The sequence below is a fragment of the Lissotriton helveticus genome, chromosome 2_1 (genome assembly GCF_964261635.1).
Source record: "Lissotriton helveticus chromosome 2_1, aLisHel1.1, whole genome shotgun sequence".
Lineage (NCBI taxonomy): Eukaryota > Metazoa > Chordata > Amphibia > Caudata > Salamandridae > Lissotriton > Lissotriton helveticus.
The window spans coordinates 1,326,317,854-1,326,389,942 of NC_136059.1; positions in this window are offsets into that span (position 1 = coordinate 1,326,317,854).

Below are 72,089 nucleotides of genomic sequence, written 5' to 3' on the forward strand. Positions count from 1 at the left end.
CCCTGAGTTTAACTGCCCCTTGTTGTGCATTTGTGGAGCACATCAGCGAAGTGGCTGCATACCCCAGATGAGTCCCTTGACAGGAGCAGTCATGCACACCCCGAAGGCAGGTCCTAGCGGCCTTGCAGGAGTTACAATGAATAACTGTACACAACCTGAAGGTCAGAGGAAAGACGACACACACCCCTTGAGCAGAGTTCATGCTCAGCTGGAAAGCTGGAAGGTGCAGACATGCACGGCAAAGACTGGGAGAAGCTCTGATGGGTTCTCACAGCCCTGCAGGAGTACCCATGCGCTGGTAGCCTGATAGCAGCAATTATGCATTCCAGAAAGGCGGACAATAAGGCGGAATTCCGTGACGCATCATCAAACCTGCTTCCAGGTGCACTACAGCCTGACACGAAGATACATTAGGTGCATTATTCAGGTACGTCCATTTGCATGCCGGAGGCCCCAAATAAGAATGGTGTGATGTCAAACCACCTATTAAAGGAGAACAAGCTATGCATTGCTAGCTTTGAGTCCGTCATTAAAAGAATCCGAAGCATTTCGTTCTGCTACAGACAGAGGCCTTCTTGACCCATCCCCCTCCAACACATTCCTAATTCCAATAGCACAGTTCCCCCCCTTATGCTCTGATAATACACAATCCGTCAAAACTGCATATAAATGTGGGGCATATTATCAAGGACCGATGTTAAAATTATCGCTTTTTTATCGGCAGGAAACTGCCGATAAAACTGCGATAATGGGCTTGATAATACGCCCTTGTTAATTCCCATAGAAGCCCATGTTCTGATGTTAACATGGGCTTCTATGGGAATGAACAAGGGAGTATTATCAAGCCCATTATCGCCGTTTTATCGGCAGTTTCCTGCCGATAAAACGGCGATATTTTTAACACCGGTCCTTGATAATATGCCCCTGCATTCTTTATAGAGAGTGAAGTTTTAAAAGTTTGTTAACAATAACATGGGAAATCTGCTGCCACCCATATATTATATGGGTTAAAAAGATATTGCATGTCTCCTCGTATTTCTGTAATATTATAAAGTCATTTGGATTGAGGCCTCTGCCTCTATATGTTCACGTAATTGTTACGTGACTTGTAATATCCTTATAAAACATGCGCTTAAGGCAACTTTATCCAATGCTTCATATTTGCTGCTTCAGATTCAATAACAATACATAGTCAGTTCACATTGTAAATTCACATTTGAACCCAATTGAAGAATTTTGGATGTACTCCTTTAAAAATGTGTTACCTTCACCATCACAAAGTACAAGTAAATATAGCAGGAAGGATGGAGGAAGGGGGAAAGGTGAAGGGGGAATTAAGACTCCATCATACCCACGCACACACCATCTAGCAAAACAAACTCTTAAGGTTTGTCATTATCCAAGCATCACGTACACAAAGGATTCATGGTTTTGCAAAAGGATTATGGGTATGTAGATTGTATACAAAGAATTGTACACGGAGATCTGACCCTGTCCACACTCACATCTTTCACTCGCCCTTTATTCACTGTCAGGGACCCCATGCTTTATTTCAATTTGAAATTATATTTTTCAGAAAGTATTATTTCTATATCAAAGCCCTGACTACTGTGATCGGTTCGATGTTTTTACAGACACATACACTTATTGTGCATCTCTGCACCTGCAAGTGTCCTTTCATGTGCTTGCAAGCACTTTAAAAAGCACATAGAAGCAGAATTATGAAAACGGCATGAATCACAATGAGAGGCCCTAAACCCAGCATTTATATGTTGGACGGGTCCTACCTTCTCTCTGTCTCTTACCCCCTAGCCCAGTGGTTCCCAAACTTTTTTGACCTGTGGCTCCCTTGACCTAATCGGCAGTTGGCCGTGGCTCCCCACAATTTTTTTACCGGTGGGTGGGGGGTATGTACTTCCTGTTGTCTTCCTTAAAGTAATTGGGACGCAATGAAGGTATTATAATGGTTGGAATGCTTGAATTATTAATCTCATCCACTGGCAATCACTTTGGCTGCCACTTACAGTCCACACAAATGTGTCCCGTACTTTAAATAAACGTATTAAGACGTTTGTATGAGCAGGCAAAATACCTCATCTCATATCGGCAAGGACTCCCCCTACACTTCCCCCTACGCTGCGGCTGCAATTTCCCAAATCGTGTGCACTAGGGTGACCAACTGGCACAGGTGCAAATTCAGAACAGTGAGTGTAGAAATTCAGTACAAAGGGACTAAATTCAGGACAAAAATTCAGGACAAAAGGTCAAAATTCAGGACAAAACTTCGGGACAAAAGGTACATTTTACAGACACGTCAGAGGTGGTCGTGCAATCCATTCACCCAGTCACTTATTCTTCCAACCATTCACGCTTTCAGTCATTCATTCTCCCTTTCTCTCTCCATCCCCCTTTCACTTATCCACCCACCCACCCACCCATCTACTCATCCATCCATTCATCCTTTCACTCATCCATCCATCCTGATCCAGCCACACTTTCACTTCTTCACTCATCCATCCATTATTCATCTACCCACCCTGTCACTCCATCCATCTGTACAGTCATCCATCCATCTACTCTTCCACCCAGCCATCCATTCACTTACTCATCCATCCACCCATTCACTTACTCATCCATCCGCCCAGTCATTTATCCTTCCACCCATTCACCATTTCAGTCATTCATCCTCCCTTTCTCTCTCATACCCCTTTCACTTATCCATCCATCTACCCACCCATCTACTCATCCATTCATGAATCCATCCATTTGATCCTATTACTCATCGATCCTTTCACTCATCCAGCCATCCGTTCACTCATCCAGCCATCCGTTCTCTTCCATCCACCCTTTCACTTCACTCATCTATCCATCCTTTTTTCCATCTACCCCCTTTCACTCACTCATCAATCCTTACATCCACCCTTTCACTCATCCATCCATTCACCATTTCACTTATCAATGCATCCATCCACCCATTCACTTGCACATCATCTACCCTTTCATTCATCAATCCATCCTTTCAGACACCCATCCACCAATTCACTCGCCCATCAGCTGCCCTTTCACTCATCCATCCACCCTTTTACCCATCCATCTACCCTTCCACCCATACATCCATCTATTTACCTTTTCTCTCATCCATACTTCCACTCATCCATTCTTTCATTATCTATCCATTCACCCTTTCATTCATCCATTCATCCGTTAAGTAATCCATCCAGCCATTCACACATTCCTTCACTAATTTACTCACCCACCTTTTCACATTATGAGCTGAGCCTTTGTCTGCAGAGTTGCAGACAGAAGAGGCCCATCAAGAACTTCACCTTGCTGTAGTTCCTAAAGCAAGGGGTGGGGCGGGGAGGGTTCACTATGCCCCTGCACATAGGCAATCTGAAAACTTAGAAGTGGATGAGTCATGCATGATGCACAGTGCCAGGATGTGAGGTGACTGTGACATGGTGTTGTTTCCAGGGCTTCAAGTTGTGTAAAAAAACTGGGGGGGTCTGTTCAAAGGGGGTGTTCGATGTAATTAAGAGCGCAGTTTAAAACGGCTTAGGTAAAAATCTGCGCTTAGCATAGTTGTCCTTGCATCCAGATATATAATACAGCAAGTATCATTACACCAACAACAAGCCAGGACTATTGGCTTTGTCAATGTTTGCTAGTTCCTTAAAATAAAAAAGCAGCAACCATGGCTTTGTTCAATACAATATTGAAAATACTTCAGTTCTAAAATGAGGAGACAGTGAAAGAACTATAACCGGTTCTTTTTAAGTTGTTTTACATCCTTCTTTAAATTAACTGTTTTCTACCGTTGCAGCATGGGCGTTTTACCTTTTATCACACAGAACGTCCTGCTGTACACAGAGGCAGGAAGCCGCCACCACATTCTGTCACACCCCCAGACTGCCCCATTGACATTCTGTATGTGGCAATTACCCCCATACAGAATGACAATGGGCGGGTGGGGCTGCGCTTGTGCTCCTGGAGGAGTGCGAGGCGCCAGCATCAAGGGGCTGAGGCCTCTCACAAGGAGCAGCGCTGCTCCCTGTGATGGCCAAAATGACAAACAAAAGGCGTACGTGTGAAATTTAAGGCTGGTTGGTCACCCAAGTGTTCGCGGCGCCCCTGGCACCTCATTACGGCGCACCGGGGCGCCGCGGCGCACAGTTTGGGAACCACTGCCCTAGCCGAACATGTTTGAAGTTTATTTTTTACTTTGCATAGTTATTTAAAACCATTGCAACACTTGCTTAAAAAGAGAACAAAAAAGATGTTAAAATTGGTATTGTACAATAGTAAAAAATCATAAAACAGGGACCACAATTACTATACAGAGATATTTAGCTATACAGGCTATGCCAAGATTCATTTGTTTGCGAAATAAAGTGCAGTGCGTTCGCTGTTCCTAGCTGGTACTGGACGTGGGCGTGTTGATTGAACCCTTTAGTCTGTAATGTGCTTGTTGTTTGTTCTTGCTCAGTAGTTTTTTTGTTCAAGAAAAGGGCTAATGCTCTGTCCTTTAAAGGGGACCAGTCCTGGATTATACATTAGTTAGTTGAATCACTGGGGTCTCATCCTACTGTGGCTACTTACATGGCTATTCCTATATTAAGTGTTTTTTGTTCGGCCAACTTTAAGAATTTTACTAATCTGCAGTTCAGCTGCGTATTTCCCGGATTGAAACAAGCCAACACCGCTTGTCTCCTGGTGCGGATACCTATCTGCTTGAGGGGACCATTTAATAGCAGTATCCGTTCTTGATGTAGATCCTTACAGGTGCAGATTAACTGTAAAATGTCTCCTTGCTTGGAGTTGCACAGCCTACACGTGCTTTGAGTTTTGGCCCTCAGCCATGGTGAAAGATGCTGGATGTACGGGAGGATGCCCAGTCTGTGCTTTAGAAATTTAATTTTTATCTCTTTGGAGTAGCCCTGATTAAAGTACTTTTGTGGTGCAAGTAATTTATAAAAGCTCATGGTCATCCAGGCATGGGATCTGTCTTCGAAGGTTGCCTTGTCCTCTACCACTGCAATTTGTTTTACACATTTCCATGCCAGTTTTTTGAAAACTGAATTACCAAGTTGAGTACTCCAAAGATCTGTGAGCTTGATATTTTCCAGAGATGTCTGAAGATATCTCCTTGCTTGGCAGGTGTCCCTATGCTCGATTTCATGCCACAGCAGTTGGTTCAGCGTATTTGAAGTGGCATTTCTAATTTTGTTCCAGCAGATAACATAAGACCCGTGCCTGGCCAGGGATTGATGTAGGAGGCCGAACTCCAACCTTATTTGTGCCGGTGAGGTATAAGGCGGTAGGCAAAACATAATTCTATAGCCTTTGACCAGCGTAATATCTAGTATCTTGGCGTTCCTCCCCCACAGTGTTTCACTGCCATAGGTAATCGTCGGGAGTAGTTTGGCCTGAACTACCTTCAGCAGCGGTATCAGTGTCAGCCCCGTCAGTTTCTTACCAAGATTTTTTACTGAAGCACGGACCTACCCCCTAATTGACAGCCTTACCAGCCCAGATAAATCAATCCATCAATCCATCAGACCCGCACAATCCCACATATATAGACATAATACACAATTCTATGGCAGAACAGGCAGACAGACGAATAAGCCAAACGCATGTTACTTTAGCAGAAAAGGCCGATACAGACACAGACACCAAGACCTTGTGCTCACCACCGCCCTGTAATGAAAGCTTGATATCATGGAATATAGCAGGGCTTTGTGATAAATCCAATGATATTGGTTGGCTGTCTTTAGTTAAACAACATGCGGTTATATGTCTACAGGAAACATGGCTGGTGGGGAAAAATGTACACATCGAGGGCTTCCAGAGCTTTTTCATCCCAGCAGAACCCTCATCCAGTGGTAGAGCAAAAGGGGGCCTAGCAATCTATGTTAACCTGGCTCTTACATGCTCTAAAGCCGAGTACCATTCCGGTAATCGAAACATTCAGGTTTTGGAGCTAAAGAGGGGCAAAACTACTTACACTCTGATCAATTTTTATAATGCAATTAATCAGTCAGGTGATTGTAATATACAGCCTTTATGTGACTTTCTGAGAGAAAATGCTGAGAGTTTGTCCCGTCAATTGCTGCTCGTAGGTGACTTTAATACACATCCATGTGGAAACCCCGGAGTGACTGCCATTAACCAACTAGGATGTAACAGTCTGGAAGGTTTCCACTTTGATCACTCGCGGCGTGGCACAGACTTAAATTCTTTAATGAATGAAAACAATCTAATTACAGCAATGTCTACAGTGGCGGACCAAACTCTTTTTCCCAGTCCCACATATAAAGGCCACATCACTGGATCATACATAGACCATATTTTATTGTCTGCCGACCTTGCCAATACTGTTCAGGACTTCTACATCCAAATGAGTATCTATAGTGATCATAACCCTGTATGTATAAAAATGGGTGGGGGGATTTTTGAACAGCGAAAGCCACGAGTGGATCGTGGGTCCACAAAATGTATAAATGGGAAGCGTCGTTTAAAATGGTCAATGGTGAACCACGAAAATCTGTATAATTCCATTAATAACTCTTGTAGTTCTGAATTCTTGATATGTATATCACCCGAATCAACATCGCAACAAATCTTGGCATCCTTTGAGGGTGTCGCGCAAACAGTAGGATCGATGTTAACGGTGACAACCAGAGGGAATGTAAGCAGTAACCCAAAATGGTTTGATAATGCTTGCTCTAAGGCCAGCCGTGAGCTTAAGTTGGCATTGAAAACCAAACCTAGAGATCTGGTGCATATTAAAGCTACGCGTGCTAGGTACAAAAAGTCCCTTGCTAATCGCAAAAAAGAAGTAAAGAAAAATGTATGGGAGTCTCTTTTAGATCCGGAAATACTGAAAAACCGCGCCAAGTTCTGGGACATTATAAATAAATCCCCATTTGATCACCCAAACAATTCCACTATAGGTACAAATATCCCAGAGGAAGAGTGGGTTAATCATTTTAGCTCTATTTTTAAAAGTAACGAATTACAGGCAGAATGTATCCAGGTTATACCCAAGGAGAAATCACTGCATTTCACAATAAACGAGGTTGAAAGGGGAATTGAAGGGCTTACTAGTAATACGGCCCCAGGACAGGACAATCTCCCACCAGACCTCTTTAAATCCTGTAGGTCTCTATGGGCACCAGTTCTCACCGCAGTACTAAATGCGGCTGTGGTCTCCGGTTGCCCAAAGTCATGGGGGGTATCCACCATCGTACCCGTGTTCAAGAAAGGAGACCGTAATAGCCCCCTCTGCTATAGACCAATATCTCTAATCAACTCTATTGTCAAAGTAGTGGGGGGTGTAATTTTAAATAGACTGGTCGCATGGGCAGATGAAAATAAAGTAATATCCCCAATACAATATGGTTTCAGGCCCGGTCATTCTACAATTACCCAGTGCTTGAACTTGTACCTAATTATAGGGAAGTACACCAAGGCCCGACAAGGTACAATTCACATGGCGTTCATGGATCTTTCGTCGGCTTTCGACTGTGTGAGCCGTAGAAAGCTCTGGATCGCCATGATAAAAATGGGTGTAGAGCAGAACTTAATCAATTTACTAGCAGATATGCATTCTGACACAAGGGCGAACGTCCGGTACACACAGTATTTAAATGTGACAAAAGATTTCGGTGTGCACCGGGGCGTTCGTCAAGGGTGCATCTTAGCCCCGTTCCTTTTTAACTTATACATAAATGACCTGGAAGAGCATCTTTTAAGCACAGGAGCTGATTATCCTTACATTGGACGTAAAGGACTGCCAGTTCTGCTTTATGCGGATGACGCAGTCCTTTTGTCCAGAACTGCTAATGGTCTACAAATTTTATTAAACTCCTTTTTTACATTCATGAAATCTCGAGACCTGAGTATAAACAACTCTAAATCCTTCGTAATGAAGGTTGGCCAAGGTAACAAAAAACCAAATTGCTTAAATGTTAATGGGGTTAAAATCCCCACAACAAAAACATTCTCCTATCTAGGAGTCCTGTTCGATCACCAACTGAATTGGGGACCCGTAGTTCAGAAAAAAAAGGGAGAGGTAACTAGGGCAAATGCTGCAATACTCAATTTTGCAAGAAAAATGGGCAACAGCCCAGTGGCAACACTACTGCACCTTTACCAGGCCAAGAGTGTTGCCATAGCATGCTATGGCAGCGAGATATGGGGATATGTCCCACTAGGAGCCCTGGAGATAGCAGAAAATAACTTTCTCAAAAAGATACTAAGGCTCCCTGGTGGAACAGCAAATTTCTCCGTACATGAAGAGCTAGGTGTACCATTCCTATGCGACAAAATAGCAGTAAAACCCTTAGTATGCTGAATAAACTGTTGGATAAATGAGGATATCCCTCTTACCCAGCTAATACTGAGGGAAGCGTTAACATGGGAAAACAGGCTTAAGGTTCCTTGGATAAGGTACCTATGTAACTGTTTCAGGGAAATTGGGCGCCCTGACCTCTTCTCAAACCCGAATACCATTACGAAACTGGATGGTATTCTTGTGAAGAAGGCTTTTATTACATCCAGGTACTTAGACAGGGAGGCCGGCGAAATAATGAAAGGAAGCGTACGCAAACATGTGCTACTAAAAACAACCCTGCTCATGGAACCATACCTGTCATGGCCAATGACAAGTTACGACCGCTTCCTATTGACAAGATTTAGGCTGGATTTATTTCATTTATTGCTGGCCGTGCCAAAGGGTGCATACCGTGGACAAGTGTTGCCGGCTTGCGGCTGCGACGAAAAGTCTCCGCAAGTCCTGGCACACTTTTTATTCTTTTGTCCATTTTATATTATACCTCGGAGACTATATCTTAAACCCTCTCTCAAAAAACTGAATTTTTCCCAATTTAGACCAGCACTTTGTTATCTCCAGATGTTAGGCTCGGATTGTACCTTATTTGTGTGCAGTTTTTTAAAATTAGCACTCAAATTTAGGAAAAGTATGGAAGGCTAACTGTGCTTGTATTAGACATACTGTTAGAAAAATATTAATCTCTTTCATGTCTGTTGAGTAATCCTTTTTTAATATTTGAGTGTACATCTTGCCTGTAACTTTTTTCGTAATCATTTTATAATGAATTCATTCAAGCCGCTTTTTAACCTTTTTTATGCAAATATGTGTCACTATATGTTGTGTGTAATGCTTTTATGGTTGTTATTTTAATAACCGAATAAAGTTTATTTGATTGATTTGATTACTGAAAGTGCTATTGCCAACCCTCTCCTTCTTATTTCCTCTTTTTGGGTTTCAAGGTTCCTTCCTTGTCAATTATGACTCCTAGATATTTATAGTCCAGCGATTATTCAAGTTGATTACCATTCATAAACCAATTCCTCTGCCGATTTCTTTTGTTGTTTATTGTCATTGACCGAGTCTTGCTGAGGTTCATTTTTAAGTTGTTTTTCTGAGGCATAATTCTGCATTTCCGATAGTAGATGTTGGAGACCTACATAAGTGTGGCTGAGTAGAACTACGTTGTCTGCATACATAAGATTGGTCAGTGTTTTTCCGCCCAGCTTAGGGGAATGTGAATTGCAGGCATTGAGTGCCTTGGGGAGGTCGGCCATGAATAGATTGATGACAGGGTGGGAGCAAGAACACAACCCTGTTTCAATCCTTTGGTTGTGGAGACTTTAGAGGAGAGATGAGTTCCGCCCCCTAATGTCACCTGCACCCAGGTATCTGTGTGGAGAAGACACAGGATGTTTAAGATGGACTGCCGAATTCCCCAGCGTGCCAGCTTCCCCCACAGTCTGCCCCTCTCCACATTATCAAATGCCACACTAAAGTCAATGATGCATAAGTGTAAGGGAAGTTTTGATGTTTTTGCTGCGTCTATCGTTTGTGAGATTGCAAGAATGTTAGTTGATGTGCCTGCCATTTTACGAAAGCCAGTTTGATTTAGCGGTATTATCTCGCTTTCCTCTGCCCAAGTTGTAAGTTCCTCTAAAATTATGCCTGCAAAGTATTTTGCTTCGTTATCTATCAAGGTTACTAGCTGATAGTTGCTTGCCTCGGCCTTGTCTCCTTTTTAGGTCGAGCTGGTAAACTGCATCCAAAGGATGCAGGTGTCCAGCTGGAGACCTAATGTTGTCTGTCTCGGGGGGAGGAAGGACAAGAGGGTGTTACGAGCTTGAAAGCGGCCGGATTTGGGTGCGCGAACGCGCACGTCGCCTCCGTCCACGCGTGCGCTCACAGCCAGCCACCACACAGACTGAAATACATGCGCGCTGCTTACTTTCACTTTACATCCCCCCACCAGTCATCGGATCTTTTTACACACGCACGCATGCATGCATACATACATACATACACACACAGACACACGCGCACACACAGGCACACACGCAGACACACTCGCACGCGCAGGCAGACACACACACACACACGCAGGCACACAGACATACAGATATACAGGCAAACACCACCCCCCCTTACCAGGCTCGCACCACTGTGGCCAGCGTGTCCAGGTCTTCCAGCCGGCCGGCCGCCGCACACCACTGATAATAATAATGAACTCCTAAACACCACTGTGAGCCACGGCAGAAGTTGAAGGCCATAGCCTTGAGGGCAGGAGCTGCGCATTACGTTGTTATGGGATGACACGGTCGTGAGGATGGCCCTTTTACCCCCCCGACCCCCACCCCATCCCATTAGGTCGCACACTAACGGTCCCTAAGGGGCTCTCCGTGTATTTCCCTTCGGCTCCGGCCACTACATGATAGCCACGCCCCGAGACTTCCAGCCCTTTGTCCCTCCTTCCGGACGTGGCTCTGACACACTCTATCCAATCAGCCTGCCCGCGGGGAGCGAGGAAGCCAGCTGAGGACTGTTGGAGGAAGGCGGAGGGGGAAGATGCAGCATGGCGGGCGGGCTGCAGCAGGGCAGCTCCCGCCACGGCCATGCAGCCACCAACATCCTGCTGTTGGGTGCCCTCAGCTCCTGCACCGACTCCGCCAAACAGGGGCACAGCAGCAAGGTCAGAGCGCAGGGTACGTCAGTGTGCTCGTGTTTTCCAGTCCATTTGCTAATTCAGTCCTCTTACACCTCCTCCTTGTCTGCTTCCCCCTCTCACGTTACACCCCTTTGTGTCCTCCTTTCTCCTCCGTCTCTTCCAGCACATTTCCCCTCTCGTCCGTTATCATCTTTATTGGCCTTTTAACCCCCCCTCCGCCTCCTAAGCCATATAAAGGGACTAGCTGTTTTTTTCTAGCATTAACAAAACCAACACATGCACACGCGTCCTCCCCTGCCTCCTCTCCCCACCCATGCACTTGTTTATTTTAAAGTTTAAATCCCCCGCTGCCGCCACACACCGCCTGCGCTCCACCTGTCCCACCACTGAACATCAGATTTCAGTGTCTTAAGGTATCTAGTCCCAAAGATGAGGCAGTGCATCAGGTGCGGATGAATGTGACAAATGAGCGAGCAAATGCTATGGGGGCATGAGGATCTTGCATGTCCTAGAAAGAACATTTGGACTTGCCCTTCTTACATTACCCAAAATAAAGCAGCCCTTCCAAGTAAAACACACAGCGTCTCATCTGCACACCCCCTAACCCTCACACCCCCTCACCCTCACACCCCCTCACCCTCACACCCCCTCACCCTCTGTGCAACCATTCAACAACTGGTTCAAATATGTTCTGTCAATGTTTCAAGCTTTATTACAAATGTAACAAAAGATGTTAAATTTTCACTTCTGTTCTTGGATTTTCGTCACAATAAAATACTCTGAACATAATCTTCACAAAAGTTATTTACAAAAGTTTAAGCTATTGCCATTATAAATTACAATAACTTATTTAAGTATTAATTATTTGTAAAAATTAACAGCCATTGTTATTTGTAATATCAATACATCTAAGTCGCGTAAATACAACACATATTGCATTAGAAATGCTATAGGTGTCGCATTTGCGAAAGTTATAACTATTAGCACTGTAAATGACATAGCTATTAATTTAGCTATTTTCAAAAACAAAACATAAATAAAAAATGTGTCATTTACAATACCAATATCTCAAACTTTCCTAATGCGAGACCTATTGCATTGTAAATGCTTGTTTGTAGATTGGCACGATTGTTGAGCCCTTCCATGATACTGGTAGTCTGTTCAGGAGCCTGACTTCCGAAAAAAGAGGTTGCAGGGTACCAGCCCATTCCTCCGACTTGGCTTTGAACGGTGCAGGAGGAATGCCGTTTGGTCCTGGTGCCCCTTCACTCCTTCCTTTTGCAATCTGCTTTTTTATTAAAAGGAACGATGGGATGCCAGCTGCGCAGAGTGCTGTGAATTCTGTCATTGACAAGTTTGTCTCCCGGGTCTCTGTGTCGCTCGCTCCGGAGTGTTCTTCTATTAGCCACTGATTCAGCTCTTCTGTTCCGGCATCTCCCCTATGGTTATTGAAATGAATGGTTAGGAATTCCACCCAGCTTTCTTCTTAGATATGTGATGATATGCCTTCATGGTGTGGATGTATTATACCATTCACAGTTTTCCCAAAACGGGTGCTGTCATTATGGTTTGAGTCATGTAACAGCTTTGCCCAAGTTGCATTTTCTTTGTCTTTAGTGATATCCCATTTAAGTTTTTTAAGTGATATCCTTTGGTCTCTCAGGAGTGACCGAGTGTTAGCATCTCCCGGGAATCTTCTACAAGGATTCCCTGATGATCCATCTATCACTCCAACTGGGCTCTGGTAAGTCAAAGGCCCATTACTTCGTGCAGGTGCATTGCCTGATCGCTTATTGATAGTTTTTATGAAGGGAATGGCCACCGAATATAGAGCTCACAATTCAGTTTGATTGTGTTTCAGGTTGAGCTGGGTGAAACCCCACTCAAACAGCAACCACAATTCTGGTCAGAGTGCACTCACAAGCAACGCCAAATTGATCTGTGCAAAACCCTCTGGTAGTTTGGCATGAAACAGTAATGCCTAACTTAGAGGCATAGAGGAAAGTATTTACTTAGCACTTCAAACAGTAATAAAGTGAAAACACAACATAAGAAAACGTACACACCAATTTAGAAAAATACATTCAAATGTAATACATTATTTGAGACCAAAATGACAATAATGAATCAGTAGAACTGTACATAATAAGCTTTTAAAGGTTTAAGGGAAAAGAGTACTAAAAAACAAAAAGCACCTACTATAGTTATCTGGTCAGCCAGACCGGGATAAAGTTACAAGTTTAGGCTGACCGTAATGGAGCATGGACCAGATACAGGAACTATGCTAGGCCCGCTGAACAAAATACCTTAATTCCTGGTTGCTGAGTGTTGAGATTTCCCATGTTGAGGAAGCCTCGTGCAGAGGTGGTACCAAGAATATGTGACTGCGATGTGAGGTGGTGCATAAGAGATGCATCACGCAGCAGCGGTTCTGATGAAGCCACCGACAGGGCTTTCGATGTGAGGTCCTGCATCGACATCTAGGATACCGTCAGCGAATGCTTGCGATGCAAGGGCCTACGGCGGGAATGTATCGGGCAGCGTTGGTTCAGAGGAACTGCGATGCGAGGTCCTGTGTAGAGGATGCATTGCGCGGTGCTGGTTCCAATGTCAAGCTGCGAGGAGATGCATTGCGCAGTGTCAGTTCACCCCAAGTGACCACAGCTGGGCTGGCAAAGCACTTTCAGGCCCACTTCCAGGGGTCCTGGAGTCTGGTAGCAACATTTAGGGACAAGACTCACAGCAGACAAGTCCAGGTGCTGGGTACAAGGTGGTTGAAGCATTTTCTGTTCCTGAGGCTCTGATCAGCAGCCCTACCACCTAGCTCTCAGAGTCAATCTGGTGGTCCTGAGTTTAAGATGCAGGTCCAGTCCTCTTCACTCAGACAGCAGGGTAGCAGACAGCAAGGCAGCAGAGTAGCAGGGCAACAGAGTAGCAATCCTTCTTTCAGCAGAGCAGCACAGCAGTCCTTCTTAGTCTTCCACAGGTCCAGATGTGTACTAAAGAGTAGGGTCTGAGGGTCCAATATGTATACTTAATGCCAGCTTGGAAGGAGAATGTTCTGGAGGTTTCCACCCCAAGGGGTGTTTGGAATTTCCTGCCTCCTCACCTTGGCTTCAGCTTGTCTGGGGGCACAAATAATCATGTGAAACCCTTTATGAGTGTGCTGAGGCAGAACCCTTGTGATGTGCAACTGAGAACAAACACTTTAGCACTGGCCAGAAGAGGTAAAGTGCACAGAGTCCTAGGGCCCACAAAAACAAGTAAGGCAAAATGCTTGGAGGAAGACCACCCTAAGGTCGACAGGTCTAACATTCTAGAAATGACCTGAGGTACAGCACTTTTTCTGCGGACTTCAGAGCAAGATGGCTAGTAATAACCTGATATATTAATTGACAATCAAGGGCAAAGGAGGCAAAGCCCGGCACTAGATAAGGACTCTGTATCAATTACCCAGTTTGTGTAATAATGTCAAATCTAGTACACAAAAATGCCCTCCATTTTCTGCATATATATTTAATGACCTAAAATACTGCACCTTTTCTGCCCCCTTTTGTGGGAAGCTAGAAAAAGCCTATATACTGCACACTTGTGTACACAGCAGCATAAAGAGGCAGGAACAGATGAAGTTATAAATGGAAGGGCAGGATCAGGAATAGTGCTGTATCATCACCACAAACACTATCGGCCTAATACCAATGTCGGTCGGAAAGCCTCCTACCAGCGGTCGGCAGTGTAGGTTTAAACCCCATCCGCTGCATTAGGATGACGGAGGTCGGAGTTGAAACTGGAGGGGACTCCGACTCGGTTCCGACAGGCAGTCGGAATTGCACTATAATCCCTTACGGACGGCGTTTCCACTGTCGTGATTATGGTGTCGATTTCCAACAGCCACCCAATGTCGGCCTTTCCAACATGTATTGGCTGTCGGAAACTGACTTTGGTTGCCCCTAGTAGATCCCCCTTCCCACCTGGCCCTCCACATTTGTCCTGGGGGGCACTTATTGTGACCCCTGAGCATCCCTGCATTGTGTGGCAGGCGCCTCACCGTGCCTGCCACATGGTGTAGGGATGTTTACAAACTTCAATTTTCGAATGGGTGCTTGTGCTGCAGGCATTTTCAGCCTGCCGCCCAAGCTACAACTGAAAAATTGAAGTTTGTAACCGCACCATGTGCAGTCACAACCTAACGGGGTTGTCGGAACTGCCGACCTATGGTCCGGCGGTTTCCTTCCCCGAAACGTTGTCAGTCGGAGGCAACTCTGAAGGACATAGTAATTAGGCCCTATGTTGTTTACCCTTAAAAATTACTTATTATAATATTACCAATTTTATAATAATTTGCTGATACATTTCCAAATGAGGTTCGAGAGCATTAATGAGTTGTTAGACAAATATGTGTATGTAAAGTGAATTAGTGAGTAATAGGTAAAATCTCAACATGCACTAATAATTACTGAGCTATGGTGCAATGCTGAACATGTGCAAATATTAATGAAAGATGGAGAAAATGTGCCCATGTAGCCAAGTCTTCTAAGTAATGGTGCAAATATTGGCCTTGCACATCAAGGTTGCAAATCTGAGCACATTTTCAAAATGAATGAGTGAAGCTTCAAATTTGTACATGAACTAAGGACTACTAAGTGATGGAGCAAATTTAAACAGGTATTAAGATTTATTACATATTATGGCAAATCTAAACATTCAGGGGCATATTATCAAGATAGGCGATAAAATTATCGTCTCTTTAGCGGCAGAAAACTGCTGCTAAAACAGCGATTATGGGCTTGGAAATATGCTTTATGGTATTCCAATCGAAGCTCAGGTTAGATGTCCTTCACATCTAACATGGGCTTCAATTGGAATTCCATGGAGCATATTATCAAGCCCATTATCGCTGCTTTAGCGGCAGTTTTCTGCCGCTAAAGCGGCGATAGTTTTATCACCTGTCTTGATAATATGCCCCCTAGTTAGGATTAATGAATGCTGCTGGCAATTTGAACATGGATGATGGTGGTGATTCATGACACATGAGCGCATTCCTGGCCCAAGGGTGCAATACCTGTGTGATACTTGTGCTGTCATAATGCCTGTAATTCTTTCCATATTGTACACATTATTTAAAGTAATAGTGCCCACTGTTGTGCAATGATTTCAGTGGCACAATGCTGGTAATTCTTGTTACATTGTGGGTGTTCTTAGCATGACAGTGCACAAACTTAGAGTAAAGCTTGCACTGGCATTGTAAAGGCAGTTATTGGTATTTTCCAATAACGTATTTCTAAGACATAAATCTTCAAGATTGGTGTAATATGTCTACATCCATCCATGTATTCACTCATTAAACCACTTGTGCACTCACTAATTAATTTAGCCTTCCATCAATACATTCACTTGTTTAACCATTCACTCACCTATAAACTCATTCACCTTTTACTTATCAATGAATTTGGTCATTTACTTTTCCATTGATGCACTCACTCATCAATTACACCACTGACTCATGCACATTTGCCCATTCATCCATCTGTACAACTAAAACACAACATCAACAATTAAAGGGAAAACGCTTTTATGCTTCAACAGGCAAACCTATTACCTTTGCCAAAACTTGTATTTGTAACTCTTTCTCGCCACATTTCCCAATAATAAGGATGTAGTAAACAGAAAACAGGTTCCTAGAAAAGCATACACATTAGAAAAACATACACACCAAATAAAGCAAGGCGAGTGCAGTTCAGCGTATAATGTGAAACAAGCATATGGGAAGATGTCAAGTAGCTTCCCTACAGATGAACGATTCGGTGACTTCCTTACATTCCACTCAAGAGGCTGCCTCTCCCTGTAGAATGTCCCTAAATGTGCCTGAACAGAAAAGTGAGGTGGCACCCCAGAATCAATTTAAAGAACTTGTTAAATGGATTTGACCGCTAATTGTTGAAGCAGTAGAATTACCATCCATATGAATTAAGCCATGGCAAATAAAAATAATATCTGCCTTACAGAGTGTTTTGTTGACACTAATTTACACTTTAGGTGCTTGATCTAAGGAACAGAGGTTTTGGCCATCTAGAACAGAATCTATGGGAGTCTAAAACAGCAGTATCAAGACCTGAGAAAGGTGAATATGGGACCTAACATTGAGTCGAAATGTAGGACAAGGCTGTAACACCAACCACCCAGGGTGGAACCCTAAATAAAGCTCCCTACATAAAGAGCCTTGGGCTTCCCAACCTTCAGGCCAAAGTAATTTCATTAAAAAGGCCACCTCCATGTCAAAAATGTAAGAGTAACCTCCTTCAAAGATTAAAAAGGAGCACTCTGGGTCTAGTGGGCCAGGGAAATTTACACCCACATACACGGGCTAACTCAAAACGTCTCCACTGATAGCCTACCCCTCAACCAAAGGCAAAACTACCCAAGGTTCCTTTAACAGCCTTATGTCTGCCAGATTGACACACACAGAAGAGGTGGCTGAGCTCAACTCAAAAACATCTTTCATGAAGTTAAAAATTTACAAATGGTGGCAACCAAGAGGAGGCCTCACACCAGAAACTAAAAAGTCCTTCCATTTAGCTGATATTCCGGTAATGATGAAGGGAGCCTGGAGTTGTCATCTCATAGTATATATTCAGCTTCAAGAGGCCTAACTATTCAGCCTCTAAGACATCACCTGTAACTGTAATAACAAAGAGATGGACATGACCAACCACTGAAGCAGCAAGGGAGACAAAGGGAACCAGGACCTGCCATCAGCTGGAGAAGATGGCACCACGATCTGCATGGCCAGATGGGAGCTACCAGATATACTGAGGACCCCTCCCCGCTGAGCTTACGAAGCACTCTAGGCAGGAGAGGATATAGGGGAAAGTCAAACAATAAACCATGGAACCACTGAAAGTAGAGAGCATCTGCCCAGAAAGCCTATTCATATTCTGCCTGCGCAAAATACAGACAGCAGAGCATCTTGATCGAAAATAAACATGTCCATCCAGGCTAAAAGAAAAATCTATAGAGAATTAAAAGTATTGACGCAAGCCATCCTTCTACCAATTCTATATCCCCACAGATATTAGAATGCTGGATTAAATACAGGTGAGACTTTGCTGAAGCCAACAGGGAATGTGCTAGAAGAGCCAAGAAGGGAGACCTGTTGCACCCACCTTTTGTTATATGTTTTCCTCATTTTGTCAATTTGAAGCAGAAGGGCCTGATCTTAGTTCTGAACAAAAATGAAAAAACATATCACCATCTACATCTCATCCAGCTCTCTCAATTTAAAAGACATGTCATTCTCCTGGTCTGACCACTGCTCCTGAACTGAAGCTGTCTCCAGCGTGACTCCAAATGTTCTGCATCAACTGTCTCGACTACAAGAAACAGTGGCCATAGATCAATTACCCACCTTTACACCCCTAAAGAGATGAACTGTAACCAGCCACCTCTGGAAAAACATCTTCAAAGATGGAGGGTCTATAAAGAGAAGATCGTGAAGAGGAGATTCTAGATGTGAGACACCAGATCCCAATTCTACAAAGTGTACTAGACAAGAGGCTTCATATGGAATTTGGTCCAGGTCACCACAAACGTGCAGGCTGTTAATATTTCTTACAGGTTCTGCCATTGATGGATATGAGCCTTCTCTAGCCTCAGAAGAACCCTTAAATACACTTAAATCTTCACATCCTTGGCAGGTGCAAGAAATACACGTGTTACAGAAGTACTGAAAAAGCTCCAACAAACAAATAACACATCAAAGAGCCAAGTTTGATTTTTCGGCTTCAAGATCCAAGCATGTGCCAGGAGAATACTGCACACCAGAGACATGAATGGGAGATTCAGGATAAAGAGTCTACATTCACCACTCAGTCAGCAGAATACAGAAGCATCTGAACCACCCTTATATAAGGAACACCCACCAACTCACTAACTCCTTTCTGAAGGCCCTTTCAACTGACTTCTACCCAAAGAGAAGGACCTGACCCTGGGAGTACCAAATTTAATTGCAAATCTCTGAAATGCCTTTTTTCTTAGATAACTCTGCACATGAACTTATGCATCGTACAGATCTGTTGAAGTCAAGAGAAGAACCAAGACAACTGCAGTAATAATCTCTTCTAGGAGCACAACTCAAAATGTCACATTTCTGATGAAGGAGTTCGCCACCTTTCGATTGATGATTAGTAAAATGTACTACATAGTTGGGAACACGAGAGAGAGGTGACAATATTTCCCCAGACTCTACTCATCCAATGGAACTTGCATAGTTTTCCATATCTGTCACACCCTTCTGCGTGACTACTTTTTTGAGAGCGTCCACTGGCAATGACGTTAATCTTCTTCCAAAATCTGGAGCTGTAGCAAAACAATCTAGGGAATAACCTTTATGGACTATCTCTAACACCCAAGCATTGGAAATAAACTCTTCCTAAATCTGAATAAATGGAAATGGGCAAACCAGAAGAGGGAGGAGCAACTTCACAGGGCTCAGCTGAAGTGACTCCAATATCAATGCTGAGTAATGCTTCAATGTGATAAGGAAGTGACCTATGAACTTCTGGTAGGATATGTTATGTCCTCTGATGCTATAGTAAAATCTTACCCTGGAGCAAAATTGCAGTGTACACTTCCAGATGGTATTAGAAATCCTACAGATATAAATGTGCCAAAGGAGATTGCTATCTTCATTTCTTCTGCCACTTGCTTTACTATTGCGCCCAATATATGACCAAAACTTCATGCTCAGATACTGAGTTTGAACAATAAGGACTTTTAGAAGGTGTTCCCTTCTATACTTTCATCCAGTATCTTCTATGAGGAGCCACCGCAGACACTGCTGTGAGTGCTGCTGCTCTCGGACCATCCCAGGCCACACCTGAAGCGACTGAAGTTATTTCTCCATTTGCTCTATAATAGGACGTCAGCAGGCTCCCTCTCCCAGGGCAGCCACCAGAGAATGAAAGTCCTGAGGAAGGGATTGAGCAGTATACGTGTCATATGTAACAGCTCTAAAGAGAATATGAAGAAATAATGGACCATCTTTAAGACATTTTAATCAATAGAATGTGAGGGGATAGCATAATGTGAAGTCACACAAATGCATCCTCTCAGACTGGACAAAACAGAGTCAATCTTCAAAGTGTCTGGAAATTCCTCTACAAACCCAAGCAAAAGATATAACTTCTACCAGATCCTTGGAACTGCAGCGTCCCTGATTTTTCCCGCTCTTCTAACACATTAACATGCTATGGTAATTGCTGGGCAGCAGCTGGACAGAGGGGGAGAGCTTAGGAGGATCACAGATCAGATAGTAACAACTCAAGGAATCGTCCAAACTGCTGCATACAAGTCTCGGATACAGAGGCAACAGTAACCTCTTAAAAGCCCCTGGTTGGCTGGAATGTGCACCAAGACCTTTGTTAGTACCTTTCCATTCACTTATTTGATCACGGATACAACACCCACATCCTCCGAATTCCATCAACCAGAGATGAATTTTCTACCTCCGCATTGTTGGCTGTAAAGAGGAGAGATAGAGGTCTCGATCAGAGACTGCAGCTGCTGAATCCTTAGAGGCCAGGGGCTGATCAATTGGCCTTGCAGAAACCACAGAGCCATTCAGAAGAACTCCACTTGTGACCGCAAATGGTGATGCCACAGACAGTCAGGTACACACCAGAGTAACAACCCAGGAACAGCAGCAAAAGCTGCAGCATACAATAAAACATTACAACCCCCCCCCCACACTTCACTGGTCCAACTCAAAATAAACAAACGATACAGCATGCGCAATGCAATCCGTTTTGTTTATTTATTTATGTACTTACCTCCATTTTGCCATATTCCGTGGTTTACCACCCCCCACTTCGCCCCTTCCCCACCTCACCGCCCCACACCACTCCCTCCAGGAACTGCTACTGGTGTGTGTGCATGTGTGAGTGTCAGTAGCGGCCCGTGGTGGGACTGATGCCGGGCGATGACGTGGGGCGGGGGAGGGGGAGGGGTAGGGTGGGGGGTAATAAAATTCGGAATATGGCCACACAGAGGTAAGTATGCAAACAAATAAATAAAAAGAATTTTGTTGCACGGGCTGCATCGCCAAATGCGATGTAAGGCAGCAACAACATTTTTTTATTTATTTGTTTGTGTATTAACCACTGTGCGGCCGTATTCCGGAGTTTACTACCCCCCCCATCCTGCCCCTCCCCCGCCCCACATCAGCGCCTGGCAGCACTCCCACTACGGGCCCCTACTGGTGTGTGTGTGTGTGAGCGCGTGTGTGTATGTTTGTATTTTAAGATATGCATTATGTTATGATGTACCTTTGAGTGTGTGTAGAAATAAGATCAGTATTTTTCTATACTGTTTATAATTCATAAGCAATTAACATATTTGTAATTGTTTTAAATGTATTCCTCTGTTATGTTTACATTTTTACAATGTGATTTTTATGGGTGTCTTCATTCTCTAATGTTGTCTGAACTTTTTGGTTATTTTTATTTTTAACGTCTAACATGTTTGCAATTTTTGTTTTAAGTGTGTCTGCAATGTGTAAGGTTATTGGACAATCGTTTTATTGATTAGAATTTTTAGGTGTAGGCAAGTTTGCCAGTAGTGTTATTCTATTCTTCCATTGCTTTAAGTGTGACCACCTTAATGTACCTGTGAGTGGCTATATGTGGTATGTGACATACTCCAAAACTCGACGGGAGTGGATTTGAACCTGATTGGGTGTACCACTACCTCAGCAGACGTGGGTTCTAAATTTACTGAATTGCAAATGACTTGCCTTTTTGTAGTGTTTTTTTTGTTTTTGCATGCTCTTCACTTTGTAGTAAAATTTCCCCAAATTCTACCCTTGTATAATTCTATGATATCCTAGCGGAGAACTCTGCACATAAGTGATAGGACCAGTGTAGGTGTGCTTATTTGAATTTAATATATGTGAGATAGCATTCCATTCTATAAAATGGCTGTTTTGTCATGTTCTGCAAAGGAAAAGATGGCACAGAAAGATAGCCATAGATTACAACTTACACACTGAGAAATGTATAGATATTGGAATCAGAAAAGTGGAAAATACATAAATACACACATTTTTCATTATTTACACCAATATTAATGAAAAGAAAAATATCACTTGCACGTTTAGGAGCCTAGACAAGTCTCTACACGCATTCATATTATGATACAGGAACATCTAGGGCTAGTTTTCTTTACATATGTTCAAGTGATGCTGAATTTAAATGTTTGTAATTATGTATTCGAAAATTGAAAGGTAAGAAATGATTTGATGAATTTGAAAAATAATTAAATTAAAATATGAGGACTGCATCTACCACAGTGCTATGAGCTAATATGCCCCCATAAGCATACTCTGTTCGGTGCTTTGTTGTTTCCTAGTTCTGTTTGTGATATATAAATTCCCTTACATACATACGTACACGCATATTTAATTCAAATTATTTTAAATAGCATTACATTTTTAAGGGTTCTGGATTTGTTGTTACTTTATTGTGATTCCACTTGTTAATGGGGGAAATACCTCATAACCTCTCTCATTATTTCACCTGACTCGGTTGTTTCACTTAATCTTCTTTCAGAGAATTCCCTGAAATCAGACCTTGTTTCTTGCACTTCTGGTACACTTCCTGTTCCCTCTACACCTTGTCCTTCTCATCCTCGCTTTCTCAGTATCAGAATTGCAATTTGGTGTTTTTCTCGTGGAATTCAACTTTTTTAGTACAAAACCTTTAAAACAATTTTTATTGCTTTCCTTTTCTGTTTTCTAGGAGGCTAGTGGAGATCCCTATGACTAATTGCTGTACAAAGAGGTGGGTGAAAGGCACCAGAGCAGTATACATTTTTGGATTGTTCAGTGAGCCAAGGATAAACTTGAATCATTGTTCCTTCTACTTCTGTTAATAATTGTCTGGTGGTCTACAGGCAAGTATGGATTTACTCACAAGAGGGAGTTGTTAAATGGACTGTACATTGTGATTTAATTTAGATAAAAGTGTTTATATCCTATGTGAATTGTGTCAATATACACAGAAATGCTAATGTATTTGCTTATAAAAATTAATAAAATACTTTGAAATAATATATATATATATATATAATTGTTGAATATCACTTATTTTATGATGCTTTCAAAACGTGTACAAAGATGGTTACAAAAGATTTTTAGATAGAAAAAAGAAGAGAAGGGGAAAGGGAGTGGAAGATAAAAAGAATAAGAAAGTGAAAGAGACCATAAAAGAATAATAGAGATAGTCTATGACAGGGAGAGAAAGCAAAAGAGAGTAGGAGAAAGAGAGGAAGAAACATAAAAAGAAAAAGAGAGACTGCTTCAATACAGATAGATAGTGTTTTTCAAAATAAATAACTTAAGGTACTGAATCATTTTGTGCATGCCATGTTTCAAAATCCCCGGATTAACTGTCCTTTCCATATAAATAGACAACTTGCTATGTTTACCTTATCAGATTGAAAACATTGTGTCTTCCAGTTTTTACAATTAAAAAGGATCATTTCATTTTTGTGATGCGTGAATATTACAAAGTAAACCATATCCTAGTAAAATACGTATGTTAATTTGTGAAAAAGCACAATTTAGAAGCACCAGCATTTAGGAAAACAAAGTTAACTAATCAGATCGAATTCAGTGTATTTTCACGCCTACATTGGCACTGCCCTTTGGCACTCTTTGTTATGCAATTCTAGTTATCTAGTTAGTATAATCTTAATTTCGAATGTGACTTTTTTATAGCAAGAACATGTCTATATATGTCTGCATACACATCACATCCCATACAATCAAAAATGTCTGTAACGGTTTCACTTTGAAGAGATACGTGAATTTTACAGTGTTATTGCTATTTTGTATTTGTTTCCCAGTTTTTATCGTGCCTCTGCTAACATAGAAATACCCAAAAATGATTGCCTTGACATGTGTACACTCTTTTGCTTACTAGCATGGACGTGTAAGACACATTCTGAATTAATATAAACGGAGTTTAATAGATTCGTTTTGGAGTTTGTAATATCGTTTTGAAAGTAAACCATTTCTTAAAAAACTATTTTGAATTTCTCAGCACATTAGCTTTGACCACTCTTCATAATGGTATTAAAAATGAATGATTGTATGTGTCACTTATGCAGATAAATCAGCACTACTCCCTTTTTCACAACAGCTATTGGCACACAGATAGCAATTGATAGACAGATTAGTCACCAAGTTGGTTGAGTAGCAAAGCCAAGATTATTATGCATATCTCCACATTTTTAATTTATAGATTTGCATTAGATTTGATCGATCAACGTTACATGCACAGGTTGACCTGAGTGCACAATCAATCCGTCATAAAGTTATTGTGTTCACCTGATAGTTTAATGATTGCAATATATCAGCTGTTTCTATGGATATGTTTGCGCCGAGCTGTATCTCAACAAGCTACAAACTCGTAAAGCCAATGTCATATCCTGTCATCTTAACTAATGAAAAATTACCATAGGGGATAGATTCCCATCAAGTGAAAAGCAGAGACTAAAAAAGACCCAGCATTTTTATATAAGGTTAAACAAATAGTGTCTTATCGTTTTGTCCATTTGATTTGTTATTCTGGTAATTGAAGTGGCAAACATAATGACATTCTGAATTTATTATTGCAAAAACAATTTCCTGCTAAACTGGAAAAATGCACAAAAGATTATTGCTGGTTTCTTTTTATTAAATACTGAAAGTAGTCTCTCTGTATGTGTGTGTGTGTGTGTTTGTGTGTGTAAAGAGTCACACGTTGAGACTTTACACAATGGAGAAATACACTTCGCTTTATCTGCATTTTGCATTGTAATAATAATGACTTGTTTTCTTAAAACTTTCTTTGACACCGTTTCTACCCATTTTAAGCATGGCATCAATCAGTTGCTCGATACTGCAAGTTTGAAATACTGAGCTGGCCTTACTAGTATTTAAATGTGTGACTTGCAGTTCACACCAGATGTCAGCATTGAGAGGTTTAATTTAAGGAAACACCTTGCAGCTGTAAAATGGTCATGTATTGCTGGTGTTTATACAAAAATCCGCGGGACTTGCAAAAAGTAATTAAAATAAAAATGTTGAATAAATCATGTATTATTCCACGTGTTACATACAGACATTAAATACAGATTTAGTGCAACTTTAATGTTTCATTAACACCTTGCAGCTATAACAGGGTTACGTATTACTGGTGTTTATAAAACAAAATCCGAAGGATTTGCAAAAAGTGAATACATTTTTTTTTATTGAATCGTGTATTATTCGGCATTTTACTGGCGTTATATCTACATTTAGAGTAACTGTAATGTTTCATTTGTACAAGCAGATGGCTTTTTTGGGGTAAACTGGTACTCGGTGGAAAATGACCAGTCTATTGGCTTTACTGGCCACTTTTTTAACTGGATGTGTTATAAATCTATGAATTTATAGGATCCGACAGGGTTAAGGCTGAAAAGGATTCTATGATATATTCGAAGATTTTCCTGGTCCTATGTTCTCACAATCCGAGAACTATGAGAACTTGGGGGCATATTATCAAGACAGGCAATAACATTATCGCCGTTTTAGCGGCAGAAAACTGCCGCTAAAACGGCGATAATGGGTTTGATTATATGCTCTATGGATTTCCAATTGAAGCCCATGTTAGATGTCCTTCACATCTAACTTGGGCTTCAATTGGGCATATTACCATTATCGCCGTTTTAGTGGCAGTTTTCTGCCGCTAAAACGGCGATAATTGTTTCGCCTGTCTTGATAATATGCCCCTTGGTTCCCTCAGTACAGTAACTCGGCGGGTCCGTTGCATGTAGTTGGTGAGTAGTGTAGCAGACTCGTGTAGCTCGTGCTTTTGATTCGTTGACTGCCCTCCATTGCCCAATAAACAGTATCATTTAATGGGATTAGTTTGCAAGGATGCACAGATGTTTCTTCGAGCATAAACGTGCTTTCCAATTGAGCAGCGCAAAACCCCCTGCTGTTCATCATTTTGTTCATTGAACAAAAAGGTTATTCTTCTGGCAATGACAGAATAATCAAAAAATGCATGGTGAAATGCATACAAAAAAAATCATAATAGTATTCCTCTTGCGCGTTGTTGAAATCTCAAGCACACCAGCAATTCAGAAGTTGACCTGTGCCCAAATGAGGCATGCTGCTCCACTAAATGGCTAAATTACTGTGACAGAGTCATCCAAACACCAAGAAAACTGACATAAAAGAATATTTTAGAAATTAATTGTGGGGCACTGTCGTTGTGCAGAAAATATGGAGGCAGGAGCTGCTGCGTGCATTGACCCAAAGTGTAACATTGTTTTTCTCGGATATATGCGCGGCAGTATATTTGATTTTTTTTCTTTTATTTTGTTGCTCTATTGTGCTATTCCTCGTGGAGTTTACACATCAGCAACTGAAGCAGAAGGGTAACACAGCAGCTTTTCTCGCTTGTGAATAATTTGTTAGAATTTCGCCGTTCCTTAGGACATAATGTTATAGATTGAAAAATGTGCATGAAAGTTCAAATCCATGGTGGTCCTTACCCTTTTGTCATTATCCTTCTATAGATGTTGGATTTGTGGGTGTGCCTGTTAAGGATAAATCTAGTATCCTTGACTTTCAGGAAAAAAAGAGCTGGCCACCCAAATTTGGGAAAATCTACCCAGCTGTATCTAATCCTACACATTCTTTTTCAAGTTTGGTTTGCAAGTGCATCTTTCACGCCTGGTTCCTCTGAATGAAACCTCACCAGCCTCGCGCAAAGACACCCCACACACTGTGCATAAATCATTTTTATGCAAGCCCATAGCATGCACACAAAGCCATTAGGCGCTGTGTATTCAAGTTTGTCTACGTTGTCTTAATTCCCTTGCCCTGGTAGCCATGATTTGTTGAGGAAGATGTTAAAGTATTGTGAAGTCGCAGAAATATAAATGAAACAGGTTTTTTCTGCATACTGAAATGCTAGATGCAGCCTGAAATATGGATAGTTGCAAATATGTGACACATGAGTGGTGGGTCCACGCAATGATTGGAAGCAAATTGGGCAAAATTACTTTTTCTCTCCAAATTAGGAAAGTAAATATGTGAGGATATTGGGATTAAAAATTATGATTTGTGTAACAATACAATATCATTTTTACCCAAATTGCAATGCATACTCCATGAACTAAGTCATCTCCAAGTGAATGTAGCAACTGATAATTTTTTCAGTGAGGCACAAAGGCGTACCTATCATGATGCGCCAACAAATAATGTAGTGCCTACATTTAAACCAGTTGTTCAAAATATGGACATCACAAACGTGAAAAACGTTTTCTGAATCATCTAATTAGGATTTGTGGAGTTTTATTGTGGAGTATTAAGATGCACCAAGGAATACAGAAATTTTAACAATATGTCAGAAACCCATATTGTAGGTTTTATCTCCAAACATAAGTTTACACATCCAGGACTCAAATCACAAAGCCATTTAGGTCCATACATTAACCTTCTTTAACAGCAGAAAATGGCATCCATAAACCAATACAGGTCATACATAAATTATGCATAATTTTACACTACAACTGCATAAAATTAAGCAGCAGTTGTGAAACTTATTGGGGGATTGGATAGGTAGGATTTTGAATGGAAAATGTATAAATTTAATAATTGATTGATTGTTGTATTTCTTACGTACGTTGATGAGGGACAGACGGCGGCATTCATTTTATTAGATCTGAGTGCCGCCTTCGACACTGTGGCTCATCACACGTTGCTACAGTGTCTCAGAAAGGGAGAAGTGGGTGGTAAAGCTTTGGAATGGATGGAATCTTTCCTGTGGGATCGCGGTTTTCAGGTAACACAGGGACCTTATCTGTCTCAGAACATCACGCTGAAACAGGGGGTGCCTAAGGGGTCCACACTCAGTCCGACGCTATTCAATCTTTATGTCACTCCTGTGGTAGAGATTGCTAGAAAGTTTGGTGTCGAAGTTGTGTCCTACGCTGATGACACCAACTGGTGGTGTCCGTAGCACACGCTAATGTAACGCAGCCATCAATTTCAACACATGCATGCAAGAACTAGCAGTATGGATGGCCAACAACTGCCTCAAACTGAACGGGAGCAAAACGGAAGTGCTGGTCGTTGGTAAAGCACCTTCTGCTTGGACATCCACTTGTTGGCCACAGACCCTGGGTCCTATCCCTGTGCCTAGTGAACAGGTTAAGAATGTAGGGGTGTGGCTTGACCCCAAGCTCTCATTTGAGCACCATACAAGGTGGGTGGCAGGTACATGTTTTGGAGTCTTGCACGGACTCCGGAAGACATTGGACCTGCTGCCTACCACAGCCAGGAAACCCATGGTCCATGCTCTGGTAACTTCTAGGCTGGACTATGGAAATGTCCTTTACCTGGGTGCTGATGTCAACTGCATACAGAGGCTTCAACATATCCAAAATGCAGCAGCCCGCATGGTTCTGATGCTACCCAAGAGAGCCTCCTCCAGGAAGGCCCTGGTCGCCCTGCATTGGCTCCCAATCAAAGAGCGAACCCTGTTTAAGGCTCTGTGTGTGAGCCAAAGGATTCTACACAGGAAGGGATCCACATATCTACATAATCTTCTGACTCCGTATACCCCTTCCCGCCAACTTAGATCTAGCGGAATGGGGCAGGTCAAGATACCCACTATCAGGAGGGCAAGACTGGGCGGACGCTCCTTCTGTTTCATGGCGGGTCAACAATGAAACAAACTCCCAGGGGGGCTTCGGTTGGAGGCCTCAGAGACAGCTTTCCATAGGAAATTGAAAAACTTCCTATTCCCCACTGATTAGTTAATGGTTGTCAGGGTCTGAATAGGGGGGATGGCATTTGGCATCTGATTCTTTGCTTGTTGGTGCCATAGCGCGGGGACACACTAGCCTAGTGTAACCAGGCGCTTTATAAACTTGTATATTATTATTATTATTATTATTTAGAACTGTTATGTTTAAATATTTTCACATAAAAAACTATTTGCATGTGTTAACTTTGTATTTTCCTTCAATGTTATTCTTTGGTTAAATGTTTTGTAATGTTTCACGTTTGCTGTTTTTGTGGGGAATGTGCAGTGTATTCCATTAATTATGCTATTTGTTATTGTTTTTTTAAAATTTCATATATGTTAGTTTTTTTAAAGTCATTAAATTATATAATTGTCCTTTTAATCTAAATTGTTGATGTAGGTTGTATAGTACATTACAGTATTTTGGTGTAAACAAATGCCACTTATTGCATGATCACTCAAATGTCTTTGGACTGATGCTGCTGCATTTTTTGAGACTGAAAGTGCACTGAGTTCTGCCAATCAGGCTTCAGAACCCGTGCTCTGACCTTTAAAAAGTTATATGTCTGATTGACTCTTCTACATTTGACAGAAGGTAAAGTACTCATAAGTCTCTAGTTTATCGTAGTAGGGGTACGTTGGGTCTGTTAGTTAAATGTCCCTCAGGGATTGCAGCACTTATAATGCCACCTTGAGTGTGACTATGCAAAACGTGTCACTCAGTCCTCTACTGCAAACTGGCAGAGTAGTTTTTAACTACTAACTCAACTTTGCCATTTAAGCCAACGAGAAAGCCTAAACCTTTATTTTGTAATAGCTAAAAATCACCCCTAAGGCAAGCCAACTGAGACCTAATGGCAGGGTTCATTATAATAAAAAAGATAGACATGTGTTTTCTGAACGTTACATGTAATTTCAGTAAACACCCAACATTGCTGTTTTTTTGGGAGTGGAAAGGATAGTAGCCCTGTTAGAAATGGGGGTCTCTAGTTGGCAGAGGTACCTTTGTCCAAATAGTGACCCTTGCTTCTAGTCAGGTTAAGGGGGATACACACTTTAGATAACCCCTGCTTACCCCTGGGTAGCTTGGCACGAGCAGACAGACTTATCCCAAAGGCAATGTGTAAAGTATTTGTACTAAAAACACACAGAAATTCAGTGATGACAACACACATGGACACCACCCCAGTTTTGGAAAAATAAAGTATCTTTATCTATCCTCAACAATACCAAAATGACAAAAATCCAACATGCATGTAATAAGAATATTATTTTTCAAAGGTTTCAGGTAAGTAGGTCCATAGAAAACTGTGGATGCGTGATTCTACATAAAGTACCTGTAGATTCGTCAACATTCACAAGGCCAAACAACCGCAGAGATGGGAAGCGTTGAGAAACGAAGAGATGCCCCAGTTCTGAGTCCTTGGGAAGGTGATGCAACACTTTTTCTGCACGCAGGAGAAGTGATGCACTGAATCAGGACTGTAGGGGGAAGTGAGGCGTCAACCCCAAGACGGTTCTCGTCTGCGGGTGATGTGTCGGGAAACCTTGCCACACAGCTGCAATGTCTGGAAATCTGGGATGCGTCGGAGATCGATGCGTCGGCAACAAGTGGGTCAGCGTCAGTTTCTTCATCTGAGATACCACAATGTGTTGGTTCTTGCAGCCGTGACAGGCACTGCATTGTCCCTGCAGCGGTGCGGGGATGCAGGGAGATTCTTCACGCACGGTGGTGTTGCATTGGGAAAAACAGCCGCAAGAAGAGAGGTGCATCAATTTTTTCACTTCTACAGGTTTCTTCGAGCTCTCAACAGCAGGGACATCCTCCAGAGGCCCAGAAGTGGAACAGGCACCTCCTGCCAGGTTAGAATGCTCAGCAGCAGAGTACAGGGGAGCTAGGGGTGAAGGCTTTGTGTCCCTGAGACTTAAAAACAGGAGGCCAGCTCACTCAGGCACTTGGAGATTCTTCGTCAAGCAGGTTCACAGCAAAGTTCCAGTCTTTGTCCTTTCCTTGGCAGAAACAGCAACTGCAGGCCAACCCCACACAGCACACAGCAAAGGGGCAGTACTCCTTTTCAAAGCTCTTCAGCTCTTCTCCTTGGCAAAGGTTGCTCTTGAGTCCAGAAGTGATATAAAGTTTTTGGGTTTAAGGTCTACTACTTATACCCCATTTTATCTTTGTTCTCTTTTTGCAAGGGTCTCTGAGCCCAGTCCAAACCAGTCCTGTCCTCAATGGTGCGGTATGACCACAGGTGGTGGAGATAGCATTGTGCAAGGGTCACAGACCATATTCAGGTGCCAAGAAAACTCCACCCACTACTATACATGTAGAAAAGTTCTATGCAGCTCAGCTCTGAGTCATCCAGGAAGGGCCAGCCATACCTTAACCCCGCAGTGGCTGTCTGTAGTGATTGCATATCCCCAGCCCCTGTAACTCCAACACCAGACATTCAATCCACAAACAGGCGGAGGCACACAGAACGGTTAAACAAGAAAATGACTACTTTCTGAAATTGGCATTTTCAAACATACAATTTAAAAACCATCTTTACAAAAAGAGAGCCTAAACGTTATTCTTCCTTCTTGTCCCAATGGGACGTTATACTTGTAAGATGATACAAAGTATCTGCCATTCTATCCTATGAGACAGATAGCATTTCAATAGTGAAAAAACAAAATAGGTAGTATTTCACTATCAGTACATGTCACACATAGCAGTACAAACCTACGTTTCTCATACACTGCACCCTGCCCATGGGGGTACCTTGGGCCTACCTGAGGGGTGTCTTACATGTAAGAAAAGGGAAGGTTAGGGCCTGGCAAGTGGGTGCACCTGCAAGGTTGGCATTGCAGCTCAAAACTGTGTATAGACACTGCAGTGGCAGATCTGAGATACATTTATAGGCCACTCGTGGGTGGCACAATCAGTGCTGCAGGCCCACTGGTAGCATTTGATTTACAGGCCTCGGGCACATACTACACTGTACTAGAGACGTATCAGTAAATCAAATAGCCAATCAGGGAAACACCAATCCATAAACACAATTTAACCTGAGAGATAATGCACTTTAGCACTGATCAGCAGTGGTAAAGTACCCAGAGTCCTATAGCCAACAAAAACAGGACAAGAATAATGAGGAGGAAGAAGCAAAACGTTTGGGGATAACCCTGCAAAAAAGACCAAGTCCAACAAGCCTCATTGGCGATTTTAAGTTTCAAACTGACATCTCAGCAGTGCTAAATTCTAAATAGGACTACTAAATATGGTATTTCAAGATATCAAACAAATTGCAACATTAAACCACAATTTTTGCTTGAGTCGAATTTAATGTAACTTTTATGTAAATGGCAACTTTAGAAAGTTGACACAAGTTTCTACTAGTCATTCATGGTTGCACACAAGCTGTTGTCCTTGAGACAGCCTTCTGCCCTCTTGTGGAGCAGTGATAATGACTCTCAGGAAGAGGAACAAAATATCTGTTAAGAGTAGAGGTGTGACTTCCTTCTGGCAGGATTGCCAGAATGACTGTGAGCCTAAAAGGTGCGCTTCAAAGACTAAGCTGCCTTTGAAGGGCAAATGGGAGTCACATATGGAAGGGGATGATCTTGTGCTTTATCTGACACGCTGTCAACTCAGGCAGAGAGTGAAGAGCTGTTGTCAAACCATTTTTTTCCTAAGGTGTGAAGCCTTCAGTTATCCATACCTTTGGGTTTGGCTAGGGAGCTCCACATACCAAAGGGAGGGTTCTGCCATGTTGAAAGTAGCAGAATAGTGCTTTCTGGGGTAGCTAGATTCCACACTAAGTAGAACATTCTACAGGGGACATGATAGCCCACTGACTAGTTGGTCACCAACACCATATCTGTCTAGACTTGTCATGGGCCTAAAAGTGGCACCCCTGACACCCAGTCCTCAGATCATGTCTGAACGGGAGACTTGACTGAAGAAAGAATGCTCTGTGGTATCCCGCTTGAGGGAAAGTCTTTTCAAGCCACAGACAGGAAAGATGACTCCGAGAGTTAGTTGGTTGACTCCATGTTAAAGTCGCAGTGCCATAAAAGCTAAGAAGCCTGTTTCTTTGATAGCCCAGGGCCAAGAAGCCAGATCGCTGTTGGACTCCGAGGTCCAGCCTGGGAGACCGAGTCCCAGCCCTCAAAAGTTGCACCTGCATCTGCTAGACCCAGGAGAGTTATTGGAGGGCAGTTTGATCACCTAGTACGGAAGTTAATGTTAATGCAAGTTAAAGGGAACTGCTAGTTGTGATGTAATCAGAGACCAGTAGACTAGTGTCAATTGGTTTTGTATTGGACTTCACTCTGACTTTGTGGGATATCAAAGCCTGAGGTTAAAGTGGCCCCTCCATGTTCATAGACTAAGAGGGGGGGGCAAAGAAAGACATCAGCTCAGCATCCTCAGCATCTTTGAGCATCTTCAGCATCCTGCATCCCTTCCATAAGGACCACTCCATTGCCTTCTATGGTGGTCTGGAAATGGATTGGCGACTGCTTAAATGGGAGAAAACTCTTCAACTGAACCTGACTGGTCCTTGAGATTGGCTCTCTGTCAGAGTTGGTCTCCGTAAAAGTGCCCTTGCAGTCATTTTAATGTTACTAATTGTGTTTATCCCTAAGGCACAGAGGATTACAATGATTTCTTATGTTTAGTGAAAAGCTGTGATTTACTGCTTCTTTGAAAATTCATATCTCCAGAACACTCCACTGGATTTATGTCACTGAGATGTAGAGATAAAAATACAGCCTATTTTTATAAATTGAAGTTGAATTTTAAGTGTGTTGGATTTTATTTTTATTTAACTATTTTGGTACTTCTAAAAGCTTTACACGTGTTCCTTTGATAAAGCCTGACTGCTCTGAGTTAAAGCTACCCAGTACAGTGCTAGGGTTTTACAAACCAACCTCACTGACATGGAGGTGTAACTTTAGTACAAGGTGAGGTGGCCCATCAACACAATATAATGAACCACTCACCTCACAATTGGGGTAAAGATAGGTAAAGTTTTATTTTTTTTCAAATAAATTATAAATTATTAAAAAGCAAAATATGTAAAAGTAAAAAAAATGATTCTTAAAGGTCATGAAATTATGTTTTTATCATTATAACAGAATTTTTTTATTTTGATTTGGATATTTGAGTTTTATTGGGGGATTGAGGAACACTGTCTATGTTAAAAAATTATTTACTTCTTAACCCGAATTATTTTGATTGGGTATTTCTAATATTTAAGTGTAGTGAATCTGAACATTCACCCCTCTGCATCCACTTTCCCCAGTGTGTGTTGGGACAAAGTAAGATTAGTAAATGTGACTCCTTCAAATACACTTACTCCAATGTTTGCTTGACTACTAAATGTCATCCTCCCCTACCCCAAATAGAATGCACTTTCCCCAATGTTTCTTAGAACGGAGTTAGAAAAGTAAATCTTCTATCTTCAGTGTATACAATTTTGCCAATGTTAGTTAGTCTGGAGTCAGAATAGTAAATATGCCTACCACCCTCCCCATGTGTGCACTTTCTATAGTGTTTGGCAAATGGGAATTAGAATAGTAATGTGGCCCCCCGTAACCACTTACCCCAATGTTTGTTACAATGAACTTCGACTAGTAAATATGACCCTCCCAAATGCAAGCCGAATAAGTTACATTAGTAAATCTGACTCCACACCCACATATGCACTTTCTTCAATGTTTGTTAGGCAGGAGTTGCAATAGTAAATATACCCCACCTCCGCCAACATATCCACCTTCTCCAACTTTTATTAGACTGGAGTCCGAATAGCACATGAGACCCCTCCAGTGTAAGAATTTTCTTAAATATTTTTGTGCTGCAGTTAGAATAGTATATGTGACAACCCCTTCCCTCTCAATGCATGCACTTTCTCTTATGTTTCAATTCCCGCTCACTCATAAAGCACTCCACAGAGATCTGGGACCTTCTGCACAACAATGCCCTGGACTTACTTTTCCCCACAGATACTTGGATGAACACTGCAGCACCACCAGACATTGCCACAGCCTTTCCATCAACTACACAATCTCCCGGTTGACACACTTTGAAAACCTCAAAGCAGAATCACCATCATCCACAAGAACTCAATCAGCAGCACCGCCTCTATGGACAAGTCATCCTTCATCATGGAATACCCGTTGTTCAAGCTCCACGCCACAGCCAACGTCATCCTATGCCACACTCTCATCTACATGCCACTGGCACCACGTACCAACTTCACAAACACCATCACGGACTTTGTCGCACCACTCGCCCCCTATGCAAGCAATTACATCCTACTTGAAGACCTGGACTTCCATGTTGAGGATTACGCTAACCCCAACTCAAATGCACATATCAAAGACGTTGGAAACCTGGGCCTCACTTAACGAGTAAAGGGGCCTAGCCACATCACTGGACACCTTCTAGACTCTATTTTCACCACTTTCGATAACATCAGAGTCAACGAGCGCTCACCAGTCTTCTGGACAGACACCTCCCTCATCAAGTTCAGTATCCCCGTCCAGGTCCAATGCACAAGCCCCACCACCAGATCAGCCAGCCGAACCTGGCACAGCATCATTGACAAGGGCTGGAACACCACTCTCAACACCCAATGACCCTAACACATCAACAGCCTCTCCATAGCCATCGAGAATTTAAACAATTGGATCACCCCTAACACACAGCAATACCAAAGATCTGGACCCCAGGCCAGTAGGTACATGGGGTACCTCATATTGATGAAACACCACTACAAACAACTGGAGCACAAACGGAGAATAAGCCAGGACAATACAGACAGGAGCACATTTAACTGAGCCCTGAAACAGGCCATCAAATACATGGAGTCTATCTGAAGTTCCTGAATTGCATAAATTATTTATATGGTTATTATTAGATATATCGATGATTGTCATCTACCACAATCACATATTTAAAAGTAATCATGCCTCAAATCACTATTCCTGGTTCTCATGCGAACTGTCTCCTCAGTTCCCAGATTAGTCAGTCTCAAAAGTTCCTCAAATATATTCAAAGACTATTCCACAGCTATCATATGCTACACAACATTATTTGAGAATATTTTATTGAAGAAGGGAGTAGCAACCGTTTACATTCGGCCTAATTACGATGTCGGGCTGCCTCCAGTGCCTCCGCAACCTGCACCAAGCTCGTGAAGTGCGCAATGCATTGCCCCGCCTGCACCGCAGCTCCGACGTCCTTTGACGCCTACAGTAATCGGCCGTCCAATGCCTGTGCTCACACCAACGCTGTTACTGACAGTGCCATCATTCCGTTATTGCAGAGCCAATAACCGACAAGGGTGACTTCACTAACTCTTCCACTTTCATCACCTCACCGGAAATGACTCCTCACCACAATGTCACTGATTTGCCCTGTCCTGGACTTGACACGCCGCCTCCTCGCTAACATTGACGAAGATCAGCAAAAATGGTCAGGCGATTTAGTCGATGTTTCTTAAATAATTTTGCCCGCCGTTAAACGCCTCTAATACCTTATGAAGATTATCAAATAAAGAGGCAGGCGCTGGAGACAGGAAGACAGGAAACACGTTTTATTCCGACGTAGCAGAACACATCAGATCGGACAACAAGGTATCGTCTCGAGGTGCTCTCTGACAGCCTCTCTGAGACCTGGTCTTTTATACACTGGTTTATGACATGTGACCGTTCTTTATTACAATAAAGACATTGTGAAGTATGAGGATGACATCCCCGGCACCCCCCTAGTTCCAGCCCACTCCAACATATGACAACAGTAGAGGCCCTTACCCCCCCATCCAACAGGAGTGGGCTATCACGCAGCTGAGTGTTTCGCCGATTCCTTTGGAATGTGTGCGCCTGATCGAATCCCAAGGGGTGGGGAGGCCATGATCAATAGTAGCTTCTTTGAAAAGGGTCGAGTGCATACAGTAGTGGGCAATAAACGGTACCCTCAGGCCAAGGGATGACCAGCGGTTCGTACAGACAATCGGGCTCAGAGGAAGGGGTCATCAAAGGAGAGGTATTCATGGAAGGAAAGGATCAGTGTGATCGGTGTGGATAATCGGAAGGAGGTGTTGGTCAGGTGCGGGGTGTGATTCCTAGAGACAGAGTCATGTGGAAGAGGAGGTCACGACTTGTGCATGCGAGAGCGGGGGCAGCCAGGGTGCATGGGGGAGGCTTGCAGGGACAGGGAAGTGTGCTGAGGATCGATCGTGAACAGGGAGACCATGGTACCTAAAATGGCTGTCGTGTATGTTCATACGTGAGTCTGCAAGATGGCGCAGATGATGTTTAGTACACGAACTAAAATTCCACAGTCCTCCCTTTTAAAATGTCTCGCCAGCTTGTCAATTTGGATCCATCCCCATAAGACCACGTATTTCTACCTCATAGAGGGGGCTCATGTGTTCAGTTCGAAAGTCCAAAGTCTTAGGGCACATACAGTTAGAAATGAGTGAACACAAAGGTGGCAGACATTGAATACCTAAGCAGCATCCACACAGTACCACAACTGGTATCAGTATAAATGTAAACAATCTCCATCCCCAGTCCTTCAAAGTGTCCCAAAACCAGCTTCCAAGTGACCATCCTTTTTGCTCTTGGTGAACCTCTGAGGATAGTCTGTGGAGGTGTTCAATTGCTTTGTAGACTGAAGGCGAGTTATCTGGCACGTAGGTGCAACAGCTGGAGCCGATGATGCGGCATGCTCCTCCACGGCCGGCCAGAATCACATCTAGAACAAGGCGGTTTTGGAGAGCCACCAGGCGGACTGCCTGAAGCTCAGCCGTGTTGTTAGCAAGGATGCCAGCCGTGATGTTAATGGTTGTTTCTATTGCCTGAGTTAGGTGTCGGATAGCACGGCTGTTTGCCATTGGTCCCCACAGAGGAACAAGTCCCTTTGCTGCATCCAGGAACTGTGCTCCGGTGGAGTCGGCTTGTTCAATGTCTCCGGCGCGCTTTTGCCGGTGATGGTAGGCTGAGGCCACATACGTGGGAGGAAGAATGAAGGCGATGTAGCACGTACCCCTCCAACATTTCGGGAGCCAGGTGTAAGCTTTGGTACCACAAACAAAGTACATATTCGGAGAAGCAACAAAGGAAGGAGGATCAACTGAGACCAATGTTCTGGTGATGCGGCAGGAACTGTGTCCCACCAGCTGCGCTCCCTGGCCTTCGAGACACACAAGTCCTGTGACATTGATGACAGACAGAGCCACGGTCAGGGTGGCAGCTGTTTGCTTCCGCAGGTGGGAGAAGGTGGGTCTGGCTGGATTGTGGAGTACTTGCACTTCGACTCTTTCTTTGGCAGGGATGTTCATAAGGAAGGCGGAACCTGAGACCGCAGGACAAATGGGGGCAGACGTTCTTCCTGTTTTGTTCAACCAGAACCCATAGTAGAAGTGTGACACTGTCTGACCAGAAGCAGCGTTGTCCTTGTTGCTCTCCTGCAAGAGGATCAACCAGGCGAGGCAGGAGCCATGAACTGAGAAAGGAGAAGGGATGAAAGGTATAGAGTGTTCAGTGGCATGCGGGAGCAACCCGCAGATCCAGCAGTTCGTGGCATTTGTAGCAAGGTTGTGCTGGTGCAGCAGTTGCACGAAGGAATTGTTCCAGAACTCCCTACGCCTCTCTCGGAGCTGAGGCGAAAGGGGGATCAAGTGATGCTCTTTTATGTTGGTTGGCTGTACAGTAGCCAGCAATGTCTGGTGAGCGGGTGTGCTGTCTTCCAAGATCCAGAAGGAAGTCATGAGGAGGAGGCAAAAGAGGAAGACAATGAAGAAGGCGATTGTCTTTGATTTGTGCAAATTGTCAGTCTTTGGGTTCCTGTAGTGGGTATTTCCTGTTGCTTTCATTATCTTCTTATCTGGCGCTTCCATCATCTTCTGATCTGGCGCTTCCATCATCTTCATCTTCAAGGTGCTCGGTAGTGGGCAGAACCACAGACTTCGTTTAGCTTCTCTCCGGGTAACCCTTGGTTGGTTTTGGGTCACCGTTCTGAGATTTTTAACTTAGTCAGTGGCCTACTTAGCCGAAGCTCCCCCCTTTCGACGCAGGAAATACCCTTCCCGGGATGGCACAGTGGGATCAGAGAATTTTGCAAGTTCAAGTGCCTCTGTATCAGGATAGCAGTTCAGTGATGGCCGGTCTTTGTTCAGGAGCTCTTCTTGGGTGTCGACGTTTTCTGTCGTGGCCAGGGTCGAGGAGACTTTCTTGCAATGATGGGCGTGCAGCCAGTGCTTCTTTCCCTCCACTCGAAGAGGAGTCCGAGTGGTGATCAGTACTTACCAGGGGCCCGTCCAACGGGGTTCCAGACTCTTCGCTCGTTGAAAGTTCCGGACTAGGACGTAATCTCCCGGTTGGATATCGTGACCGGGGCCCCTGGAAGCATCGGGGATAGCCTGCTGCACCTGTTGATGAATGACAGTCAACGTTTTAGTTAATTTGCACAAATAATCTGACAACAGGACGTCGGGGACGTCGTGAATGGAGGTTGGTTTGGGGGCAGTCCAGAGGTTCATTGGTCGTCCAAACACCACCTCGTAGGGGGTCAAGTGGTGCTTAGTGGGAGTGGAGCGCATCGATAGCAATGCCAGTGGGAGGGCATCTGGCCACTTGAGTCCTGTGGTGGCCACTATTTTTGACAGTTTCAGCTTCAGTGTAGCATTGTGTCGCTCAACTAGGCCAGCGGATTGGGGATGGAAGACCGCATGGAACCTTTGTTTTACTCCCAGCCCCTTCAAAATTAGTTGGATAACTTCAGCTATGAAGTGGGGGCCATTGTCGCTCCATAAAATTCGACAGAGGCCATAGCGAGGGAAAAACTCTTTCAGCAGTACTTTGGCAGTAGTCATGGCAGTGTTATCACGGGTTGGATAGGCTTCCACCCATTTGCTGAAGGCGCATACAATGACTAGTACATACTTCAAGCCTTGGCATCTCTCCAGCTGGATGTAATCCATCTGAAGGACTTCGAAGGGGTGATCGGGGGTCCCAAACCCTCCCCGGGGTACCACAGTTCCTTTCCCGGGGTTGTGTTGTAGGCAGATTAGGCACTGCTGGACCAGGCGTTTGGCTGAGTCGGGGATTTTGTTGTTGTGCCAGACTTTGGAAATGAGTTCAGTCATGGGGGCAGAACCTATGTGTGCAGGGGAGTGTGCCATTGTCAGTATGGGGATCAAGTATGAGTCAGGCAGCAACCACTTGTTTGTGTCTTTTGTCCGCCAGCAGCCTTCGTCGTCCTTCAAACCCACCCGTGCCCACTCAGTCAGTTCGTGAGGTGTGCTGGCCGACTGGATGTCCCTAATCGTTTCCCTAGCGTCAGTCCATTTTTCTGCTTGTGACCTGGTCACATACACGCGTGTCGTTGTCCTATTCTCAGCTGTGGTTCGGGCAGTGATGTCGGCCAGTGCGTTTCCCTGTCCAACTAAGTCCGTCACCTTCTTGTGTGCCTGGCATTTGATCACCGCTAATCGTTCGGGGAGGAGAACTGCTTCAATCAGGGCGGAGACTAGATCTCCGTGGAGAATGGGTGTGCCATGGGACGTCAGGAATCCCCTTTCCCTCCACAAGAGCCCAAAATGATGAACCACCCCGAAGGCATACTGGCTGTCCGTGTAAATGTTCGCTGTGGTTCCTGCCGCTATGATACATGCTCGTGTGAGGGCGATTAGCTCTGCCGCCTGTGCGGATCGTTGTGTGATGCGGGCTGTTTCAACTACTGTTCGGGCTGTCGTCACCGCATAGGCAGCTGAGCTGGTGCCGTCTGGGAGTTTGATACAAGAACCGTCTACCCATAGTTCTCTATCAGGGTCTGTAAAAGCAGTGTCTCTAAGGTCAATTCTACTTCTGGTCTGTTCGTCCGTGAGGGTCACACAGTCGTGTATAGGGGGCACATCGGGGTCATTTTCAGGCAAGGGCAGCAGTGTAGCAGGATTCAAAGTCGTGCATCTCTTAAGAGTGATATGGGGTGCAAGCAGAGTCAATTCGTACCCCGTCAGTCGTGCACTAGTCAAGTGTTGAGTCTTGGTCTGGTTCAAGAGGGTGTCAACTGCGTGGGGTACTAACACCGTGAGAGAGTTCGAAAGTACAATTCCCTCACTCTGACGGATAGAGACGGCAGCAGCGGCTACTGCTCGGAGGCAGGCAGGTAAAGCTCTGGCGACTGGGTCAAGAGTGGCAGAGAAGTAGGCACAAGGGCGTTGTTTGGAGCCAATGGGCTGAGTTAGAACAGACAACGCGCATCCCTCCCTTTCGTGAGTGAAGAGAGAGAAGGGCTTGGAGTAATCTGGTGTTCCTAGGACGGGTGCCGAGCAAAGGGCATCTGGCAACTCCTTAAAGGACGCTTGGCATTCGGGGGTCCAAGGGAGTGGGAAAGGAACATCTTTGGCCAACAGGGAAAGTAGGGGTTTTATGATGAGACTGAAATTTGGTAACCACTGTCGGCAAAAAGAGGTAAGGCCCACCAATGAACGGACTTACTTCTGCGTTTTTGGGATGGGGGTGTCTAGGATGGTCTGGATTCGGTCGGGTGTAAGTTTCCTCCCTTCTTTGGACAGGAGATGGCCTAGGTAGGTTACTTGAGGTTGGCAGAACTGCAGTTTCTTCTTGGAGACTTTGTGGCCATTCTCCGCAAGAAAGTGCAATAGTTGGATAGTGGCTGCGATTGCAAGAGGAGTGGTGTCGGCCGCCAAAAGGATATCATCGACATATTGGATCAACACCACTCCATCTGGTAGCTGGACGGCGTCCAGCTGTCTTTTGAGGGCCCGGCTGTAAATGCTGGGACTTTCTGTGTAGCCCTGAGGAGCTCTACAAAATCGGTACAAACGGTTTTTTAAGGTGAAGCCGAAGAGGTAGCGGCTGTCTGGATGGATGGGGATAGAGAAAAATGCATTCTTGAGATCAATAACGGTGAAGATGGTGGCAGTGGACGGGATGAGGGTCAGGATGGTGGTGATGTCTGAGACTACGGTGTACTGTGGTACTACCACTTTGTTGACTTCTCGTAGGTCGATGATGAAGCGGTACGCTTTCTCATCTCCCTCACCTTGCTTCTTAACAATGGGTAGGATAGGGCTGTTGCAAACATTACTAACCACTTCCTCTACCACTCCTGCATCTACCAGGGACTGAATAATCGCTACCAATGCCTTCTCGCCTTCGGGCGATATCCGGTATTGTGGGAGTTTCGGGAGCATTGTGTCTGGTCGAACAGTTATGTGCACAGGGTCGATCATCATTCGTCCTACATCCGAATCGCTTCTGGCCCATAGATACGGGGGTAGGGTGTCGAGCAAGGTTAGGTCAGCATCAGTGATAGAGTACATATGTCGTGCGGGGCAGGATCTGGACATGCTCGGGTTGTCGTACAGGATGACTCGGACTCCATCTGGGGAACATCTAATAGTAGCTCGGAAATGTTTTAGCAAGTCAATACCCATAATGGCGTCAGGGGAGTTGGAGGAAAGCAGAAATGTTGTGTCCGTAGGATTGTTTCCTAGGTCAAAGGAGATAGGTACAGACAGGGGATTAGTGGAGGGCGTTCCATCGAAACCTATCGATGTAATGTGTGAGCCAGACAAGGGTGCCCTTGGAATCAGTCATTTTGATAATACACTATGTGTCGCTCCAGTGTCTACCAAAAATGGAGACTTTGTACCCAGGACCTTAGCGGTGACGTAAGGACCTTGCTGGTCAACACAGAGCTCGACTGGATCCCTCCCTCGCCCTTGGCAGTCCTATGCAAAGTCGTGAGCATTGTCGCAGCCGGACTGTTGGCACTGATTCTGTCGGGGGCGGTCAAATGTGTTCGGTCTGTCAGGTTGGTTACTGTTGGCGTTGTGGGTGTGTCCTCGTCCCTGTCCTCTTGTCCTGGGGCCATTTGCCATATCCCTTGTCTCGTTATTCTTAATTGTTTCTCGGAGGACCGGGTATTGAGACTTCCAGTGGCCAAATCCTTTGCAAAACGCACACTGGTTCTCATCGAGGTCTGTTCGTGGAGCGCCAGGTGTGGGTGTGCGGTCTCTAGGGGGTGGATTTCTAGGGGCATTTGACTGGTAGTTTCTCCTATACTGCTCCCTTCCTCGAGTCACCCCCTGTAATTGAGCAATCATCACTCGTTCTTTTAAATCCTTTTTCTTTCTCTCAGTTGCCCTCTCGTTCTCGTTCTTTTGGTGTTCGTAATACTGAGCCATCTGAAGGATAGCTGCAGGTTTGGAGGCCCCCCAACTACTCTCGCTTGTCTGTAACTTCTGGGAGACCTCCTGTAATAGCCCCTTTACGTAGTTTTGCACGAATAGGTGTTGTCCGGTTGCGGTGGTCATGTCTTGGCCACTGTAATCGGAGAACACTGTCTCAAATCGGGAGAAATATTCTGATACGTCTTCCTGGGGTTTCTGACGGCAAGCCGTGACTATCGACCAGTCTACCTTTCTCTCTGGGATCAATGTTTTTAACTTCTGCACTATTTTGTCCGGGAGTTCCAGTATGTCTTTTACAGGTTTCTTACCGGGCTCTCGCTGCCTATCTAGTTCACCGAGTTGATTCCAGGTATGTCCAAACAGATCTGTGTGGTTGGCCTTCCGGATTTGCTTCCACACGTCAGCCGGCAGACATAACCCAAAAAACAAATCAATGTCCGCTAGAGTCATTATGGTTGAGCCCAAGGCTGTACTTAGTTCGGTATAAAATGCTGTCGGGTTCTTTCTTAAATCGGGCAGGGTTTGCCTAAAGGTTAAAATATCTTGTCGATCCCATGGTTGATAAACCCAGTTGTACACAACCCTTCCTTTTGCATCTGCGTGGTTAATATTGTCGTTTGTTCCCTGACCTCTTGGGGGAACCCAGTAGGGGGCGGCTTCTCTGATAGGCATCATAGTGTTGGCTACTTCTAATGGGGGCTCAGCCGTTTCAGAGACTGTGAGCTTAACCTCTGGTTTCTGTTCAGTGAGGTGGCGGAAGACCTCAAGCGTTTGCATGAAGAGGTCCGTCACATCATGCTCAGTCCCATCTCCAACATCGATCTTTCTATATAGAGTCGTCAGCTTAGCAGGACCCTTAGTTTGATACCTATCCTCATATGTGTTCAGAGTGTGGAAGCTGAACCGTAAAATGAAATGCCGTTTGTGGCTACCAGCATGCGAATTGTACATATCCATCGCATATTCTTCGCTCTCTTTCCGTTCTACCAGTGTCTTTGCTATCTTATCAATCCCATCCCGCTCATCTTTGCTCAACCTATTCGGTCTTGTCGTTAGCTGCTTGCTAGTCTCGGGTTCATCTGATGTTGTTACCGATGTGGCCGGTGCGAAGGCCGTAAGGGCCGGGGCACTAGCGCTAGGGTCACCCTCGCCCGTGCTCAGGACTGGTAGGTGCTGTGCCAGTGGCTGGCAGGGGGCATAAGGAGGGGGCATGTAGATGATCGGAGGACCTAGCAGTAACTCGTCGTTTGCCCGTTGTTTGGAGGGCATCTCTGGGTAGAGCGTAGAGGGGGTCCTAACAGGGCATTGGCCTGTTGACCCTGATTCTTGCATTTGTCTAACTTCCTCTCTCCTTTTTATCTCTTCATCTAGTTCCTTCGCGGCCAGGTGGGCTGCCTTTCGTAATTCTTTCCCTATTTTTGTTTCTTCTCTTTTCCTTCGTTGCTCTGCTTCTTTGCGCCACATGCGGATACTATCGAGCATAGTGGGTGTTGCCTTATTTATTCTAACAGCTGCTTCTAGCGCTTTTATTTTATGATCATCAAAGGAACCTATCAGTGGCCACTGATTTTTGGGGTCCCTTTTGGTATATTTATGCCATAGCTTACTATAAGCTATGGCGACTAGTCCTTGTTTAGTGAACATGTCCTTATTAGGGGTGCCTTCCAATGGAGCTGGATGGTTCATCTCTAATAAGCGGTCCGGGTTGATCCAACTACTGACCAATGGGGAGAAGATAGGCATGACGGGTTACAACGGGGACAAAGGTCTGCACTACCTATCCTTCACTACTTCGCGAAGACTAGACAGAATATTTTTATTCTGCAGTATTCGCAAATAGGGAATGCCCAAAGAGAGAACCAATATCGAACAATTAATGTTCGTTCAATCAAACAATCAGTGGCGAGAAAGAAATAGGCGCGACGGGTTACAACGGGGGCAAAAGCCTGCACTACCTATTCTTCACTATCCGCAAAGGAGGACAGAATACTTTTTACCCTTCCCCGTTTGTAGACAGAGAATTCTCGAGAAAAGCAATCCTCGAACAAACAATGTTCGGGCAAGCAATCAATCAGTGGGGGAGAAAAGATAGGCACGACGGATTACAACGGGGGCAAAAGCCTGCGTTACCTACCCTTCGCTGCATGCAAAGGAAGAGAGAATACTTTTATCCCTCTTAGTTTGCAGACAGAGAATCTCCAAGAGAACCAACAATTCGGAGAGTAATAATAGTATTTTCAATCAAACAATCAAATATTTCTTAGTTTGTCGTGTTACACGACCTTACCCGGACCGTATGGACAGTTTCTCGTCTTCCGCTTCCAGCGCCCGATCGTCCTCTACTCTCTGCTGCTACCGTGGCACTCCTGATGGTTCCCAGTCAGGACCGAAGATCACTCGGGGAGAGGTCTGCTCGGAACCAGTGAAGTTCAGATGATCGGCTGTCAGACGAGGGTCTATTGGACAGGAGCTCTTCCGATCGTTGCAGTCGTTCACTCTGTCGTTGGGACCTCTCCCACCGGATCCACATGTCGCTGATGGGCCCCACACGTTGGGACGCCAATTGACGAAGATCAGCCAAAATGGTCAGGCGATTTAGTCGATGTTTCTTAAATAATTTTGCCCGGCGTTAAACGCCTCTAATACCTTATGAAGATTATCAAATAAAGAGGCAGGCGCTGGAGACAGGAAGACAGGAAACACGTTTTATTCCGACGGAGCAGAACACATCAGATCGGACAACAAGGTAATGTCTCGAGGTGCTCTCTGACAGCCTCTCTGAGACCTGGTCTTTTATACACTGGTTTATGACATGTGACCGTTCTTTATTACAATAAAGACATTGTGAAGTATGAGGATGACATCCCCGGCACCCCCCTAGTTCCGGCCCACTCCAACATATGACAACAGTAGAGGCCCTTATCCCCCATCCAACAGGAGGGGGCTATCACACAGCTGAGTGTTTCGCCGATTCCTTTGGAATGTGTGCGCCTGATCGAATCCCAAGGGGTGGGGAGGCCATGATCAATAGTAGCTTCTTTGAAAAGGGTCGAGTGCATACAGTAGTGGGCAATAAACTGTACCCTCAGGCCAAGGGATGACCAGCGGTTCGTACAGACAATCGGGCTCAGAGGAAAGGGTCATCAAAGGAGAGGTATTCATGGAAGGAAAGGATCAGTGTGATCGGTGTGATCGGTGTGGATAATCGGAAGGAGGTGTTGGTCAGGCGCGGGGTGTGATTCCTAGAGACAGAGTCATGTGGAAGAGGAGGTCACGACTTGTGCATGCGAGAGCGGGGGCAGCCAGGGTGCATGGGGGAGGCTTGCAGGGACAGGGAAGTGTGCTGAGGATTGATCGTGAACAGGGAGACCATGGTACCTAAAATGGCTGTTGTGTATGTTCATACGTGAGTCTGCAAGATGGCGCAGATGATGTTTAGTACACGAACTAAAATTCCACAACATAACGCCTCACCTTCCCCGTGGCAACCAGGTAACCAGTCTCAACCTTAGCACCTACGCCTCACCTCCATGACACTGTGCCTAGTCCATAGACTTCGTTTTCCAGGGTACTGTTGTTTGGGAGGTCTGTGTGACTCCATGCCCCAGGCCGCGCACCTCGTGGTTGGCGCCATACTTTGGATTTATGCCTATAACAACTTTATAATAGCCTCTGGTGGAGCTATTTGTTTCTACAAGTTTTATTTCTGCAGGTAACTATTTTAAAGTGCTATTTTGATATATGTATGTTGGAGTTTTGTTGTTATGGTCTTTTTTGGTTTAGATAAAGATATTTATTTTTTCTAAACGGTGTGGTGTCCATTTGTGCTGTTTTCATTGTGTTACTGTGTGTTTTGGGTACAAATACTTTACACATTGCCTTTGGGATAAGCCTGTCTGCTCGTGCCAAGCTACCAAGGGGGTGAGCAAGGGTTATCTATAATGTGTATCCTCTTACCCTGACTAGAAGCAAGAGTGCCTACTTGGACAAAGGTCCGCCAATTAGAGACCCCCTATTTCTAACACCAGGTCTTCCATGCATTGCAGAGCACCAGAAAATCAATCCAGGCTGAGAGTTGGTGGATTCGGTATCTATATCCTTGTGTGGAGGAGGCAGTTGAGTCAACCTCTGGGTTAAGTACTGCATTAAAATCACCTACTATGACAGTGGTACCCAGAAGCAGACCCTTTCATGAATTTTCCTCAATTTCCTTAGCAAAGTACATTAGGAAATCTTCCCTTCGTGGGAAACTGAATTCGCTTGATTTGCTTATGATAACTTTAAACAGTCTGTATTCGTATTGGTTATATTTGAACCACTTTGAATTAAAATGACCAACATATTCCTGTGATGATCATTGATTTATGACTAATTTGAATGATTTGCGTTTGTATCTTTACTAATCTGTTAGTAAACCTTCATGTGTTGCACGTCTACTGCGCTCTGTCAACCTTGTGGGATCAAATAAGATCCACTGTTAATGATGCATTGTTAATTTGTTGATGTGAAACCTCAGCCCAGGACTAAAGGTTCTTCCGCTTGAGCAAAGCTTGTACCTGAGTGTTCACCAACCATCTTTACCGTGCAAATCCCATCTTGCTGCAACAATTCCTTTATGTCAATGTTTTAAGTGTAAAGAAATAAACAGGGTCTTATTTTGTAAAAGGGAGAGGGGATTGCATGGATGGATTAGGTCTGGTCACAAAATACCAGTGACCTTCACCCTTCCTTCATCTCCTAATAGTGAATTGGAAAAAACCCCTCTTCAGTTCCGAGGCGCAGTCACTCACTGCATACTGTAAGAAGGCTGGCTTTTTCTGCAGCCATGGCAAATTAAGTTCTGAGCTCTGGGGGTTAAAAAAAATTGCAATGTTTTCATAGTGCAGAAATGAGGGTTGCGTGTATCAAGACTTGACAAGTGTTCCAGCAGTCAAGCAAAACTTTGTTTATATTGCGTGACTCTCAACAGAAATTAAGAACTGGCAAAACAATCCGCACAAGTGGCTGGCAATCTTCAGTCGTCGTCTTTTAGTGAATATGACAAGCTCACCTGCTGTGGAAGCCTGAAAATAGGAGGACCATGTCGCGCCATTCATAAAACATGAGCGGCTGCCGAATCAGAGACAGCGGTGGCCACCAGAGAGCCAGTGTAATGCTTAATTTTGTCGATGATGGAAGTACTTTAGCCTGAGGTAGCTTTTGTGGCGGCCATGTTTGCGTGCAAAGCTTCACTTAATGCAAGACAGGATGGCAAAGCTGATGTTCACACGAGTGTAAACTTACAGGGAAATTCATGAACCACATGAGATGTTACATCATGCGAGCCAGTCAGCTTTGGCAGTGGCCTAATGTTTTATTGAAGAATACTCCTCAGAGGAGACCTAAAAATTCACTCAACGCCTTCGAAAGAGTGTCTGTTTTGGCTGCAGAGAATGGTTCCCAATCACGAAGAGATAAAAACATCAAAATAAGCTAATAGAGATCTGCCTTGAAATTCAGTCCCTGTGGGCGCGGGGGCAGCTTTCAAGGGGATAGAATTATTCACAGATCAAGGGTTTGCCGCGCGCAGGCTCAGCAGCCACAGACAGCAGAGCTGCTGCAGCCAGGCGTGCATAAGTGGATGCTGTTTCCGGAGAAACAGACAAGCAGGGAGATTCTTTGGAGGAAAGAAGAAGGAAAAGAACGAGAGCAAGAAAGCAATAAATAACCCTTTTTAGAGTATATATATATTTTTTAATTGAGGCGTTCGGGTAGTTAAATGGCTGCAGCCGTTTAGACCCACCTGACGCAAGTTAAACCATATATGCCGACATCACTTGCAAATTGCACTTCCCAAATGTAAAAATATATGTGCGGATCGAAATGTCATAGCTAGCATCGTTTGTGACGATGCCATTTCTTGATGACCTAAGACGTTTTTTCTTTGACATTCAAACAAATCACCAGGTGGAAACATTAAGAGTCCCATGCTGAGCCTTTTTATATCCACCTCGGTGAAAATCGCGTTGCATATGATTTATTTATATAGGGAGTACCTGCTACACTGCTGAAAGGAAGCTGCCATTGCAAACCGCTCCTTATGAGAGAAACCTTGATTCTTCACCAGCTTCTGAAATGTAGGTCAGAGCTGCTCACAGGAAATGCGTGTCATACTTTTCCGGCCACCTGGAAAGTTCCAGAAGGTTTGAGTACAGTTATTAGTTGTGGCACTTGCCTTTCGATGGCATGTCACGCACGCATCCTGGCATGCGATGTAGGCCACTGCCCCTTGGGTGCAGGGATTTGAATAATAGCGTGCAAACGTAGAGGGCGTACATGCAGAACAGGTGCCCTCTGCAGCGTAAGAGTCTCCTGGGCCTGGAAAGTCAAACACATACTTTGCTGAGCTCTAAAATTGTTGGAGGGGGAGCTTTTGGTTGTTAGTTAGAAAGCAATCCCCTCATAAACAGTGATGTAAACGTAGAACAGGTTTTAGAAGAGGAACGGTGAAATCAGACGTACTCGGTAAAGACGGGTTAAAAGCGTCCGAACCTTGGGTCTTGATAGAGAGTCCCCAAATTGGTTTGTGATATATAGTACCTTGTAAATTCTATATAATTTGCTGGGTGCTATTGTAAGCACCTTTCATGGATTCTGCTCTAAAAACTGGGATCGAGGGAAAGCTTTTTATGTTTCCACACACCAGTATTTTAATCATTTTAAAGGTACGATATTTCATCAGGTTTAACCTGCCGAAATGTACCTCTGAAAAAGAAAAGTTTAGGGGTGCATGGTTTATCACACCTGTTAATTACTAACTGATGTCACTCTGATAATGGTCTCTACAAGGGCATAACATTGGGGGCGGGGGTGTTTGGGGTGTGCCCCCACCACCAAATAAATGTCTTTCTGACTTGGTAGTTGGGTCTGGGGGCCTGAGTTGCGTTTGCTATGTCTGTATTAGTTTTTCTTATATATAGTGACTGGCTTACCAAGAAAGCAGCAAATATGCACCCAAGATGCGCTCCTTAAAAGGATGTAAATGTATTGCTTTTTAGAATTTGCAACCATTGGCAGTAGTAGGGTTGGAAATCTGTGCCAGTCCAGGCATGCTACTATCAATCAAACCCAAAAGGTGATGGGACGAATGCTTGCAAAGAGTCTTACCACTGGCAATTGCTCAAAGTCGCTTTCCAAACAAATGTTTTTCACCCACTGTACCGCCCTAGACATAGAGCCTGATTTAGGATTTGGCAGGTGGAGTAAAGAAAATAGGCTGGTGCAGGACTTAACATCTGCCAGCCTGCTTTTACCTCACTCACCAAATTTAGAGATGTCTGTCAGTCTCTCAGATATCTCGATATGTTAGTAGGAACTGCTGTCAAGGTGATTCGCGCCAATGTAGAAAAAGTTTGACGTAAGACTCTGTCAAACATGATGGCTCGCCAAAGGTTTTTTTTTCAAACACAAACTCCCAAAGCAAGAGTTTGTTTTTGAAAAAAAAAAAACAATGAACCCCACACCATGGTGTGATGGTCATTTTTGTTACTGTTACTCATTGCCAGGATAAGCATGTTGGTGATAGACACTGAAAAACATAACAAGCCATCCCTCACCTACTCTTAACAAAGTGGATGGTCAGATGGCTTACCTTCTTCTGTGCCTACTCCTTTGGACTGTCAGAGGACGTTTTACCCCTCAGCAATACATTTGTACTCAGTTGGAGTACAACTTGCAGACCTGCTGACCAAACTCAGGTGGATCGACCTTGTGTATGCCAGACGAGATAATCCTTTGTTGTTGCAACGGAGGGCCTGTCCAGCAAACTCTAAATCAGCCAAAGGGGCCTACCTAATGCAAATCAGTAGTGACACTGCCCCTAATGGGAACAGTCCCTACCGAACCTTGGTCATCTCTGTGAGATTGACAAACCCGAATCTCACAGACTAAACTATGCCCCTGATAACTAATACCTTGCAAAAGAGAAAATATGTGCAAAGAATGAGCAACAGTGAGAGGCATATAAAAGTCACTTAGATACCGCCCCCTTTATTTCGTCAAATAAACAACATTGCAGGTTGTCATACTGGCTTATTGACAGTGACTGCTGCAAGTGGCCAGAAATGGCCAAGTAAGAAGGCTGGATAGTCAAACATATTCAAAGTAGGGTGGTTCTCTTTGACTTACAAGAGGACATCACCAAAAAAGGTATACACTCTGCAGTTCAATAATATGAAGACTTCTTGAACACATTTTACAGTGCCTTGAACCAACAACATGTAAGTCTTATGCAAGTCAGCACATTTCAAATTACTTGCTCAACTGCACTTGCTCGCATGAGGCTTCATCCAGAGCATGTGCATTAGTAGCTAAAGACTCCCAAAGTACATTTTCTGCATTCATGCTATTTGTTTTGAAAGCAGCCTTTGTCAGTCTTGGTCATTACACCACATCACCTCAGGCCTCAATCAGCAGCAAGGGAAGGCTAGTTACTCTGCGAGAGTCAGTTTCCCACAAGTAAAAGATAGTCTAGAATAAAGACATGTTCCATTTGTAACACTTCCTAACAAAGCACACATTTGCAGGTACAAGAAATATACACACTCAATCAAGATGCACACAACATGTGATGATTAATGTGTCAAAAATATAGTAGTTAATTTCTTGGAATATCCACATGTTCTCTACATTTGTAGGCACTGTACCATTCAATATTTTTAACTACCTGACCAAGACATAAATGTAGCAGAAGAGTCACACAAAATCTAAGACATGCAGCCTCATATAGAGATGTTCTGGCATCCTCAAAACCCGAGGCAGGTGCCTAGACCTGTTCGGTGTAATACAGTACAGACTCGAAATTGGATGTGAGATGATTGTGCTGCACTTTACTTAACTTCGTTGTATGAGGTCGAACAACACTTGATGAGCTTGTCAGAGCCAGTCGCTCCTCCCGCCGCGTGGCTCCTCCTGAGTGCGCCGGTCCCCCTGATCTTGCCGCCTGCTCGCCGCTGCCCCCAGGGCTAAGGTGACTCTTGGTTGTGTTTACTGTGCTCTATTGTGCTCTGTGCCCAATTTTGTTTGCCCTGTACTTTCTGACTGCCGCCTGTTTCCCGCTGTATTTTCCCTGCTCCCTGCTCCCTGCCGCTGCTCCCCGTGGCCCCGCCCCCTTTTGTTGTCTGTACCCTCTCCCCTCCTATTCGCCACCCCGCTTCCGCCTCTCAGCTGCTCCTCCCTCCCACTGACTACTTAAGTTGTGGACACGCGACGGGGAGCTGTGACCTGACCTGACCTTGTCAGAGCCGGTCGCTCCTCCCGCCGCGTGGCTCCTTCTAAGTGCGCCGGTCCCCCTGCTCTTCCCGCCTGCTCGCCACTGCCCCCAGGGCTTAGGTGACTCTTGGTTGTGTTTACTGTGCTCTGTGCCCAATTTTGTTTGCCCTGTACTTTCTGACTGCTGCCTGTTTCCCGCTGTATTTTCCACGCTCCCCGCTCCCTGCCGCTGCTCCCCCGCGGCCCGCCCCCTTTTGTTTTCTGTACCCTCTCCCCTCCTATTCGCCACCCCGCTCCCGCCTCCCAGCTGCTCCTCCCTCCCACTGACTACATAGGTTGTGGACACGCGACGGGGAGCTGTGACCTGACCTTGTCAGAGCCTTTTGCTCCTCCCGCCGCGTGGCTCCTCCTGAGTGCGCCGGTCCCCCTGCTCTTGCCGCCTGCTCGCGACTGCCCCCAGGGCTTAAGTGACTCTTGGTTGTGTTTACTGTGCTCTATTGTGCTCTGTGCCCAATTTTGTTTGCCCTGTACTTTTTGACTGCCGCCTGTTTCCCGCTGTATTTTCCCCGCTCCCCGCTCCCTGCCGCTGCTCCCCCACGGCCCCGCCCCCTTTTGTTTTCTGTACCCTCTCCCCTCCTATTCGCCACCCTGCTCCCGCCTCCCAGCTGCTCCTCCCTCCCTCCTCCCCCCCACTCTCCATTTATGGCAGAGTCCGCACGTACGCGCAGCGTTCACGCGCAGCGGGCGTGCCAATTGTGCGCCGAAGGCACACCAAAGGCAAGCCCGTCTGCTCCCGTCCGTGCCTGGACCAGGCCCAGCGCCAGGACCCCTGGCCCCCGCCGATGCCAGACCACACGACAGACCTACAACGCCGCCACCCTCAACGCACTCAACGCTGGCCGAACCCCCGCCTGCTATCTAGCCACCCCGAGGCGCACCCACGGACCCTTCACCTGCCAAGCCTGCAAGTTCACCTGCCTCCGGACCTGCACGCACCCGCCAAGCCGAGCACCAGCAGCAACCACCTCAAGTGCATCCTGCTCAACACCCGCTCTGTCCACAGACACGCCGTCGGACTCTGGAACCTGCTCTACACAACATCACCTGACTTCGCCTTCCTCACGGAAACCTGGATGAACGCCTCCTCAGCGCCCGATATCGCCATCGCCATCCCGGACCGGTACATGATCACCCGGAGGGACAGCGTCAACCAGACTGGAGGAGGCATCGCCATCATACACAAGAACACCATCCGCATCACGACCAGCTCCGACGACACCTTCACCGCCGCTGAACACCTCCACTTCCAGATACACACCGACACCAAGACCACACTCAGAGGCACCCTCATCTACAGACCCCCGGGACCACGCACATAATTCAGCGAAGACATCCCAGACTTCATCAGCCCGCACGCCCTCCCCTCCGCTGACTACCTCCTCCTAGGGGACCTCAACTTCCACCTGGAGAACAACAAGGACAGCAACACCACCACCCTGCTGGACAACCTCGCCAACGTCGGTCTCAAGCAACTGGTGAACACCCCCACCCACTACGCCGGACACACGCTTGACCCAGTCTTCTCCTCCAGCAAGTACATCTCCTTCAGTCTCTCCACCAGACTTCATTGGACTGACCACAGCTGCGTCCACTTCAGCTTCAGAAGAACCACGACCCACCACCACCCGCAACAGGTTCCTCGCAGGAACTGGAACAAGATCACCGCCGACCAGCTCACCACCTCCCTCAGCCAAAACCCTCCCGCCAGCACAACGGACCCCAACGAAGCAGCCAGCAACCTCACACAGTGGATCACCAACTGCGCAGACGACCTCGCACCACTGAAGACCCCTCCCAGCAGACACAGCAGCAAGAAAGCCTCTTGGTTCACCGACGAACTTAACAACTCCCAGAAGAACTGCCGCACCCTCGAGAAAACCTGGCGCAACGACCAGACCACAGACAACATGACTGCCCTCAAGCACGTCACCCGCAAACACCACCAGCTGATCCGCACCACCAAGAAGACAGCATTCAGAGAACCACTGGACCACAACGCCCACAACAGCAAGGAACTCTTCAGCATCGTCAAAGAGCTCTCCAACCCCAGCGCCGGAAACAACGACATCACTCCCTCGCAAGACCTTTGCGACTCACTCGCCTCATTCTTCCACCGCAAGATCGCCGAAATACACAACAGCTTCGGCGAACCAACCACGCACCCAACCACCTTACCAGCGCCCCCCACCACCACCCTCTGCGCCTGGTCCCCGGTCAGCACAGAAGACCCCACCCGCACGATGAACACCATCCACTCCGGATCCCCAACCGACCCCTGCCCCCACCACGTCTTCAACAAGGCAGACTCCATCATCGCACCCCAACTCCGGGACATCATCAACGCCTCCTTCAACTCCGCCACCTTTCCGGAAAGCTGGAAGCACGCCGAGCTCAGCACCCTACTGAAGAAACTGACAGCGGACCCCACCGACCTCAAGAACTTCCGCCCCATCTCGCTCCTCCCTTTTCCTGCCAAAGTCATCGAGAAGACCGTCAACAGACAGCTTGCCGCCTTCCTCGAGACAAACGGATCCATCGACCACTCGCAGTCCGGCTTCCGAGCCAACCACAGCACCGAGACCGCCCTCATCGCAGCCACTGATGACATCAGATCCCTGCTCGACAACGGGGAAACAGCGGCCCTCATCCTCCTGGACCTCTCCGCAGCGTTCAACACTGTCTGCCACTGCACCCTAGTGCAGCACCTCAGCAACATCGGAATCCAAGAGAAGGCACTGGAGTGGATCATCTTGTTCCTCGCCGGAAGAACCCAGAGAGTCCGCCTCCCCCCGTTCAGATCCAAGACCACCGAAGTCATCTGCGGCGTACCACAGGGATCATCACTCAGCCCCACCCTCTTCAATGTCTACATGAGCCCCCTCGCAGCCATCGCACGGCAATACAACCTCAACATCATCTCCTATGCCGACGACACCCAGCTGATTCTCTCCCTCACCAACGACCCAGCCGCCGCCAGAACCAGCCTACATGAAGGGATGAAAGACGTCGCCGAGTGGATGAAGAACAGCCGTCTGAAACTGAACTCAGACAAGACGGAAGTCCTCATCCTGGGATCATCCCCCTCCACCTGGGATGACTCCTGGTGGCCCTCTGCCCTGGGCACCACTCCCAAGCCAACGGACCATGCACGTAACCTGGGCTTCGTCCTTGACTCCTCCCTCTCGATGACCAGACAAGTCAACGCCGTCTCATCATCGTGCTTCAACACCCTGCGCATGCTCCGAAAGATCTTCCGATGGATCCCCACCGAAACCAGGAAGACGGTCACCCAGGCACTCGTCACCAGCCGACTGGACTACGGAAACACTCTCTACGCCGGAACCACAGCCAAACTACAGAAAAGACTCCAGCGCATCCAGAACGCCTCCGCACGACGCATCCTGGATATCCCCCGACACAGCCACATCTCCGGCCACCTGAGAGACCTGCACTGGCTCCCCGTCAGCAAGAGGATCACGTTCAGACTCCTCACCCACGCACACAAGGCTCTCAAACGACCTGGGCCCCAAGTACCTCAACAACCGCCTGACCTTCTACACGCCCACCCACAAGCTATGGTCATTCAGCCTCGCCCTCGCCGCCGTTCCACGCATCCGCAAAGCTACCACGGGTGGAAGATCCTTCTCCTACCTGGCAGCCAAGACATGGAACTCCCTCTCCATCCACCTTCGGCGAACCCAGGACCATCTCTCCTTCAGGAAGCAACTCAAGACCTGGCTTTTCGAGCAGTAACGGACACCTCCCCCCCAGCGCTTTGAGACCCTTCCGGGTGAGTAGCGCGCTATACAAATGTCATGATTGATTGATTGATTGATGAGTACCCAGGGAGATATATCATGATGAATATAATCACAGACCACAAAGACGTTGACAGAGACTCAGAGCTTGGAAGAATAAGGAGACTTAAGATTACATGCAGTCTTTTCATGAGTAGAACAATAATTTACATGAGGCACAAAGCAATATCTCTTATATCGTGCCAGCGGATAGAAATCTCATAAATATGTGAATAATAATGAAAGTCAGATGACTCCCAGACACACCTAGATGCATGCCTCTGCAAACTGTTATACGTTTATCAAAGCACTTAGCTAACGTGCAAATGACGCCAATACCATATATCAATAGAAAGAATCTGCACATTACTTGATCAGATAAATATTGTAGAAAAATATATCAGTTGCAAACATTTAACCAGGATTAAATTTCCAGAAGTGTGTGAAGTGATTATTTTGTATTGATACTATAATGTGAAACTGGTCTCCTTTCATGCCTGCCTTGTGGCCCATGTGGTTATTGATTGAATAATGTCTTGCTCCTGGTCTGAAACTGAATTGGCAGGTGGGTAGGCGTACAGCTTCTACAACCACAGTGATCTGGGGCAAAACCGTGGTCATGTTCCTTTGTGAATGGAATACTTTATACTTGGGGATTGATGCTAAAGTTACACTTAGTCAAGACGTGTGGAACAGGCCAAATCAGCTTATCTTCCAATTCCTTGTATCAAGTGACTTCTTGATTTCAGAAGACAGTTACTTGTTGTAGTCTAGCTTTCATATGACAATTGCATAACAGCATTTTCCAGTCTACTAGGGCTACTTGATACATCATCATTAATGCCTTATGATACTTTGTCTTTGCAACTAATGCATTGAAGTTTTCCAATTATTTTACTTCACTTCAAAGTCAGCATGGATGCATTCTAAGGACCCAGTTACGATGCGAGCAGGAAGGGCTCCGACCGTCATTTGGAGCCCTCGTGCCTGCATCGTAATCACCGTTTCAGATTCCCTTCCAGCCGAGCCATTTTGATGGGCTCGGTTGGAAGGGAATCCGAATCGGTCTTCTGAATGGCTTACAACGGGCTCAGAGAGCCCATGCACCATTCGAAAGGCCCACAGTAATCCCCTGGCCAGCTCTTTCTGGATGAGGGATTACAATGGTAGTTTTCCACTGCCTTTTTGTGCCGGCCTTTCCAGCACAAATAAAAGCATTGGTAAACAGATTTGGGGCACCTATGACCCCTGTTGATCCCTGCACCCGGAGGCAAGCACCTTGGGGTGCCTGCCACTGGGTGCAGGGATGAACTGCACCTCTGGCCCTTACAATATGAGCAAGCATTCTGTTCGGAATGCATGCTCCCTTTGTAAGTATTGGTATGTGACCGAACATGGTTTTGTTGCATCCTAATTCCTGGGCTGTAACCCACGAAAGGAGGTTGCTTGGTAATAGTTCCAGGACGATGTTGGACGACCTCCGGTCCCTCAGACATTGTAATCGACCCCTAAGACTTCACTGACAAACTATTGTGGCAAAAATATTGCTGACAAAAATATTGTGTCAAACAATTGTGTACGACAATATTGTGTATAATGGGAATGACAAAAATATCAATTTAGGTTGCGGTATTCACAAATCCAATCACTGGTAACAATATTGCCCAAGGGGACTTATTCATATTGGGACCATAGAAATAACCATCTCAAACGGGCTGCATCTGCAAATAAATGAAAGGATATGATTAAATCAGGGTCCCTCTCCATTGCTCACCAAAAAACATGAAAAACTATATGATCAGCATTTTGCACCCCCCAACCAACAATAGGGAAAGTGTTTGACTTCAAAGCGGCTGGATTAGCTAATCCCACTGCAGTCTAATTAGCATTAGGTAGTGTTGGACTTCAGAGGTGTGAGAATTTCTATTCCCACTCCAGTCTATGCAACAGTAGGGAAAGGGCAGTATTTCGGAGAGAATACAATTGCTAATCATTTATTATAATATGTCAATTGCTAATAAAAGGAAAAGATTACATTCCATTACATAGGAAAAAATATACTATATAACAAAAAATTGAAAATAATTAAAATTTTAACGTGAAAATTGTAAAAATATGAAATAACTTATAAGAACATTCACTTTTCTAACAACAAACACATAAAAAAATCCAAATGTTAAAATCAATACTTAAAAATAAATAAAATGTAAAGATGAAAATTCATTTTACTTACAAAATAAAAAAAACACGCTATCATTAAATTAATTAAGAATTCCAATAAAACAAATATTTAACATAATAAGTACAACTGAAAATTTACATATTTAATTAACACTTAATCAGTTGTATATACAAACAAAGCAATATAGCATATGTCATAACATTAATATTTTTCCACCCTATTGCCCCAAAAACAAAAACACATTTTTGAAAACTACACTATTTACAAAGATATAAAAATTAAAGTGCACATTACAAATACATTAAACTGCAATTATGAAATTAATTATAGTACATTAAATATTTAATGAACATAAAAAAATAACTAACATTATAAATATATACATTTTACTTAGTTTCATTTAATTCCTCTTCCCACCATTTCCCCTACATATTCACCAACTCACTACTAAAATATAACGTATTATTAAAAAGAATACAATTAAATATACAATACAATTAACTTATGAAACTGAAAATTATATTATGAAATTTAAATAATAAACTATATCTTTAAAAATATTGAAACAATTTAACAATTACTTTACAATAAGAAATCAATTACTTTTAAAGTTAAGTTATTGATAATTTATTCAGCATCCCACCATATTTCCCTAAAACCCCCAAAACCCGCAAATACATTGCAAATTACTAATTACATTTTAAAATACACCACTAAAACACTTAATATTACAAATTTTAATTTAATAGCAATTATACCGAGAATAGTAACACCTAAAATAATATATTAACTAAAACACATTAAATTAACAAAATAAGTATATTTCTGCAACTATATTAAAAAAACTATATTAAAACCAACAATATTCTTGAAAATTATATTATATACTAAAAAAGAAATATTCAGTCCAATGATATTTTGGCAGTCACAGTACTTTTTAGGCAATATTTATATCCCTTGATATTTAAAAATAAATATTCTATCTAAACATCCTTGTTACTCCTTTCTTAACAACAGTGGCAGCATGTGACTGATATTCAGTAATTTTGTTGTTAATGTTAGTAAGATGGTATTCTTCTTTATCATCAAGAATTGCCTTATTCAGGTCCAGGACAATCAACGTACACATTAGTGCAGCATAAAATAGAAATATGTGACCTAAATTACACATCAAATCCCACAGGAATCCAAAGTTCATTGAGGAGGCAGTGTTGTAAACATAACTTAGCCAAAGAACCAGTCAAGTAAAACCAATATAAAGCAGCAGACACAAGGTTTAATAGATACCATTATATCTAGGGGTTCATCACACCCTGTGTCTAGACTTTAAAAACCACTGGGACCATTTTAATTAATAAAAGTTAACATAATTTATAGTACCACCAAGAAGCTAAAATCAAGCAAAAAGCTTCGCTCATTCATACCAAACATTTTGTAAAGAATGGCTAATTGAGGAGACAATAGCACCATAGATATTAGTTTTTAACACCTTGGCTGCTAAGGCTTTTCCCGTCCTGTGCTGACATAAGGATAATCCCATTATACATGACGAGTTCACCTTGTCATGAGCACAGCTCCAGTGTGCCTCATGACGGGCTGACCTTGTCATTAGCATAGAAGGGGTATTAAAATACATTGAGGAGGCTACAAGCCAAAAATCCCCAGAATCAGGCATATTGGGCACATCAACCTTTGGCATGGGCCACAATACCCCGGGAAGAAGAACAAAATATGTTCCTCTGTTTCGGGAACGAGGTGGCAAACAGGGCACATACTAGAAGCATTATCGTTGCCCCATTTACTGCTAAATGCCTTCAAAGGTAGACAATTTAGGTGGAACTTTACACATAGGATTTTGGCAAGCAGTGGTGTGATGGTATCCATAATCATTTCAAAATATGGGCTTGGTTTAAAATTAAGGAAGTACTTGGATAAATGCCCACATGTCCCCTTGAGACCCCACTGACCACACACAAAAGCCCAGTAAGTCAACTTCACAAGAGCAGTCTCTGGTTTGCCAATATTCTCAGGGTTCTCCCACAGATTAATTAAGCCAAGTTTATTCAACCAGTTATAAATCAAATGCGATCACAGGACTTTCATGGCTCCACCCATTTTCAGCAACTCCTGTAGAGCTTCCCTATATACTAATAGTTCAGGAGTTGACCAAATGCGAATTCAGTATGTCAGTGGTTTCAGCTGTGCAATATCAGAAATACTTTTGACACCTAGGTCAAAATAAAGTGGGAGGAGGGGAGTACTGGTTGGAATCGAGGCAAACAATCTTACAAAATTATTCTCGACTACCGCCAGTTTCTGAGCATCTGCATCCCCTCATATTTCAGCTCCCAAGAGTACTGCACTTTGTGTCTTGGCCCAATATGCCTCATGGACAGGCGAGAATAAACAGGAAGAAGTCCTTCTTTACAACTGAAGTATGGCACTGGCTCTATGGACTGTTAACAGGGAGCTTTGAATGACTTGCTGTACCCCAAGTAGTCAAAACAAAAAACTTTCATGGGGCTCTTTGACGATTTGTACTAGGCTGCTTCTAACTGGACTTCTACCAAATACCATATACTTTGTTTTTGTCGTGTTTAGTGCGAGGCCCCTTGCCACAAAAAAATCCAAGTAACTTATTAATCAAATTTTGGAGCCCAGTGGGTGTTTTTGAAATGAGTAGAGAATCATCTGCGAAGAGGACTATGGGGATTTTTTTTTTCTTTCGACACAGGGGAGTCATTCATGCAGCTCATCAATGCCTTAACCAGGCCATTATTATTCAAGGTGAACAGAGTAGGAGTGAGGACACACCCTTGATGAACCCTGCATGAAATAGGAGTACAGGTAGTCAGTTAGCCTTTCCATAAGAAAATTGAAGATATATGTCTTGCTTTGGAAACTCAGAGGAATACCTTAGGGGAGCTTTCTCTTCAAACTTTGGTCAATTTAGAATCTCGGCCAAAAGACGCCCCCAAGAGTCTCATTCATTTCCCGCCACTTACCCTTGAAGGGCTTGAGCTCTTGCTGGATCGGACCAAGTCGTCATCGCCTCTTGACCCGTGCCCTCTGAAGACCCTGAAGGAATGTAGGGCTTCTCTTCTTCCGCCTCTCCTGGAAGTGATGAACGGAGCCATAACTCAAGGCATCTTTCCATCAGCTTGGAAAAGGGCGATAGTGAAACCTCTTCTTAAGAAGCCCACGCTCGACCCGGAACAGTTGAAGAATTTTAGACCTATCTCACTGTTACCCGCCCCCGCAAAAATGCTTGAATCTCACCTGAGTCTACATCTATCTACCTTTCTGGATTCGTCTGGGTTTCTTGATAATTCCCAGCATGGATTCAGAAAGGCCCACATTACGGAGTCAGCTCTGACTATGGTTGTGAATAATATCCCCATGAAGGTGGACTCTGGCCAGACCACGGTGTTGGTCCTACTGGACCTCACTGCAGCATTTGATACCCTGTCTCCCTCTATGCTAACATCACGCTTGAGGGAGGCAGGGATCGCGGGCCCGGCCTTGAACTTTCTGCACTCTTTTTTACACCTTAGAGAGCAGAGAGTCATGCTTGGTGAATTCCTCTCCCCTGCTAAATCCCTGCAGTACGGGGTGCCACAAGGGTCAGCCTTGAGCCCGACCCTATTCAACATTTATGTGGCCCCCCTTGCGAGGTTAGTAAAATCGCAGGGGATGGAGGTTGTGTCATACGCCGATGACACTCAAATTATGGTGTCACTGGCCCACTCTGCCTCCACCTCCGCCACCAACTTCAGGATCTGCATGCAGACAGTCTCTGACTGGATGATTCAGAATTCCCTGAAGTTGAATGGTGAAAAAACTGAGATCCTGGTCTAGTGAGTGGTGGCCGGCAGCTCTGGGAACTTGTCCTTCTTCTTCCCAATCAGCTAGAAATCTTGGCGTAATCTTTGGCACTTCACTGTCCATGACTCTTCAGGTCAATCGAACAGTGGCTACCTGTTGGGGGGTCATTAAAATCCTTAAGAGAATTCTTCACTATCTCTCTCCGTCAGCACGTATGCAGACGGTGGTTGCATTGGTGGGTTCCAGGTTGGATTACTGCAACGCGCTTTATGCAGACTCCAACAAGGGACTCATCCAACGCCTTCAGGTCGTACAGAACGCGGCTGCTCGATTTGTTCTGGCGCTTCCTTATGTGTCTTCTGCAAAAGCGGCCAGAAGGAGCTTGCATTGGCTCCCTATACACCTGAGGATCTCTTTTAAGATCTTATGTCTAGCATACAGAGCTCTTGCAGATGGGCCATTGGATCCCCTGGGTTCCCTTTTGACTCGCTACATACCTAGCAGATCCCTCAGATCATCGGAGATGAATCTGCTGGTGGTCCCCCATGCCAGAAGGGTACGCTGGGGAAGCAGAGCATTTTCCATGGTGGCCCCTAGACTGTGGAATTCCCTTCCCCCGGAGATCAAGACTCAACCTTCTCTGCCCCTTTTTAAAAAAGCGCTAAAAACCTGGTGTTTTATCAAGGCCTACCCATAGTGAGAGCACATTTTTAATAGCTGGTTTCTTTATTTGGTTAGGCACCTTGATGCCCATTGGGCTTAGTAGCGCTATATAAATCTATTTCATATCATATCATATCACCCATGGAACCTGGGCATAATTCTTATCATAGAGTTTGGAGAAAAGGCTAACCAAACCACTAGGCTCTCCAATTTCTATAAGCACCCTCCAGAGGTTCTTACAGAGCACCAAGACAAAGGCGGCCCTCACATCAATGAAAGCCACATACAATCTTTGTTTACTAAGCACTACATATTTCCAATATAGGAGTGCAAACCTAAATTCTGGATCCGAGGTACTTGTCCCAGCTCAAAAACCTGCTTGGAGTGGGGACAAGACACATTCATTTTCAATCCAGTCTTGCAATTCATCTAAGTTCTGTCTCGAAAATACCTTCTGTAACTTGTTTATTAGGTTTATAGGCCTAGAGTTAGCTGGATTACTGGCATCCCCCTTCTTTAAAACTGATATTATTTATTCCTCCTCCATGTAGCTGCTATTTCTCCCCCTGCAGCTATTGCATTAGACGAGAGGTTAATATAGGTAGCAAAAACCCTGCGGTTCAGATTTCTATAAGTCACAAGGTTTTAGATCAGGACTGGAACTTTTGCTAAATAGAGTCTATTAGTTTCAGATAAGGTGTCATCTAAGCTGAAGAATAGTAACTCAGAGGTCTCCCAATGGGCTAAGTCAAGGACAATTTCATTAGAGCCACTCCATACATTATACCAAAATATCTGGACTTTTAAGAGTGTGCAATGCAGTAAAATGTTCTACCCATCTCTTGGGCTCAATATGATGATGGTGGACATATTCATTGTCAATTAAATGCCAGAAGGATCAGTTGTCTCTAGTTCCAATACCTCGCAACAGAGCCTGCCAGTTATTTTCCTCCCAGTTCTTCTTCGCTTTAATTAAAGCTTTCTTATACTGGAATCGTGCTTCTCTTATATTGCACCCCTATGCCACTCAACAGCCTCTCTGAACTTTACTTTAGTTGACTTGTCCTCGGTGTTGAACCATTTATGGTTCCACTGGCAGGGTTCATGTGAATGGGCAATCTCCTTGTAGAAAATACTCTGCAACATATTCAAAAGGTGCTCATGAAAGTCTAAGATTGGAGCTAAGGTGGCATAAATTCCCTCACAATGAGATGAATAGAACACTAACCACTGATAAAGTTCAGCTTCAAAACTTGGATTCGACATTACTCATGGCCAGGGCAATAATTAGCTATGATGGGCTTCGGAGCGAGTGTTAAATAAGTGGTCAAGTTTCGTTTAGGCATTCCCTGTTAAAGTAGTAATCAACGGGTTATGATCACTATCAATGTGTGCTATAACCATCATATCCTCAAGAAATGCACGAAGACATATGTAAAAAAAACATAATCGATTTCACTTGAGCAGGATCCCCTTTTGAAAGTAGGTGATCTATTCTTATCAGAGTGTGTTCGCCCATTTTAACGCTCTTAGACCCCCACTACAATAGAGGCAAACTGAAGTGCTGCATTGAAAAAACGGTGCACGGGTTTGCCAGCTATACATGGCATCTCTCATAACTCATTGTCTTGCTCAATTAACACATTAGTGGCTGAAAAGGGCTCAAATGAGACATTACACTCTCCTGCAACCACTATTTTTGCTAGCGGCTGATACTTTTCAAGAGTTCATCTAGCCTAGCCAGATCAGGTGTTTAATTATAGGTAGGCACTGATCTAGCATTGAAATGAGATAATACCACATCCAATCCAGAGGGAAATCTGAGCAATACCCTCATTAGGTCAGGATCCTCTATTACCATTGCTGTGTGCAAGCATGCAATATATTTGTTTACTAAAACCAGCATACCCCCTATTGCCCATCCAGATTTTGTTGTTGGCCTCACCTCCACACTGTATGAGACATAACCATCGACAAATACGTTCTCTACTGTTCATGTCTCCTGAAATAAACAGACATCATTGTCGCCTATGAACATGGATCAATCAGGGTCAGCAAGTTTGGAAGAAATCCCAGGGAAGTTCCAGGAGATCAAGGAAAATCCCTACCACATGGCAGTTATTTGTTGCAGATGGTTTAATTTAACTTACCCCTCAGGAGATATCATGTAGTTACACATGATAGAGGCCGCACCCACCACTCGAGGCTCCAGTCTTTGAGGCTCAATGTCACCATCAAAATCTCCAGATGGTAGTGGGTCATTATCTGCTAGTCCAGAGAGAGGAGAGAAGCAGTTGTAAATAGGCAAAGAAGGCAGTGAAGGCAATGGGATTGGAAGACCAGCCCCATCACTGGCCACCCAGAAGTTACATGAACAATAGAAAAACCCCAGTGGTAGCACTTGAATCCCATTCCCGTGTGCAGTACCGGGTTCATACTTTGCAAGAGAGATCTCACCAGGCCGGGATCCCCAAAGTTAACTACAATGCAATCTCCTTGCGTGATTTTGTGAGAGGGACCCAGCCAATCCACTCTATGTGCCATTACGATGTCATCTGCCAGATCAGTTGACCAATTAGAATTCTTCCTGCACCAATGCGCTGCCTTGAATCTTAAACTATCCAGCCGCGGCCGGCAGTGGGAGTACTGGCAGGGCGGTGACGTGGGGAGGGGGAGAGGCAGGGTGGGGGGTAGTATGTATGGAATACGGAACTTACCAGGTAAGTAAACATTTAAATAAATAAATCGAATTTCGTTGAGTGCATTGCATCCCCAAATGCGATGCAGTGCGCGCAACGAAATTCGTTTTATTTATTTAAATGTTTACTTACCTGTAAAACTCCGTAATCCATACATTACTACCCCCCACCCTGCCCCTGCCCCTCCCCAAGTCACTGCCCTGCAGGTACTCCCACTGGCGGCCGTGGCTGAAGCTATCCCAGTCTTCCAGAATTCCAGAGTTCAGTGATAGAACACCCTCAAAAATAATAACATAAGGTGTACATTGGGATGAGAGATGCTTGGCCCCAATAGGGAGTATCCCGCACTTGAGTACATTTGACACCAGACTTCGCAGAGTGTACGTTGGCAGTGGGCAAAGCGGGAATTGGCTCAGACTCTGCCCTCGAAGATGCTGAGAAAATGTTTGGGGGATGAGATTTTGGGCCTGGAACTGAAGATGGCTGCTCACAATTCTTACCAAGGGGATGAATATTGATCCTAATCAACTCAGCCACAATAGATGCAAGGTGGCTGTACACAGGTTCCAATTTACTCACCAAAACTTCGATGAAATTGTTGCAGAAGTCCCTAACAGACTTAAAAAATAAGCACAGCACCAAGGGCCCCTCACCTTTGCAGTCTGCCACATGCTATTTTGTTAGACATGGTGGGGGCTCAGCCCTCTTTCTTTTCACTATTGGCCCCTGACTGAATCTCCTCTTGGCTTACTATAGGGCTGCTACTGAGAGTGAGGAGTCCCAGTCAACTCCAATTGCGCATTAGGGCTTAATTACACCTCTGGCGCTCCAGGGAGCACCAGACTTGTGGAGGCATGGTGGTGGTGACCTCCTGACTGCCCTATTACAATAAGAGCAGTCAGACCCCCATTGCCCCGCCACAAGCGACAGGGAGCCGCCCTTCCCTGGTGGTGTTGCGGTGGTCAGGAAAAAGTAATATGTTTGGCGGGAACGCCAAACCCTGCCAAGCATATTACATGTTTTCTCTCCTCTATGGTTTTCATGGCGGTTCGTTCGCCATGGAACCGTGGCAGAGAGGAAACAAAGGGGGCCTTGTGCCTCTGTGCAAAATGAATGCACACCAGCTCCTGCAAGCCATAAACTTTACAGTCCATGCCATGGGGGAACTGTTTTTGTGAGTTCCCATTGCAAGGCCCATTTTCAGGGCATCTCCTTGGGAACATCAGAACAAAAGCCTGCCAGACACAAGTTCCCTCATAATCTGGTGGGCAGTCCAACCATGGCTTTGGTGGTGCGGTGGCAGGGGCGGACCCGGCGCAGCTCCACCAAAGTCATAATCAGGCCCTAAGAGAGGGTGCTGTGAGGCCAGTATCACAATTTGCTTACTCAAACTAGCCATAGTGATGCCATTTCCAACAGAAGGTGAAATCACTGGGTCCACAAATTGGTCAGGGACTGGAGTAATGGTGGGAAAAGGAAGTGTAGAGACAAACATCGCTCTGCTAATTCAATTTCTTTTCTAATCATTCTAACATCTCTTTGTAAAAAAACATCAATGGTAACAGTAGGGATTGGTTTAGAGACACACCCCATATGCTTCAGTTTCCCCAGGAGGCTATTCCAGTAGATACACACTAAAGGCAATTACAATAAATTCACAGTACCATATCCAACTCCAAACAAAAGGGTCGTTGCCCAACCCAGCCTCTTCTGAGCTTGATGGTTGCAGATGGGCCTGTCCCTGGCCCAGGTTTTCCCAGGTGCGGCTTGCAAGCATCCTAAGCAGTGGGATTGTTACAAGTGCTATAAGCGCGTTAGGAGGCCCTGCCCTCTGCAGTCACCACTCAGCATGTGCTTCTCCTGGCGTGCTGTTTGTTGGGGGATGGAGTACGCTGGACTGCTGTGGGTCGTTGGGGGCCAAGAACCCCTTCAAGTTTCACCAATACATCCCACACAGCAGGATTGCTACGAGCCATATAAGCGCGGCAGAAGGCCCCACTCCCTGCAGTCACCAATCAGCATGCTTATCTCCTAGCACACTGTTCTTTGGAGAATGGAGTCTGCTGGATTGCTTCGGGTTGTTGGGGGCTAAGAAGCCCTTCAAGTAGTTTCACCAATGCGTCAATGTCAGTGAGATGGTCTCGTTTTTTTGTGGCCATCCTGATGGGTGTCAATATTAGAGGCACAGGTTTACCAATGGCTTACACAAATGGTGCTTTGCCATGTTTTTTAACTGCATAAGAGTAAGTTGTTCCTAAGGTGACTTAAAGATGTTTTAGGACAACAACACAACATCACGGTGTCATCATCATTGCATGGTATGAAGGCTGGTTGTCATATTGCAATGGCTTTAATAGCTTGTGAATCATGGATAGTTGCGCTGGTTCCACTTGCACAGAATCTTTGGCTAGGGTCCTGCTGTAGTTATTTTTCTGTTTGTTCTGTGATGCAGCACTATTTGAATGAGCATCATGTTTATATTGCAGCACATTGTTTGTATGTGCTTATCCCTAGTCATCATCAAAATGTGAAGTTTAGTAAGTCTGGTGTAACACAAATTTCTGGTCTTAGTCAAAAGCAGCACATTTTTGGGGAAATTCGTTCCAAAAGCCTCAAAAATATAGGACCTACTATGCTCCAGCAACTTGCACATACTTTATGTCAGTATGTTGTATGATATACAATGCCTTGACAAGTATTAGGCTAAGGATTTCTTACTCAAATAGATAATTGAAAAACATTGCAAACAACTACTATAGATCAACCTTGACCATTTAATAAAAGCACATTGGATAATTGTGCGGAAACATCATGTAATACACTACAAATGGACACCTCTTTTCACAATAGTGATCATTGAATATGTCACCAAAAGTATGAAAATAATCAACAGAAGAAATTTCCTTTCCCCATCTCAAGTTGCAGAAAGTTTGATGGGATGTACTTAGCCTCCCTTCCTTCAACCCCCTCAAAGGGAATATTAGTATTGTGCAAATGTTATATGTAGGAAAGTCATTCTTTTTGCCCTGATCACCTCCATTTTTTAACCGATACTGTTGGTTACTGACTCTGAAAGTTTCCTGGGATCTACTAGTGAGGCCCCAGGCCAGTGCTCTGTCCATAAAAGGTATATGGCAATTGGTGTAAGTATAATTGGGCAAAATAACCTACCTGTAAATCCCTAGTATATGGTAGGGCATGTAGGTTTAAAGACCCCAGTGGATTTATTGCACTCAAATGTGCACTGCTGTGGTGTCTGGTGTCATTTTAAAGCCAGACGTGCCTTGCAGGCTGATTTAAAAATGAAACTGTGTCCCAATTCGAGTTTTAAATTAAATGTACTTCCAAATTTCAAACTATATTTTTGTTACATATACGTCACCCCTAAGGTCTGGCCTGGCTGCCCTCATTGTAGGGTACCTTGTTATAAAATGCAGGGACATTATAAAATATATTTTATATGCACTGGTGGGGACAAAACAGCCAAAGTTATTTTTTCTCTGTTGTAGTCCTGATAGCTCCATAAGCTAATATGGGAAGGCTTTGTTAAACTTTAATAAAGTCTAACGTTTGTTTGGAAATAGCTAGGAACATAATTGAAAGTATCAAGATAATAGTTACAATACATCAAACAACTTTCCATGGTCTGATTTATTATAAATATTGCAGGAAAGTAGTTTTAGAACTTACTATCCTGAAGTTACCTAAAACAACCCAGCAGCAGCCTATTCTTATTGGCCAGCCACTGACAGCCTGAGTCAAGCAGTTCCCTGAGTTGGTGTGAAGAGGCCAGAGGCTGAACCAATACAGCCATTTGTTGGGAGGAGGTTGGCTTCCTGGAGAAGCCAGAGACAGGAAGAGGACTGGGGAGAAAAACTGAACTTCAAAGGTAGAAGCACACATGTCACAGGACCTAAGCCAGCCCCCACTTTCTTCATCCCCAGCCAGATGGGAGCCCCCCGAATAAGATTAAGAGAGGGGCTGGGAGGGGAGTATAGGGAAAAATTAGCCACACCTGGAGGATGGGTTAACCAAGCCAGCACTCGAAAGAGAAACGTTTATCATTTAGATGTTTGGTGAAATAGGCCTTCTGGGAACAAATATGTCCCACTTCCCAGGAAGTTGTCATAGTAGAGGGTGGCAACTTGTACTCCAATGGTTGGGGTGCTGCCCTGTCTTTGCAGCCCAGAATGGGGAGTAAAATATGGGAGAACTGCAGGAGCCCCACAGATCTGTGCCTGAAACATCTGGAGAAGAAGGACTGCCCTACTGGACCCTTAGGGGCCGATTAGGATGGCGGACGGACTTGCGTCCGTCTGCCACCCCTGAGTTGGAGGGACCATCCGCATGGGCAGCGGCGGTCCCTCCATAGCAATTAGGATGTGACCGCCACCCTGGCGGTCACATCCTGTATGTTTTACATTGCGGCGGATGCTGCTTGAAGCAGCATCCGCCGCAATGCAAAAAACGAAAGGTGTGCATTTGCATGCACAAAGCGGCAGGCACCGCGCGGTGCCTGCCGCTTCGTGCACGCAAGGGCAGGGGGGTACCATAGGTACCCCCCATGTGCACCCCCCACGCAACCTTCACCCAGGGGGCCCGCAACGGGCCCCCAAAGTGACTGTCCGTATGCTTTTCCACGGCGGAAAAGCCGCCGCGGAAAAGCATGACTCACCCTGCATCCTAATATGGCTGGCGGTGTCTGATAGACACCGCCAGCCATGTTATTGCTTTTCCGCCGTGGTCGCCTTCCGACCGCGGCGGAAAAGCGGCGGACGGATTGGGAGACCCACCAGCCATCCTGATTTGGCGGTGGGTCTTTCAGGCCTCCTCGGCGGATTTCCTGCATACTCCGGGCCGGCGGTGGCTTCCGCCGGCCCGGAGTATGCGGGAAATCCGCCATCCTAATGACCCCCTAAGTCTGCACCAAAAAGCACTGCAGTCAGAAGGACGGCACCCGCTGCAGATAAGAAGTTCACTCCCTTAGCAGCAACAGGTAGAAAAGTGCTGGAAGAAGTCATCTGTAACATCCACTGAAAGGACTAATCCAGCTGACTAGCTTCACCTGGATTTCCCTGGACTGACCATACTTATTGTGGGAGGTGGATTCCCGGACCTCAAGATGCAAACTAGAGCATCTGAACCCTTGGATGTACTATTGTAACCTTCCTGATCCTCAAGGAACCTTTCAGAAGAAGATCTGAAAGTTTGGAAGCTTTTTGCCTATTTTTGTGAAAAATGCTCCTGAAGAGAGCCAAGCCGGCAACGTTGAACTGTGACTCGGCCTAACCACACTGGTTTGTCACACTGAAAGTTTTGGAGCTCATGGCCATTGGCGATGAAGCCCAAGGCCTCCAAGGCTCAATGAGGCGATGCGAATTCTGGATTCAAAGACCCAATTGCTTGACTGCAAAAGAAAAAGCTTTAAAAAAGTGACCAAGTCAGAAGGTAAAAACTTGACAAGGCCCAACTGCTCTTTGTATCGATCCACGTTCAATAGCGGTCGGCCTGAAAGTTTTGCTTTTTCCTGATCCAGTGCAGCCAGATAGCTGCGGTTGGCACTTTACACTTTTTGGAGCTAGAAAGCACATTTTGTATTCAAACTTTAAAACTTCATATCTCCTGTCCCCTACACTAGATTTTTGTTGTTTTGGTGTAATTTTAAAAATAAACGTATTCTCGATTTTTATAAAATAGTTTTTTATTTTTATTGTGTTGTGTCTTTTGCTTATTTACTGTTTTGGTGATATTAAATGCTTTACACACCTGCCTCCTACGTTAAGTCTGACTGCTCATCTGCCAGTCTCTCAAGGATAGAGAAAGGATTCATTTATTGAGACTTGACTGGACCTTATTAGTGATTGTGGTATTATTACTAGCTTTAGGTACCTACCTGCACCTACTAATAACTCATCTTCATACATTCGGTGCACAGTGGTGGGAGCCAGATCTTGTGATTGATAATATTATTCAGTATTTAAGAGAGGAAATTAAAAATCCTCTAAATTGCACTACTACAAAAATATTTTTTTCTAAATTATTCTAACCTCAATTTTTGCCTCAGTTGTGTGTGATCCAAAACTAAGGGATATCATGGAGCCTGATCTGCCTAGCTTACCCACTCTCACAGTGGCAGAGCTTATGGACTTGTTTAATGCTAGGAAACTTCCAGCACCTTCCTCTATCAGGAAACCAGAGCTGATAATGGCCCTTACAGCTTGGACAGGGTGCCAGCCAGGGGACCAGGCTTATGATACAGAGGAGTTCCAGAGATAGAAGAAGAGGGGAGGAAGACCCTTTATTGCTCAGTAAGGAGTAAGCAGTATTATGGATTTTTGTTGTTAGGTCTCGTGTTAAGTCTATATAAAAATACTTATTTTTATAATACAACCTGTGTGGTGTCCATCTGTCGTGTTGTCACTGTATTACTGTATGTGTTCACAAATGCTTGACACACTGCCTCTGAGATAAGCCTGCCTGCTCCTGCCAAGCTACCAAGGGGGTGAGCAGTGGTTATTTTAGGAGTGTAGCCCCTTACCCTGACTAGACGCAAGGGTC